Here is a 59520-nt window from a genome sequence, read left to right on the forward strand (position 1 = left end):
CCATCTCTCACGATGGGCCTGATATTAAATATTTTTGCAGGGAGGAATATCTGCAAGGGAAGCTTATTAGCAAAGCACTCATGGACTCTTGATGCCTCTTTAGCATGAAAACCTCTCATTTAAGCCTACATAACCACAGGTCACATCTGTTTTATTTGAGAAGTGTGGCATGAGTTTCAAGTCAGGAATCTGGCAGGGAGTCACCTAAGCCTTGGGTATATGCCCATCTCTGGTCTACTGCTTATGACACAAATCTCACATAGACCCAAACTAGTAGGCTATATTTTCACCTCAGGCACAAAACAAAAATGGAATCATATGCCTACTTCAAAATTTAAGATTACAAAGATATGAAAGACAATATATCTGCTCTCAGTCAAACTAGTACTATAGAAATATCTCCAATGAAAACTAGAAGAATGAATTCAAGGTCAGAAAAAAATTTTATTAGTTATTTTACTTATTTATATTTCAAATGTTGCCCCTTCCCAGTATCCTTTTCTCAAACTTCCCTATCCCATCTCCTCTCCCCTTTGCCTCTAAGAGTTTGCTCCTCCACCCACTCATCCATTCACGAAGAACAGGAAAATCTTGTGCTTTATCAAACAATTTAAGGGGATTAATGATGAACTCAAGAGGATAAGAGCAAACACATGTGTAATGAAAGTAGAATTAAAAACTCAAATACCTAATTAGAATACCCATTGGAAAAATTTGTTGGTAGAATGGATCAATGAAGATAAAGCTGAGGAACCAGACCACTCCCTAAAATGGGGAAGATCTAAAAATTTATTGAAAAATTCAAAAAAAATTCAAAAATTACAGAACACCAGGAAAGATTAATTCTAGCTATAGGAGTCATGAAGAAGAATCGAAGCTCAAGATTTGCTACTTCACTCCTTGAGTGAGACCATATGAGCCCTGCTTAGTTTATTCTGTGGGTTATATTCTCTTGGTGTTCTTGATCTGTCTGACTCATAAAATCTCCCTGCCCCCATCTTCCATGGGGTTCCTTGAGCTTTAGGTGAAGAACTTAATGGATATCTCCAACTTGGGCTCTTCCTCCTGTTTGACTGTAAGTCTCATGAGCTACAGGAGGAAGCCTCACTGATGACAATTGGGCTAGGCCAATCTATGAGGATGCCAGAATATCACTAGAAATCATCTTATTGATTTTTTTTAACAAATGTTTTACCTACAATAGAAAGACAGGGCATTAAGTAGAGGGATGGAATTGCCATCCCACAGTCAAAAACTCTGATCTAGAATTGTTCCTGTCTGGAAGAACTTCAAGGACAAAAATGGAGAAGAGGCTGAAGGAAAGGACCCTCACTGACTTGCTAAAGTTGGGATCCATCTCAAGGGGAGACTCCAAGGTTTGGCACTATTATTGATGCTCTGGGTGTGTTTACAGACAGGAGCCTAACACGGCTGCCCTCTGAGATGCCCAACAAGCACCTGACGGAGACAGATGCAGATACTTACACCAAACTAATAGACAGCAGCTGGGAACTCATGTGGTTGATTTAGAGAAAGTCTGGAAGAAATTGTAGAGGAGGGTGACCCCACCGGAAGACCAATACTAGTTTCAACTAACCTGGACCCCCAAGATCTCTCAGACACTGAGCCACCAACCAGGCAGCATGTACTAGCTTGTTCCTGGTCCCCAAAACATATATAGCAGAGGACTGCCTGGTCTGCCCTCAGTGAGAGGTGATGGTCTGCTCTCAGTGAGAGATGATGAATCTAACTCTTAAGAGAATTGTGGCCTCAGGGAGAGGGGAGGCCTGTTGGGGTGGGCAAATGGGATGGGGACATCCTCTTGGAGATGGGGGAGGAGGAATGTGATAAGGAACTGTTGGAGGGCAGACCAGGAGAAAGATAATGACTGAACTATTAAAAAAATCAAAGATAAGTTTAAAAAAGGTTTACATAACATAAATTGTTCTAACTCTTATATCATTTGTAACTCATTGTTATACTCAAAGATTTACACCAGAAACTTCACATCTCCAGGAAGGATAATGAAAAAGAAAAACCTTCCTCTTTCTATTGGCACGATTTTAGCTTTTAAATTTAGTTTTTTTTCTTGTTAATTTCATGTGCATATCTTCTCTCCCACTCTTCTATTCCCACCTACGTAGTCTATTTTCTATATGTCCCTTTCCATATTTTTACTTGGTTTTCTGAGCCTTCTGGTTCATATGTGCAATATAAATATCCTTCTGGGGAATGGAGACTTAGCAATAACATTTTCCTCTTATTTATAATACAGAGAATGCCCATAAGTCTCTGAGTTCACTACCATTCACTGACAAAGAAGCTTTGGTTTGGGGTAGAGTACTAAACTTTGAGGAAACTGTGATCTACCAACTTAGCAAAATTACAGTCATCGATTCTTCCTCACTGTCAGCCTTGAATATATACAGTTGATCTTATAGCTAAGAAGTTCTTCAAAATTAAAGTTAAAAATATAAAAGAGAGAAAAGATACCATTTTCAATAAATGAACTTGGAAAACCTTGCCATCAACATGTAGCTAAATGAAACCAGTTTAACTTGCACAGAACTCAACTTCTAAATATAAAACCTTATAATGTAAATATATCAAGGGAAAATTAGGAAGCATCAGAAAATAAGCGTGCATAAAAATTGTTTTTGAATAGATTCTGGGAGCACATGAAATGCTACGAACATTCAATAATCAGGATCTCATGGAAAATAAAAGCTTTGGCACAGAAAAGAAAATTATTCAAGTGATGAGGCTGTCACATAATGGGAGAAAATGTTTTCTAGATATACATATTATAAAAGTTACACAATTAGAATATGTGAGGAACTGAGAAAAAGAGCAAACAAGAAAAAGTACCAATGAATTAAAACTAGACTGCTAAACTATACCAAGAGTTCTCAACATAAGTACTAGAAAGGGATAAGAAATACTTAAAAAATTGTCCAATATTCTTGGCTGTATACTTTATATTTTGTTGCTGGATTCTTGGGATGACTAATAGGCTGCAGCCCACCTACAATATCTGTCTACAGCCTACAATATCTGTCTGTAAACAGAAAGTCCAAGTATCCAGTAATTGCTCAGCCCACAAGGCTGGATGTCTCATTTGACCTTCAGTAAATGCTGGAATCCCAAAGAAGTAGGCTGCACTTCAAGTAAAGAAATGAATGTACTCACAAGAACAAGGGAAGTAGCCAAAGAGTCTATCTTCTTCTAGTATGGACAGAAGTAGTTTCACCTATTTCAAACTGAGGAAAAAGTAATCTCCATGGATGTGACCTCCATTCTTGGATTGCAGTTCATTCCAGATGTAGTCAGTTTGACAACAAATGACAAAGAGTTTATTTTGGTTTATGGATCCCGAGGAAGGGTCCATAGCACTAGGAGAGAAATGGCAGCAAGAAGCCAAAACAGGAAACCAGCTTATAATATTTCCACTCACATACAAGAATTAGATCATGAGATGGAAGTAGGGAAAGGCTACAAATTTTCAAAGCCATCCAGATCCATCCCATATATTCTCTAGCAAAGTTACACCTCTAAAAGGCACCCCGACCTCCCAACCCAGCACCATTAAACAAGGAGCAAATATTCCAGTACATTAGCCAGTGGGAGGACAATTCTAATTTAGATTGTCATATTATGCTTGGAAAGTTGTTAAACCTCTTTAGCCATCAGGAAAACACATGTTTAAATTACTTGAAGATTCTTTTTCACTCCAGTCTGAAGATCCATCACAATAAAAATGCTGAGTGGGATGTGAGAAAGAGGGGAAACATTGTACATTGCTGGTAGGAGCGTGGACTGTGAACTGTTTCATGGACTTTTGAAACCAGTCTGCAATTTACTAAGAAAACTAGAAATAAATTCACCATCCAGCTGTACTGCTCTAGGCATAAATCCTCATGAATCTATTCTTACTATAAAGACCCTTTCACAACCATGTTCACTGATGTCTTATTCATAACGGCTAGGATATTAAAAGAACTGAGCCGTCCAACAACTGATGAAAGAGCAATGAAAATCTACATTGGTACACATACACAATAAAAATTTATTCATCTACAAAAAATAAAATTATGAGATTTGAAAGTAAATGGATGAGATAAAAAAACGCAGAATGAAGTAATAGAGATGCAGAAAGTGAGACACTCAATGTTCTCTCTCATATGTGAATATGATGATTGAATATTTAAATTCTATAGTAATTTGGGGAAACACTGGAAGCTAAGAAACCAGAAAGGGACCTCGGGGGAATCTTAAAAACAGTAGAATAATAAAGTGCAAGTATTATACCGAGGGAAAGGAGAATAACAGAGAGTAGTTTCAAAGATAAGGGTATGTTAGATTAGGGCAGAGGAAGGAGTGAATAGAATAGTGGGGTGACTAAGATGTCCATGGATGCAGTAATTGAATGACTGATGTAATTAACTACTTTATAATTGGACTTAAGACGCACTCCCAAGAAGAAAACTCATGGCTTGTATTAAATCTGGTCAAGATTCCCTGAGTGGGGAACTCATTAGACCATAGGAGAAAACCAATTACTCTTATTTTTCTAGCTTGAACATAATTTCACGCTACCTTGAAAATATTAATCTCTGCATTAATATATTAGTACAACTAGTACAACTCACTATCCTTATTAAGGAAACTTTATGCTATCATCAACAGCTAATATAGGGGCCTACAACTTGTCAAGAGCAGAGAAAAATGTCTGTAGAATACAAACTCCCAAATGGGACACCTATATCAGAGTCTGGGCACCAAGTCTAAGAGAATATCTTGGAAGTAAGGTGATGGGATTGCAAGAGTCAAAAATTTTGGAGGACTACTTAAAAAGATTGCTTACTGTACATAAAATGATGTCTCAGTGACCGTGACTGCCTGCTTCTGATCCATACAAGATGAATAGAGTCAGAATCCCAGCATGGGTAATGAAAGAATTCAGTCCCAGCCCTAGCTGAGGAGCTATTGACAAGTGCTCACTGCTGAGGAAGGAGGGTCAGTTTCTCTGTGGATGTAGTTATGAATGTCGTGACCACATCATATTCAAAAGGTAGCATTTCAGAACTCTGCTTTTTCTTTAAGCTCTCAGATTCTTTTTCTTCCTCTTTTGTAATGTGTCCTGAGAATTACATGGAGTATTTGTGTCGATACAGATGTCCCCTAAAAGACTAATCACTCACAGCCATTTATTCTTAGCACTTTGGAAAACTATGTGTCTCTGCAATAACCACCACTTTTGACAATATGAAGCTTCTTAGACTACGCTTGAAACAATGTAAATCTACGGAAATAAATCTACATAATATTTAGAAGGTCATTTGAAGAGATGACACTTTCATAAAAGCATCAACACTAGGTTTTCCCTAAGACTATACCCACCCTGCTACCCATGGGTTTGGCTAGATTTACAGCACCCTGTAAAATATCCCTCCTTTGAAACAGAACACAAAGTCAGTAAAGTGAACAGTTGGTTATACCCTTAAATAGCCTTTCCATTATTCTAGCAGTGGGGAATATATTGACTTGCAGGTTGGTATTGTTGTATGTAGTAATATCATTTATGTTTTTTTGTATTTATCACTCTGCATAATGATTTCCCACACAATAAATGATATCTAGGAGGAGAAAAAGAGACCAGGAGAAGCAAGAGAGAAGAAAGAGAGAGAGAGAGAGAGAGAGAGAGAGAGAGAGAGAGAGAGAGAGAGAGAGAGAGATTGAGAGATTTTTCTTCCTTTCAAGAATGATTGATCTGTCCTGAAACCAAAATATATTCTTTAGGAATAGGGTCTTTATATCTGGTTTTGATAGGCAACAAAGAGCAGTAACAATACATTGTGTTGTTTTAGGTATTTGACATGTGCCACCATCTTATCACCAATTTACTCACAGTATTTTATTTAGTTGTCATAGCAACCCCATTGAAACCTGTGCTCTTAGTCACCATCCCAACTGTAAATTGTAAAAACAAAGCAAAGAAAACTTAGCTAATAAAATTAATTATACTGAATTCTTGAAAGAACCCTCATTTTACAATTCTTAAATATTATAATGTTAAAACTTTGGAAAGGGAAAATTTTATAAAATGAAGTATCCCATGGGAGATTACTGAACTGAGGTGTTGCAATTACTGAACAATTTCGGGCAAAGAAAATAGGAAATACAGAATGAGAGCATATAAGACATTTCTTTATAGGATATGTGAAGTGGCCCAGTTATATCTAATGGGGAGAGCAAAAGTCAGAATAGCAATCCTGACAAAGATTCAGCAAAGCTGAGCCATGGGACCCAGTTGCTGACCTGTTGTCCTTCACTTTGAGTCTTGGTAACCACATATTGAAAGCTGGCTTGCATAGGGGCTGGAAGGGATATTTAATACTGTACAACTTGGAGATATTGGCTCAATGGGAAATTTTTTATGAACCATATAGACCCTCCTTCTTACCCAGACTTCCAACCTTACCCAGGAAAGTCCTGAGCATAAGACCCCTCATGCTCTTAGGAAGATATTCTTATCTTACCCTACTTGAAAGTCTTCCTTATGCCCTGAAGGTTGTGACTCAAATAAAGACACCAGAGATCTTCATATGAGGCTCTGACTCCAAGAAACTCTTGGAGCATCTGCCCCTGTACTTATAGGGGAACAAGATAATCAGAATCAAAGAAACTTTTAACATTGAACAAGATTCAGTGGGCTAGAGGAGTTGACAGAAGATGAGATTAAAGGATTCTGCCTAATATATGATCAGATGATTACATGGCATAGAAGATTGGGGGCTGCATATAGAATGCCTGTCTAGGGAAAGATACAGCAGCAAAATTAGATTGCTGGAGTTAGTACTGCCCTCCCTATACAGGAGCTTAAACTGATGGATGAAGAAGGGTGTGGGTAAAGGATAAAGGATGAAGTATTAAGACCTCTCCTTCACAGAAAAATTATCTAGTGCAGTGCCCCTGCAGTATTGTATGTCCAAGCTACAAAATAATACCAAGATTACACATATAAATAAATTCTACAAAGACATAAACATTTTATTATGGCAAAATTGAATAATAACTGTAGCAGCTTTGACCTGAAAATTTTTCTTGGGCCTAATGATGATACTCTGACCATGAAAAGTTGATAATACATTACTTAGAACATGGCAATTTGTGTAGGCTGGCTTGGGGATTTTCTTTCTATCTAGTGCCTTTGTAAAAATAAGAGCTACAAGCCTGTCTGTCACACTTTCTCAAACTATGCTTGTAGATTGTTTAAAGGTGTAGGTGGGGTTGATGAGGAAAAATGTTTGCAAAAGATATCTCTGTTCTTCACGGTTTATCAGTGATGACTAAATTTATGATCAAGAGGAAGTTCAAACACATGTCCGGGGACAAAAATGATATGATACAACATGAATCCGTCCTAGCTACTGGGTTTTGTAAAAATAAAGAAGCACTTCAACTGCCAGTCAGTCAGGCTACAAGAATGACTCAGACCCACTGTGTCTGACTCACTTTTCCTTTGGCCACCCCTTATCTCTTTTGAGGGACCTGGCCTATGCTGGTACTGTGCCCTGGCAGAGAAGAAATGAGATAATAAAACATACTTCGTCAGATATGAATATAATGTGGAGATGGGATCTTGTTTTGGGGCTTATCTTGGGAGTTGCACAAACCCAAGGGTGAATGAAAATCTTCAGTAAAATTTTAAGTCCCTTAGGAATTAAAGGTAGATCTTGGCTCATGGTGTAAACAAAATCCTCATACTTACTTCAGACATCATAGGTCTGTTCTCAAGGGAAGGGAACAAACAGATTTCATTGTGTTTAAACCCGGTATATTATATTCATATTGTTATACTCACATCGAGCTCTTTCTGTTCTATAAAATTGCAAATAGACCAACATGAGGACCTTTTCTCTGTTATGAAAAAGTAGTAAAAAAAAAATCCAAGTCAGAAAACGTACCAATTCATAAATATATCAGAGATACTTTAGCAATTAAGTTAACAACAACAGCAACAACAACAACACCACAACCAACAAAAGCCCCATGAAATACAAATCCTGAAAATTTCATTTCAAACAAGAATAAGGAAACACCAATATTTTCTGGCTCAACAAGGGTGAGTTTGTGAAACCTGTGTACTCTTAATGTTTTTTTTTCCTTTATAATAGAAATTCAGACATATAAGACAGGTCCGTTTCTTTCTCATTTATTAAACTTTGAGATGTTAGTATAGCTGACATAAATATGATCCAGAGAGAAAGTAGAGATGATTTAAAAATACAGTATGAATAATTCTTTCTCCAAGTACAGAGCGTTTAAAAGTATATTTACAACTTTAATTCTGTGGTTTATAGTAGTTAGTAACCTTGCCTGTAATCAGAGTCCTTACTTGTGAATGAAAATAATTTGACTCCTTTTCAAGCCCTGTCTAATCTGAATAGAGGTCAGCACCGCTTGATAAAGCTTCTATTGCTATTTTTCTTCCTAGAAGTCAAGTAAATCAAATAAAGGAATAAGTAAAGGAGATGAAAGTTGTTTCTGTACACTTCCAACTTCCTTATACCTTGGTTTGTGAGCAGTCACATTTTCATGGAATGGCCCAGCCTTCATTCATTCGGTTAAATAGCTGAGGAACAATGTCACATTTAGTTTGGAAAGACTGTACTAATGGAGAATCTGTGCCACTCATGGTCATGATATAGGTGAATTCTACAGTTTGAGATTAAAATAGACCTGAAAATTTCCTGAGAACCTATATTGGTGGCGAGAGATATATCCGTGAAGAGCTAAATTGTCATGTAACGAGTGTAACATATTGTCCTGTGCCTACAGATTCCAATTGAAAGGAATGGCCCTTGGAAACTGGTCTTTTGTGACTGAATTCATCCTGATTGGTTTAACAGAACAACCCAATCTCCAACTCCCTCTCTTCTTCCTGTTTCTTGTAATGTATATGGTAACAATAACAGGGAACTTGGGTTTGGTCATTCTAATTGGGCTGAATTCACACCTTCATACCCCCATGTACTTTTTTCTCTTTAACTTGTCTTTGATAGACCTCTGTTACTCTTCAGTGTTTACACCCAAAATGCTGTTGAACTTCATATTAACTAAGAATATTATCTCTTATATGGGGTGTATGACCCAACTCTATTTTTATTCATTTTTTGTTATTTCTGAGTGTTATGTATTAATGACAATGGCCTATGATCGTTATGTGGCCATCTGTAATCCACTCTTATATAATATTGCTATGTCCCCTAAAATATGTTCCTATCTTTTGCTTGGTTCATATTTGATGGCATTTTCTGGTGCCATGGCACACACAGGATGCATGCTCAGACTGACCTTCTGTGATGCAAACACCATCAACCACTACTTTTGCGACATCCTACCAGTGATGCAGCTCTCCTGCACCAGCACCTATGTAAATGAACTGGAGGTTTTAATTGTTGTGGGCATCAATATCCTTGTGCCCAGCATCACCATTTTTATATCTTATGGTTTCATTCTCTCGAGCATCTTCCACATTAACTCCAATGAGGGCAGATCCAAGGCCTTCAGCACCTGCAGCTCCCACATTATTGCTGTTTCTCTCTTCTTTGGATCAGGTGCATTTATGTACCTTAAACCCTCTTCAGTTGGGTCTATGGATGAAGGAAAAATTTCCTCTGTCTTTTACACCAATGTGGTTCCCATGATGAATCCCTTAATCTACAGCTTGAGGAACAAAGATGTAAAAGTTGCCCTGAGGAAAACTTTAAGTAGGTGGAAGCTATGGTAAAGAGAGCATCTGTATTTGCCTTTAGTTGTGTGAAAATGTATCTATTTTAATAAAATATTAGAAGATGAAATGTTTTTCTATTTGAGTATTGTGTAATTATTAGGTATACTTTCAATTTGTTTGCATGTTTTGTTAGTAATAGTTACTCTTTCTTCCTTCATTTATTATATATTTTATCTTGTTAAAAAGTTTTAATCCATTGAATTTTAATTTTGTTATCGATATTTTTTCTTCTAGGAAAGATAAATTATTTATTAAATGATCAAACAAATGCTGAGGTGAGAGTTTGGTAATATAATAAAAGTATTATACTTTTATTATATTTTAATGAAATCACAAGTTAGGCTATGTCTATTTTTTATCTCATCATCTAACTTCACAAATGAATATCTCAGGTATAGACAAAGTTCCCATAAAATTATTAATGCAAGACATTGTGCTGTTGTAAACTATAAAGGTTGAGCTAGTATGTGGTATTTTTTCATTCATCATTTTGCCAAAAACTCATACTAAGGACTTTTCTCATATTTATCTAAAATATAGATAGTATACTGATATGCACCAAGGTTTATAATTAAAGTGTCATAATTGTTTGAACAAAACACCTCAAGTAAAAGAATGCCCTCTTTCTTACTTTCTAATAAAATATTTATTAGTTTTCTTTCAGTAAATGTGAAAAATAAAATCAAACAAAACAACTATTGCTTGTTTAGAAAGTCGACTGATTTGGTTTTAGATAATTAACACATTTTTCTGGGATAAATGTTGATTTATATTCTGTCAGAAAAGAGTTTAATGGCACATTCTGTTGTGATTTATAATAGTTTGGAAGTGACTGCCTAAAGAGACAGATTTTTGTACAAAAACAATCAAAAATGTGAATTTGGAATATCTTTAGGTGTTAGATATTTAAGATCAGTAGGAAAGGAAAGAGCATCATGTGACCTCATAGGATAACAAACGCAAAGCCAAAGTGTGTGAGTTCCCTCCCTCCCAGAGTTTAGGGTTTCAGTCTAAATACATATTTGTTATGTGAGACACTGTATTATCTTCCGTCTACGATGATTAGACAATGACTATATTCAGACGTAACAGGAAAATGACTGCATTTAGATGGAATAAGACACAAAAACAGTGACCAGGTGAGAATTTCATTAGGTAAAGGCACCTGCGACAAGGCCTGATGGTCTATGTTCAATCCCTAGAACCCAGCCTGATGGAAGGGAAAAAACTGATTCCCAAAGGTTGTCCTCCGACTGCCACATATGTAGCTTGGTACGCGTATAACACACGAATTAATCACTAATGAAATAATTTAATAAAGAATGAAAGAGGAATGTTAATTAGAAGTCAAGTCAAAAATTTAGAAAATTTTTAAAAATTAAAATTATAGCACCCTACTCTGCTCCATCTCCAAACTAAAAGGTCTTAAATATATTGGACTTTCCGACTTTGCTAAGTACAACGGATTGAAGTTATTTAAAATGACAAAATACCAATTTCTGTCTGTCAGAATATGTGGGATCAATTAAAGTTTTTCTGATATCTGGACATTTTTATATGCTGATAAAGTGTAGATGCATCATCTCCCAAGCACCCTATTTCCCTTGGAAAAGCTTAAACATCTGAACGCAAATGGATAAGTCAAGTAATTAGAAAATTTGTTCTCAAAACCAAACTATTATATTTCTTTTCTAGAATAGGAGGTTGTATTCTTTCTACCTTTGGGAAAACAGACCAAAAGGTGATTTTGCTGAAGATACTAATCAATTAACAGTAGACTGTTTTGTACTAAAATAATGCTCAGTATTTTGGTGTTTTTATTATAGCTTTTTATTTATGTGTCGATAAGTTTAGTAGAAGTAATTGTTAGTTTGTTCACTGTGATTAGATATTAGCCATTGGCAGCACTCATTTTCATTCCAAAATTTATATTTGTAAAACAGTTGACCTCTCTTTTAGTTTTTCTTCCACCTGTAGGTTTCCTACTATTGGATGAGAGACTTTCATTATAGAATGGGCAGAATTTATAATTATGCAAGTATCATTTCTATTGTTTCTACTTCTACAGAGTTGGGGTGCATTTACATTATTATACATTCTATTATTCAAAATTATATCACTAATATTTTATCCATCAAATCTCAAAATATAAATAAATTTTGTTATAGCTTTAGAAAATATATTTGTTTTTGTTCTTTAATGGAATTTGGAAAATATTTTTTAAATAAAAGGCTAATTAAATTATTACAGTTGCTGAGTTTAAGATGCATTTATCTGATTTTCTGTTCAAAGAATGGAAACTCAAAATATATAATGTCATTGAAATAGAACTGGTGATGGAGAGAATGGTCATATAGTGTAAGCATTTGCTACACAGGCATAATCTTCTGAGTGTGGATCCCAGTATCTTCATTATAATAAAGCCAGGATTGGATATAACAAAAGAGCTAGAGTATGAACAGACAGGTGGAACACTGCTTCTGCTGGCTGGAGAGCACCCTTTCTTTGGTACACATGTGCATATACCACAAAATTAAATACAGCATATACAGACACACAGAGAGAGAGAGAGAGAGAGAGAGAGAGAGAGAGAGAGAGAGAGAGAGAGAGAGAGAGAGAGAAGAGCTAAGAATTGAAAGAAAAGCACGGGGCTCAGTTCTTCCTACTTTTAATAAAGAACATGTTTCTAAAACAATATTAAAACTTGGACATACAAAGTAGACATAGAAAGGATGACATAGAAAGTAGATTTTTTCTTAATACATACAAAGGAGATTGGGTGACTTTATCTTGAAATTACTTAATGTGACTCTTAAGGAAACATCAAAAATAAGGTATTTAGAGTATATTCTGGTTAGGGTTTATGAAAGCACAAATGGAGTTTTGAGTCATAGCTTTTTTGTTTCTCATCTTCTACACTTTTGGGAACATACTTTTGCATTTCTCTTTACCATATAACCACCTAGCACAAACAATCTGTACTAACTGTGTAACAGGAAATGTATGGCCATACATTTTGTACAATGATAATATGACAGAAGTTTAGTAAAAGAAAATGAGAAAGGTAGAAGTCCATAACATTTCATGCTGATGTGTCTCATGTACAGAAAGATAGTGGTACAAGACAAAGTGTTCTATGGCCACAAAACTTAGAGTTACCTGAAGAAAGCCTACATCCTGAAAAGAGAGATAAACACACATAAGCCTGGAAAAGAATAACCTATATTAAAACAGTCAATAAAATGGCAGCAATTGATTTTCAAAGATATGGATGAATGTGGCAATCTCAATTCTCTAATTAAAGACACATGCTAGCAGACTGGGTTAAAAAATAAATTGCAGTTTTTACATGCCTCCAAGAAATGCCCATTAATGGTGAAGATGAAAAGAGCTCAGAGTGACAAACTAGAAATCCAAGTTCCAAATGAATGTAAGTAAAAAGCAAACTAGTTTATTAGTACCGATATCTTAAAAATAATCCAAGATTATTCAGATGGACAAAGAACATCCATTCATACAGACAATCATCAGTCTAGAGGCTATTACATTTTTAAATTATAAATTCATCAAACCTTAGCACACCCAAATCATAATTTCAATGCCTCATTCCTATCAACACGTGCAGGATTCAGGCAACAAAATAAAATCCCGAATTAGATGACAACATAAAACAAAATAATTTCACAGAAATGAAAGGGATTTTTGTGTAAAAACTAGAAAACACATCCTTCCCAGCAGCCCATGGACCTTTTCTAAAAAGAGATGACATTTTAGAACATAAAAAAGTTTCAGCAAGAAATAGAAAAAAAACTGAAGTGTTTTCTGGAGGCTTATCTGATTACTGTGGGTAAAAACTGGTATCAAGAATATGAGCCTATATTATGTCATAAAGATTGAACAACACAACACATATTTTAGTCATGAATATTCTGTAAAATGCACCAGAAAGGAAACATTTGTAAAACAGAATGAAATGGAAATGTAAAATACCAGACCCTGTGACTGTAAGAAAAGCATAAGTGACAAGTTAAATACTTACATTTTGAAAATTAGAGAAAATTTAATAATGTAACTGAATAAAATATACTAAGATTTAAAAAATCAATTAAACCTGAAATAAGTACGTGGAAAGAAATAACAAATATTAAGGCGGAAGCGAAAGAGATGGAAGGATTGTTAGGAGGGTGTGACTGTGAGGGGAGGCAGTGAACTTAGCTGGATGTAAAGTGAATTAAATAAGTAAATAAAGAGAGAGGAAGAAAGACAGAAACAAACAAAGACATCAACAAAAGAAAGATAGAAATAATGAAGATAGAAATACAAAAAAGAAATATGTAGAGGATTATTTGAAGATAAATAAGACTATTCTTTATCCATATTAACAAAAAGAGAGAAGGGACAAATTAATAACATTAAAGATAAAAATAGATGACATTATAATATAGTTTGATGAAATTTGGAGGTTCTTAGTGGCATATTGTAAAATCTTGTACTCTAGAAATTAGAGAATCTAAACTACTATTCTAATTCTAGAACTGCAAAAGAATAATAAGTTATGTTTATCTTACTAATAAAAGGGTATGAAATATTTTTTGGTAAAATACTAGTAAATCAAATTCACAACTCATCCCAAAGAGCATTCACAATGACAACTTGTCCTTCATTACAGGGATTCAAGGGTAGCTGAATATAAGCAGTTCAACAAAATATTAAAAATCTTATTCATCATGATCAAATTACCTCTATAAAATATTATACCAAATAAGAAATGGTGGGTCTGCAAAATGGAATAACATGGTATCACACATTAGTAGACTCAATGATGAGAATTACGTGTTTATGTCTTTATTCATTATCAATTCACTCATTTCCAGGCCAATTCCATTTTATGGTGATTGTGAATAGAGCAGTGGTCAGTGTGTATGATTATATATCGCTGTATGGATATAGTGTCCTTTGGGTATGTGTTCAGGGATGGTATAGCTCAGTCATGGTATGTCTGCTTCCAGCTTTTTGAAGATTCTGCATACTGATTTCTGTAGTAGCTACACCAGTTTGTATGCCACCACTATGAATAACTCTCCCTTTTTCTCTACATCTTCATTGGCATTTGTTGTAATTTGATTACCTGATAACAGCCATTCTAACTTGAAAAGGATGGGATATCAAAGTGGTTCTAATTAGCATTTTCTGCTAGCTAACTATATTGAATACACTCAAAAATGTTTAATATTTTGATGATAATTTGTGTATAACCTCCCTTTCTACTTTAATTTTTCCACCAAGCTGCTAGGCTATGGCAGCATAAAAAATGTTGAAAATTTAAAAAATAAAAAAGACACACGAATAAACAAAAAGAAACCAAACGATCATGAGATTAAATTTTCAGTATTTCCACTCATGTTTAGATATTACGTTTATGTATTTCATTTAAAGATTAGTCCTAGTTTAATTTTTAACCACCAAATAACAAGTTTGTTGACTGGAAAAAAATCTTTAGCTTTTTACTAATAAGTTAATGACAGAGCAGAACAGCAATCATAATATGTCAATTATTGTTTAAAACATTAACTTGAGTTGATGTACCATAAAGGTGATTTTGTTTGTTCATTTGCTTTAAGAAATATGATGTCTTATTATGTATCCCTGTCTGGTCTGGCATGTAATATGTAAAGTCCAGCTAGCCTTGAACTCACAGAAATATCTGTGCCTCTACTTCTTAAGGGGTGAAATGAACAGAGTGCACCACATTCACACAGAACAGGAAGTGTGACTTTCAGTTTGGGGGTGGGGGGTCTGGATATATTGCTCAGTGGAGGAGCACATGCCTAGTATGGGTAACTTCTTGAATTTGATACAGATCTATAAAAGCATAACATGACAGTGAGAAAAATATTTTCCAAAAGGTGACTTTCTTGAAAGAACATAAAAATAATGAGATAAGTAGACAATAATCATAGTAGACTCTGTGGATATGGTAACAAAGAGAAAACAAAAGCAGCAGATGTCCCTTAAGAGGTGAAGATGACTGGCAGATGGGAGTTCAGTATTGGCCCAAGCAGGGACGAAGTACATTCCCTAAAGGAGAAGCCATAACTGAATAGGAACTGCTCCCTAAAGGTCTAGATATACATCACAGCTTAGCATGCAAATGAAAATCCCCATTTCCTCTTTATATCTGAGGTCTGTGACCAGAGAAGTGACTGAGAAAGCTACTTCCTTAACCACAGCCACATGTAGGACAGTGTAAATTCTGTATAATATCTGGTGTCTTGCCTAGTGGCCAGAATGATAAGAAGAGCTGTATGTCTTTTGTGGTTCTTCGCAGTGTTAGGGAACAGCTTTGTGATTATGATCATTAGTTCATAAAGATTTTCAAAGAGGATGGGATATTAATTTTGTACTGCATCATATTAGAATAAAGGAAATCTAAGTTCTTTTCAGGATACCAGGGTACATGAAACCCATAAGTAAGTAAAAAGTTTTCTCACCAGAGGAGGGTAAGTTTTGAATTATGTGCTTATATTTTACTTTTTAATAAACACTCTCGCTTAGCTATCTCTAACTCTAAAATGCTAATGTGGGATAAATTTGTTTTAACCAATGTGTTTATGAAGCTGATTAAAATGTGGCTTTCTTGTGCATAGGCCTGCTTTTGTTTGGTTTTCATGTATAATGAGGTGACCTTAAGACATACACCCTTAACTATTCAAGTTGTCGGTCAGGCATACTTTCTGTTAATATGTTAAACAGAAGATCTCCAGAGCTAGGCATCTTTCCCAGTTGAATGGATTTCTTTTTAACACATAGTTCTTGTATGTTTAAAACCAACATCTTTTATTTGTAGCTTTTTTTCTTATTCAGGGGTTTATACAAGTGACATTTGACGTCTCTTTACTCTTTAATCCTGAAAAATTTTTCTTCCATTTGCTCTAGCAACCAACATACTATGTCCTGTGTGTGTGTCCTATGTCCTCTATTTTATCACAAACCATGTTATCACACATATAATATAGGGCATAAAGTGTTTTCCATTCGTAGCTTTGAGCTTATCACTTTTACAGTAAGGTTTTGTATCTAAGATCTTCCTTTCCTTTCTAATTGGTAAAGTCACAAAATTCAAACAAAATTCACTGGGAAACATACTGAAAACTGGGAAGAAGATGTCTATAGAGTTAATAAAATAGGAGAAGTTGCTTTTGGTGTCCTAATCAACAAGTTCTATTTCAATAGATAGAGTTCACTTCTGCATTTAAGGGTTTTGTTGCGAGAGGGCTGGTAACTAAACTGGAGAGGGATCCATCAAAAAGAAACTGGAAAACGAAGGTAGTCATCTCTAGGGAATTTTTTTACAAACACTTATCATCAGGAATGCTGCAGCTGACTTCAAAGAGCTGCATGCTAGAAACAATACCTGACTGGAAGCCCCTGAGGATCTGTTTTTGGATGTCCTTGATTAGCATGGCCTCTACTTTCTTGATAAAAGTCCCCTCAAACCATCAGCATAGACACATATTTTTCTGCATAAACTATCCCTAGAATTAAGTTATTTAATGTTTCAATTCTACAAGGATCCAATTTAGCTCAGTACTATGTTATTCTAGCCTCTTCCATCATAAGGGAGAGGATGAATTAAAGAAACAATGCTAAAAAAGAAAGGACAATTTGACTTGGCACAACCTGCTTCGCCCTCCCTAGATTTTCTAATAGTTATATTGTGTATTTTTAGAAGGGAATAGTAGACTTTTTTGTAATGTGTTATCATGAAATGTGGTTGTTTTATTTTTTTCAAATTAATAACCTTCAGACACTTCTAATACGTATCTTGCTTACATAGGAGAAGTTTTGGTGGTGTGTTTTTAATGGTATCTAATTTCATGTTTTTTCTTCCTATAGATTATTTTAGAGAATAATGGCTCTGGAAAATGCTTCCCTGGTCACTGAGTTCATCTTGATGGGGTTAACAAACCAGCCTGAGCTAAAAATAGCCCTGTTCCTACTCTTTCTGGGGATGTACATGATAACTACATTGGGGAATTTGGCTTTGATCGTACTGATTGTTCTAAATTCTCAACTTCACACTCCCATGTACTTTTTCCTGCTTAACTTGTCCTGCATAGACCTTTGCTACTGTTCAGTCATTACACCTAAAATGCTGATGAGTTTCATAGTAAAGAGGAATGTCATTTCTTATGAGGGATGCATGACCCAGTTCTACTTCTTTGCCTTTTTTGTTATATCTGAATGTTATGTGCTGACAGCAATGGCCTATGATCGCTACGTGGCCATTTGTAAGCCCCTCTTGTACAACATTGTCATGTCTCCTAAGGTGTGTTCTTATCTAATGACTGGTTCATATTTGGTGGGGTTTTCTGGTGCCATGATCCACACTGGATGTATCCTTAGACTGAATTTCTGTGATGGAAACACTATCAACCACTATTTCTGTGACATCCTCCCTTTGCTCCAGCTCTCCTGCACCAGCACCTATGTTAATGAGATAGAGTTGTTCATTGTAGCAGGAAAGGATATTATTGTACCCACTGTGATCATCTTTACCTCTTATGGCTTCATCTTATCCAGCATACTCAAAATAAGGTCCACAGAAGGTATGTCCAAAGCCTTCAGCACATGCAGTTCCCACATAATTGCTGTTTCTCTGTTCTTTGGATCATGTACATTTATGTATCTTAAACCCTCCTCAGTTGGATCTATGGACCAGGGAAAAATATCTTCTGTCTTTTATAACATTGTGGTCCCCATGATGAATCCATTAATCTATAGCCTTAGAAACAAAGATGTTAAAATTGCTCTGAAAAAAACCATAACCAAAAGAAAGTTTTAATCAGAATTTGGTATCCTTTTTACCTTTAGTTATAATTCAAGTTTTATTGTTTATTGGTCAATGTGTGTGTGTGTGTGTGTGTGTGTGTGTGTTTCTTTTATTTTTGAATTGTTTTATTTTTTATTTCATTTTTTATTTGCCATTGAGAGGAGAATTTGTAACATGTTTCATTTTCAGTAAGTTTTCTTTGATCACTGCGATTGGAAAGCTTTCATCTTTTTGAGAACACCAAAAAAATATAGTTTAAGCAAAAAGCTATTTCAGCAATTTAAGAACATCAGTAAGTAATTAACTATTCCTTTCATTACTATTGTACCAAATTCTCAAATGTATTAGTGGTTCTAAGAGGTCCAAATAAAGATTACATAAATAATTGTTGTCAGCATGTCATAAGACAGTATAGTTATTTGTATTTTTTTAAGTTGCAAGCCAAATAGTCTATCTCTAATCCTGATTTCCTTTGGTGAACATGTCGTTTGATTTGACAGTTTTCCCAGGTTTCTTTCTGTACTACCAGACTGTTGCAAAACATGGTTCATACAGGCAAGTTTCCATCAATAATATATTCTACTTTTCCCACTTCGTCCACATCCATTGTTACTCCAAGCTTTGTAATATGTTCATCCCAGTGTGTTATGGTACAATATTTATAATGAAACCAAATAAAGATATATTGAGTGTTGTGTGAATTTTACAGCGACATCTGAAATACTCCAAAACGTATTCTATAATAAACCACAGGGGCTTTTCCATGACTGGGTATAGAATCGGGAAGAATAGTGATCACACCAATCTATTGCCACTGAAAGATATAATGTAAGAGCTTTGCAAACTCAAGTTCTCAGCTCAGGAGCATCACTATCAGTTGGAAATACTAGAAATAAAGTCTGTCCATCTATGTGGTATTAATGATGGTTCTGATGCCTCCTCAAGGTCATTGGAAGTAGAGCTCATTGTAGCACAACTGTTGTAGGAAAGTCATCCTTAATGACTTATCTAGTGGTAATCAATGTGAGCCAAGAATATTTTCCTATTTCAAATAAGACTGTTAATGACACAAGGAGGATACTTTTAAATGGCAATCACTGAAATGGAAAGACATCATTTTCTAATAACAATAGATGTTTTAAGCATAAAACTTCAAATTAATTTCAGACATGAAAAACTAAGATGTGAGGTCAATAGAACTTTTCCAGTGGATTAAAAGGTATTAAGGTACCACTAATTTCATTCATCTTTGCTTTTCTAAACATTTCTGTGTATTCAAAATTTCAAAAATCATGTTTTTCATTCTTTGGAAGAAATATGATATAAACATCTTATTGATCAATTACATTAAATTAAAGATGATGGTGGGAAGATATCATAGTAGATAAAGGGGTTACATGCAATCCTGACCTTCTCCCTCTTCATCCCCCCCAAACCAAGTGTGATAGAAGAAAGGCATTTCTAATGACGATACTGGAAACTCAGAGATAAGTGGGTCCTCAAACTCACTGGCCAGCAAACATAGTCTAATCGTCAAGTTCTTGGTCAAAGTGAGATACTATCTGAAACAACAAGAGTATGGTGTCAAAGGAAGTAAACTGGTTGTTAAATCACCACAGATTTGTATGTGTGTGTGCATGTGCATGTGTATGTGCATATGCATGTGAGTGTGTGTGTGCATGTGTGTGCGTGCATGCATGTTTTGTGTGTGTGTGTGTATAAAGAAAATTTAAAGGTGATGAAATGAAACATTTTGAATAGGTAAGAAATACACTGATGTACATATCTTTTTGAAGCTTTGTTTTGGGTGCTGCTATATGGTAACAGCTTTTAAATGTTTTAATTTTAAATCGTTCAATAGTAAGAGCAAATAGCATTGGCTTTGCCATAGTTTAAATCTCTCCCCTCAAAGTCATTTTGAAATGTAATTGCCAGTGTAAAGTACTGTGAGATGATCAACCCTGACAGCTGTTGACCTGATTGCATTGGTGAAACTACTGAAGATATACAATAATTTTTATGGAATAGAATTCTTCATAAAAATAATATATTTGTCCCTCCACTGTTCATTCTCCTTCTTGCATCAGGACTTTTACTCCCAGCCTCTCTTTCTTCTGACATGAGAGACTTCTGCAGGAAGGTCCTGACAACATTCAGACAACCTATCTATAGTCATTGTAATGGTGAGACGATGTATTGCTGTCTTCATGATTATTATTGATTATCTTGCAGCAGCAAATTGGAAAATTATATATACATTATATGCAGCACTATTATATATATATACTATAAATTACATAATAACTTCTAGTAGAATTGTTTCTTAGTGCATTTTTTGTGTCGTGCTTACCACTGAGAGAGTTACTTATTTTCTTTTTCCTGCTCTATTAGCAAGAGTAAAATCCTAGACCTTATGAATGGTATCTATATGGTTTTGTGTCAGATATATGTTTTATGTGATTTTTATTGTTTTCTGTACCAACTATTCTTTAGAAGACTTCTTTGTTAAATAATAAATATTTGATAGAATTATCAACATTATTATTTATGGCTACATTTGCTCTTATGAGAGATACTTAAAATGTTTATTTCTCCCAGGCAAGGACATTTAAATTAACTAATAATGAGCTATGATTGTGCCTATAGTTGGTAGTTTAAATTTAACTAATCTATGTAGTGAGCTTTCAAGTTTATAACTATATTGCTCACAGTCATACTTTGATCTATTATCTATTTAACAGACAAAATAATTGTTTACACTATTCAATTTTCACAAATACATAAAATTGCACTTGCCTCCTGCTAATCAACATTGTCCTTCCAAATACACCATCAGCCTTTACGCAATGAAATTTTTATATTGTATATGGATAATCTATATTTATTATTTGATTTTGAAAATGATGGAAAAGGTGGTATTAGTGCTTCTTTCTCCTTACAACTGTACTCTACTGTTCTTTTGCCTCAACCCATTAGTTTTCTATCTCTTCCTTTCAATTTCATGTCATATACATTTAGGTCTATATCCTGAACATGACACAAAAGTATGTAATTTGTCTTTCTGAGTCTCATTTATTTAAATTAACCTAAAGATTTCCAATTCTATCCACTTTTCTGTAAATGATAGAGATACAGGTTAATAAACTCCATTGAGTTTTATAAATATCACATGGATTTCATTCATTCATCCACTGAGGAGCATCTGGACAATTTCCATACCTTGGCAGTTGTAACTAAGGCTATAATAAACTTGGATTTACAAAGGGCTCTATAGGGTATTTCTTTTGATAGTTAGGAGTATATACTAAGGAATATTATCTTCCTAATTATGTATTCGCATGCTTGGTGTCATTATAGATAGAACCTTTCCTTCTAACTAGCATCTAATACAATAAGGAATATAAACTGAAGGATTTTGATAACCAATCTTATGGAAACCTGGGTCATATTTATGGCAATACATGACATTGTAAAATTCCCATATGGTCATAAGATTTTTATCTAGCAAGAAATGTTCTTATGGAGAACAGGGACAAATCATTTTTCCATCACTTAAAATTTAATCAAAGTGATCTTGTCAATTACCCAGATAGGAAAATGCCCTTATTTGCCTTCAAAGTCTTTGACAAAATATAGTCTGCCCAAACTACAAACCAATACAGACGTTTCTTTGACTATTGTACACTCTCATATATAAATGCTCTGGTCTGCAATGGTCATATTGGCCAATGTCAATGCTTTTTTAAAAGCTTTTTTATTGGTTATTTTATTTATTTACCCTCTTCCCAGTTTCCCCTCTAAAAAACCACCTACTCCACCCCTAAGCCCTACTCCTTTGAGGGTGCTCCTCCACTCACCCATCCACTCCTGCCTCATCACCATAGCATTTCCCTATGCTGGGGCATTAAGTCTTCACATGACAAAGGACCTTCCCTCCCATTGATGTCAGATAAGGCCATCATCTGCATCCATATGCATCTGGAGCCATGGGTCCCTCTGAGTGCATTCTTTAGTTGGTGGTTTAGCTCCTGGAGCTCTGGGGGATCTGGTTGATAGACATTGTTGTTCTTTCTATGGGGTTGCAAACCCCTTCAGCCCCTTCAGTCTTTCCTCTAACTTCTCCAGTGGGGTTCCCTTGCTCAGTCTAATGGTTCACTGCAAGCATCTGCATCTGTATTGGTTAGGCTCTGCCAGAGCCTTCCAGGAGACATCCATATTAAGCTCCTGTCAGCAGTTCTTGGCATTAGCAAAAGTGAATGGTTTTGGTGGCTGCATATGGAATGGGTTTCTAGGTGGGGCAGTCTCTGGATGGCCTTTCCTTCAGTGTCTGCTCCACTTCCTCCCCTGTGTTTCTTCTAGACAGGAGCAATTCTGGGTTAAAATTTTGAGAAGGTTAGGTGGCCGTATCTCACCCGCGGGAGTGTTCCTAACCTTTGAATGTTGTTTCTATAGGTTCTTTCCTCTTTGGTGGGTATTACAGATAATGTCATCCCCACTGGGTCCTGGGAACCTCTTCCATTATGGCATCTGGGATCATCTGTTGGCTACGGCTAGCTCCCAATCCCCCATTACTGCACACTTCTATTCAATGTCGTCTGTGTCTTCCCACTCTTACACCTTATGAATGCCCTGCTTGGCAGTGCTATAATTTTGCCCCATATTTTACATTACCCCGTGCTTTGCTTTTATAAGTTAGGACCAGGGAAGTACAGGTATGAAATATCTATGGCAGGTGGGGCATTTAACAGTTATGATTTAGTACTTTCATAGCTGGGACATTTGATAGTTATGTTTTATGAACTTCTATTATGGAGGTCCTAATTTAAATTTGCAGCAGTGGTAAATAAGCACTTCACTTTTTTTTCCTATTCTCCACAACGTTTTCTGCTATTTGTTTTCTTGTCAATAAAAGTTCTGGCTAAAATAAGGTGGTATCTCAATGTAGTTTCGATTTGTGTACCCACAGTGATTTTATACACACACAGAGAGAGAGAGAGAGAGAGAGAGAGAGAGAGAGAACTATATATCATTTAAAAACTGAATTATTAGTTCATTTATCCATTTATTGATTGAATGATTATTTTAACATTTTTCAGTTTTTTCACAGTATAAATATTAGTACCTTCTTACAAATACAATTGGCTAAAATTCCTTTCATTATGCAGCCTGCCTCTTTTCTCTTGATTGTTTTATTTCAATGGAACAATCAAGGAATTTTAATTTCATTCAGTCTTACTGCTGTAATTCTGCAATGGATTATCAAGTTCTTTTTTGTTTTTTATGTTATCTTGATACTTTAAATCTTTTCTATTTTTTTTAATTTTTTATTGGGTATTTCTTTATTTACATTTCATATGTTATTCCCTTTCCCGGTTTCCTGTCCATAAGCCCCCATCCCCTTCCTCTCCCCTTCTATAAAGGTCTTTACCTCCCCATCCACCCCACTTACCGACCCCCCTCCGCCCAACAATCACCTGTACTTGGGATCAAACCTTGGCAGGACCAAGGGCTTCTCCTTCCATTGGTGCCCAGCAAGACCATCCTTTCCTACACATGCAATTGGAGCCATGGTTCAGTCCATGTATAGTTCTTGGGTTGTGGTTTAGTCCCTCGAAACTCTGCTTAGTTGGCATTGTTGTTCTTAATGGGGTTGCAAGCCCCTTTGTCTCTTTCAACCCTTTCTCTAATTCCTCCAACGGGGTTCCCATTCTCAGTTCAGTGGTTTACTGCTAGCATTCGCCTCTGTATTTGACATGTTCTGTCTGTGTCTCTCAAGAGAGATAAATATCCATTTCCTGTCAGCATGAACTTCTTAGCTTCATCAATCTTATCTAGTTTTGGTGTCTGTATACATATGGGCTACATGTGCGGCAGGCTTTGACTGGCCATTCCTTCAGTCTCTGCTCTAAACTTTGTCTCCATATCCCCTCCTATGGATATTTTTGTTCCCCTTTTTAAGAAGAGGTGAAGCATCAACATTTTTGTCATCCTTCTTCTTGAGCTTCTTGTTGTCCGTGGATTGCATCTTGGGTAATTTGAGCTTTTGGGCTAATATCCACTTTCCAATGAGTGCATACTGTCGCCACCAAACTCGACCAGCAAGGAAGACACGACCAGAGGAGATCTTCTTCAAGCAGTTTACTCAGGAACCTTGATACACTCTTCTGACCCCGGGGAGCCCCCGCACCACACTTAAATAGCTAGCGCTGGCCAATCCTAGCAAGCCACATGGGTCATGCAGATAGGATGTCACTATGTGGAAGCTAGCAGGTCAGGCAGACATAGCCAAATAAAGACTTGTTTACTACAAGGAGCGCTCCCCGTTGGGAGGGTGGAAGGCAGAAACCAGCGCCATTTTTGAGGCGCGGCATGTTGCAGCTCCCTACAGCATACCATGTGTGTGTTTCTGTGATTGGGTTATCACACTCAGGATGATATTTTCTAGTTCATTCCATTTACCTTTGAATTTCATGAAGTCATTGTTTTTAATAGATGAGTAGTACTGCATTGTGTAGATGTACCACATTTTCTGTATCCATTCCTCTGCTGAAGGGCATCTGGGTTCTTTCCAGCTTCTGGCCATTATAAATAAGGCTGCTATGAACCTAGTGGAGCACGTGTCTTTGATATATGTTGGAGCATCTTTTGGGTGTATGCCCAAGAGAGGTATAGCAGGGTCCTCATGTAGTGCAAGATAGTTTCAGAGTCTTACTACTTCATGTGTTTCTTTATCTGTTCCTCTAGTGTTGTCAAAGCTTTAGAATTTACATTAAGTTCTGGATCCAAATTAAATTTATTTTTGCATAAAGTGACAGAAAGCCTCTAGTTGTTTTTGTACTGTTTCACACAGATATACAGTTTTTCTCACCCATTTTATTGAAGATGACATATTGTCTGCAGTGTCTCTTAATACTATTGTCAATAATCAGTTGCCTAGATCTAAGTCAACTATTTATTTCATTGGTCTAAATGTCTGTCGCTCAGCAGTTCATGCTGCTTTTGCTATGTGGATCTGTATTTTGCATTGACAACAGGTGTTCTCACACTACAAACAATGCTCTATTTTTTTTGATTGGATATTTTTATTTACATTTCAAATGTTATTCCCTTTCCTGGTTTCCTGTCAATAAGTTCCTTATCCCATGCCTCTTCTATAAGGGTATTCTCCCCTCCCCAACAATCCCTGCTTCCTGCCTCCCCACCCTGATGTTCTCCTACAATGGGGGGTCCAGCCTAGGCAGGACCAAGAGCTTCTCCCATTGGTGCCCAACAAGGTCATCCTCTGCTACAAATGCAGCTGGAGCCATGGGTCTATCCTTGTGAACTCTTGGGGTAGTGGTTTAGTCACTGGGACCTCTGGTTGATTGGAATGGTTGTTCTTATGGGGTCCCAAGCCCCTTCAGCTCCTTCAATCCTTGTTCTAACTCCTTTAATGGGGACCCCATTCTCTGTTCAAAGGTTTGCTGCTAGCATTCACTTCTGTATTTGTCATGCTCTGGTTGAGACTCTCGGGAGACAGCTATATCAAACTCTTTTCAGCATGTACTTCTTGGCTTTATCAATATTGTCTAGGTTCGGTGGAGATTATATATATACATATATATATATATATATACATATATATATATGTATATATATATATATATGTAAGAGAGAGAGAAAGAGAGAGAGACAGAGAGAGAGAGATCCCCAGGTGGGGCAGGCTCTGAATAGCTATTCCTTTATTCTTTCTCCAAATTTTGTCTCCATATCTTCTCCTATGAATATTTTTCTTACCCGTTTTAAGAAGGACTGAAGTATCCACACTTTGGTCATCCTTCTTGAGCTTCATCTGGTCTGGGTATTGTATCTTGGGTAATTTGAACTTTTGGGTTTTTTTTTTTAAGATTTTCTTGGAAACTTAGGATCTTTTATGCTTCAATGCTTATTTAAGACTTTCTCTTTCTGTGAAGAATATTATAATTTTATGATAGTTACATTGAATCTGCATATCCTTATTGGTAGCACAGTAATTTTGAAGACATTTCCTCATCTAATCCATGAGCCATTAGTCTGCCTTTAATTTTTTTTATCCAGAGTTTTAAAGTCCAAATTATAGTATTTTCACATTTTCACTTAGGTTTATTTCCATGTTTCTGATGTTGGTGTGAATGGTATGTTTTTCCTAATTTCTTTATTAGTAAGTTCTTTATTTGTATGTAGAGAAAAAACTTATTTTGGAGTGGTAAGCTTTCATGCAATGACACTGACCACGGTTTTCAGATCTAAAAGTTTTACAGTGATTTGTGTAAGGTATTTTATATAGGATGATATTATTTGAAAATGGAGATAACTTTGTTTTTAAAAATAAAGATTTAAAAAAATCTTTATGTATGTGTGTATTTGTATATGGTTGTACTGATTCAGAGGCCAGAAAATCCACTGGAGCTGGAGTTACAAACAGTTTTTTTTTCAGAATATTTTATTTTAGCATTCGATTCTTAATTACAATATGGCTTAAAAACCTTTTCTACAAGTCTATTTTAACGTAAGAATTTATCATTCATGAATTATACTTTCAATACCAATTACAAATGTATGGGTATTACATGTATGTATGTGTAACATATGTATAGATACACATATGTGAATGCACATGTACTCATGCAAATTTGTAATGTGGAAGTCTGAGTTAATAAACTATCTTTTTTTGCCATGATATCTCTTCTCTTCTCTCTCTCTCTCTCTCTCTCTCTCTCTCTCTCTCTCTACTTAATGAGGCAGTGTTGCTCAACTAAACCAAGATCTCATTGAATGACTAGTGTATCTAGGACCTTGCCTGAGGATTACCAATCTTTGAAACCCATGTAAAGATTCTTCACGATCTTCATTCACTTATAGTCTGTCAGAGCCACACTTGACCACAATGTAGATGTCACACAATGGCTCCTTGGTAAACCATGCTTTCATATTAAGAAAGACAGCGTTCTTCTCAAGTGATAAACACAATCACAGCTCCCAGATTAGTTAAGTTCCATCAGTATTTTTATTTTGCATCTGTTTCCCTATCTGCTTTTCCTAGAGACACCCCCACCTTTTTCTCTTCTAATAACTCCTCCCACCAGGAAAACTTAGAGTCAGTGATGAGGAACTGCTCCACACCCCCTGTTCTAAGACCAGAATTAAAGGCTTTCTAACTTTTTTTTAAAGAAAAAAAATAAAGAAAAACAAAAGTAAACAAAATTAAAAACAAAAAACCAAAACCAAACCAAATCATACAAACAAAAACCAATGAAATAAACAAAAGAATGTTCAGTGTATCATCTTAGTCCCAACTCACAGGCAAGATACTTTCTCAATGCAGTAATTCTTAGCTGCTCTGACCCTGTAAAGGGCTCTGTGCCATGAATTCACTATCTTGGTTTCTGTTAATGGTTTGTTGCTGATGTTATTTATTTCAATTATTTGTTTCTTTGTTAATCAAAGTCATTGTGTTTATCGATTGCTTTTCAAATTTTACTTACTCTTTGAACATTAATTCTATAGTCCAATAACTTTCATTTAGAGAAATTTTGTCCTCCGTTATCACAGATGTCTCATGTCTCTGTGGTTTGCTGCATATTAAAATACATTATTTTTAATTGAATGTGATATATATATGTACTGCCTTAAAAAAGATGGTTTCTGTGTTAAATTCACCTTGGTTGTAGACAGGGTTACAACATTAGTACCCATGAGTTTCATATAGACCATCACCATTTTTATTGTTGTTCAAGTTACAGACAAATACACAGAGCCTCATGCATGCCAGCAAATGCCTACACTCTTAAGATCTGCAAATAAATCTTATTAGAATTTACTGGAACACCATCCTCCAAAGCCCCCTACCCACTGAATACCATCCCCTTCTTCCTGGTCTTATCTTCTGGGACTGACTGCTAGTTCCTCTGCTCTGTAGAAGATGCTGTGTCCTGAGGTATACCAGAGGGTCCACTGTACTCAGCATTTGGTAAGACCCCTACCTCCTGAAATCCTACAGGAGCCACTGGGAGCCCAGTGGACTCGAGAACCCACCATCCCCCAAACTCTCTGTTCACTGAATACCAGCCCCTTTCTGCCTGGACAATAGATGGAAAATTTCAATACAAAGAGTGCAACTACAACCTAAAAAGAAAACAAGAAAGTAATATCCTTGCAATAAAAGCAAAAGAAGAGAGGCACACAAACATATTTTCACCTTTAACAACAAAATAACAGGAAAAAACAATTACTATTTCTTAATATCTTTTAACATCAACGGACACAATTCCCCAATAAAAATACATAGGCCAACAGACTAGATATGAACAGAGGAACCAGCATTTTGCCTCATATAGGAAACATACTTCAGTGAAAAAGACAGACACTACCTGAGAGTAAAAGGGTGGAAAACAATTTTCCAAGCAAATGGTCTCAAGAAACAAGCTGGAGTAGCCATTGTAATATTAAATAAAATCAACTTTCAACCAAAAGTTATCAAAATAGATAAGGAAGAACACTTGATATGCATCAAAGAAAAAAAATCCAACGAGATGAGTTCTTAGTCCATAATATGTATGCTACAAATGCAAGGGCATCCACGTTCCTAAAAATACCTTACAAAAGCTCAAAGCACATATTGGACCTCACACAATAATAGTGGGAGATTTCAACACTGTACTCTCACCAAGGGACAGATCATGGAAACAGAAACTAAACAGATACATAGAGAAACTAACAGAAGTTATGGACCAAATGGATGTAACAGATAATTATAGAACATTTCATCCTGAAACAAAAGAATGTACATTCTTCTAAGCACCTCATGGTAACTTCTCCAAAATTGACCATAAAATCCATCACAAAACAGGCCCCAACAGATATAAGAAGATTGAAATAATCCCATATGTCTTATCAGATCATCATGGACTTATGCTTGTCTTCAATAATAAGAAAACCAACAGAAAACCCACATATACATGGAAGTTGAACAAAGCTCTACTCAATGATAACTTAATCAAGGAAGAAATAAAGAAAGAAATTAAAGACTTTCTAGAGTTTAATGAAAATGAAAACACAACATACTTAAATATATGAGACACAATGAAGCAGTGAGTGATTCCTCAGAATCTGAGTAAGTTTACTAAATGAAGCAGTGCTAAGATAAAAGCTCATAGGTTTGAGTGCCTCCAAGAAGAAACTGGAGAGACCATACATACGCAGCTGGACAGAACACCTAAGAGTTCTAGAACAAAAGGAGTAAATACCCCCAAGAGAAGTAGACAGCAAGAAATAATCAAACTTGGGGCTGAAATCAACCAAATAGAAACAAAAGGAACTATATAAATGATCAACAAAACCAGTAGTTTTTTTTTTTCTTTTTGAGAAAGTTCACAAGATAGATAAACCCTTAGCCAGACTAACCAGTGAGCATGGAGAGAGTGTGTCCAAATTAACAAAATAAGAAATGAAAAGGGAGACATAACAACAGAATCTGAGTAAATTTAAAAAATCATCAGATTCTACTACGAAAACCTCTATCAACAAAACTGGAAAATCTGGATTAAATGGACAATTTTGTAGACGGATACCCGGTAACAAATTTAATTTGGAATACATAATGCATCTAAAGAGTCCTAAGGAAATAGAAGCAGTTATTTAAGGTCTCCCTACCAAAAAAAAATCCCAGGAACAGATGGGTTAGTGGAGAATTCTATCAGACCTTCATAGAAGACTTAATACCAATACTTTCGAAACTAGTTCACAAAATAGAAACTGAAGGAACACTAACCAATTCCTACTATGAAACCACAATTACACTTATACACAAACCACCAAAATACCCAACAAATAAGGGGAACTTCTGACCAATTTCCCTTATGAATATCGACACAAAAATATTCAATAAAATTCTTGCAAACTGAATTCAAGAACACATCAAAATGATCATCCATCATGATCAAGAAGACTTCATCCCTGGAATGCAGGGATTGTTCAATATACAGAAATCCACCTACATAATCTAGTATGTAAATAAACTCAATTAAAAAAACACATTAGATGGCGAGAAAGTATTTGACAAAAATTCATCATCCCTGCATGATAAAGACATGGAAAGATCAGGAATTCAAGGCCCATATCTAAACATAGTAAAAGCAATGTACAGCAAACCAGTAGCCAACATCAAACTAAATGGAGAGAAACTTGAAGCAATCCCACTAAAATGAGGGTCTAGAAAAGGCTACACACTCTCTCCCTACTTATTCAATATAGTACATGAAATGCTAGCCAGAGTAATAAGACACCAAAAGGAGATCAAATGGATACAAACTGGAAAGGAAGACGTTAAAATATCATTATTTGCAGACAATATCATACTATATTTATGTAATCCCAAAAGTACCACTAGAGATCTATTGAAGTGGAAAAAAGACTACAGCAAAGTGGCTGGATATAAAATTAACTCAAACAAATCTGTAGCCTTCCTCTACTCACAGGATAAACAGGCTGAGAAAGAAATTAAGGAAATGCCACCCTTCACAATAGTCCCAAATCATATAAAAGAGTTTGGTGTGACTGTAACCAAGCAAGTGAAAGATCCGTATGACAAATCTTCAAGTCTCTGAAGAAAGAAATTGAAGATCTCAGAAGATGGAAGACCTTCTGTGCTCATGGACTGGAAGGATTAATGTAGTAAAAATAGCCATTTTGCCAACAGCAATCTACAGATACAAGGCAATCCCCATCAAAATTCCATGTTAAAGAAAAGGATTTTGCAAATTCATTTGGAATAACAAGAAGCCCAGGATAGCAAAAACTATTTTCAACAATAAAATAACTTCTGGGGGAATCACCATTTCTAACTCAAGCTGTATTACAGAGGAATAGTGATAAAAAATTTATGTTATTGGTACAAAGACAGGTAGGTAGATCAACTGAGTAGAATTGAAGATCCAGAAATGAACCCACACACCGAAGGTCACTTGATCTTTGACAAGGTGCTAAATCCATCCAGTCGAAAACATATAGTATTTTTCAACAAATGGTGCTGTTTCAACTGGAGGACAGCATGTAGAAGAATGCAAACCAGTCCATTCTTATCTCCTTAAGTGCAAGTGGATCAAGGACCACATAAAACCAGATACACTCAAACTAATGGAAAAAAATGTGGGGAAGATCCTTGAACACATGGGCACTGAGGAAAATTTCCTGGACAAAACACCAATGGCTTATCTCTAAGATCAAGAATCAAAAAATGGGACCTCCTAAAATAACAAGGCTACTGTAAGACAAAGGATACTGTCATTAGGACAAAATAGCAACCAACAGATTGGGAAAAGATCTATAGGAATCCTATATCTGATAGTGGGCTAATATCCAATATATACCTAGAAATCAAAAATTATACTCCAGAAAGCCAAATTAAAATTGGGGTACAGAGCTAAAAAAAGAATTATCAGCTGAGGAATATCAAATGGCTGAGAAGTACCTAAAGAAATGTTCAACATCCTTAGTTTTCAGGGAAATGCAAATCAAAACAACTCTGAGATTCCAGCTCACACCAGTCAAAATGGCTAAGATCAAAAACTCAGGTGACAAAAGATGCTGGCGATGATGTGCCAAAAGAGAAATACTTCTGCATTGTTGGTTGGATTGCAAACTGCTACAACCATGGTAGGAATCAGCCTGGATATTCCTCAGAAAATTAGACATTGTATTACTTAAAGACCCAGCTATACCACTCATGGGCATGTATACAAATGATGCTCCAACAAATAACCGAGACTCATGCTCCTCTATGTTAATAGCAGCTTTGTTTATAATTGTCAGAAGCTGGAAAGCACCCAGATGCCCTGTAGCAGAGGAATGGATATAGAAAATGTGGTACATCTACACAATGGAATACTACTCAGCTATCAAAACAAAGACTTTATGAAATTCATAGGCAAATGGATGGAAGTAGGAAATACCATCCTGAGTGAAGTAAGACAATTACAAAAGAACACACATGTTATGCACCCATTGATAAGTGGATATTAGCCTAAAAGCTCAAATTACCCAAAATACAATCCACAGACCACACGAAGATCAAGAAAGACAAGCAAAATGCAGATAATTCAGTCCTTCTTAAAAGGGGGGACAAAAATGTTCATACGAGGAGATATGGAGACAAAATTGGTGCAGAGACTGAAGGAGTGGCAATTCAGAGCCTGCCCTACCCTGGATCCAACATACACACACACACACACACACACACACACACACACACACACACACACACTTTATTGATGAAGCCACGAATTACATGCTGACAGGAGCCTGATATAGCTGTCTTCTCAGAGGCTCAGCCTTAGCATGACAAATACAGAGGCGAATACTAGCAGCAAATTATTGAACTGAGAATAGGGTCACGGTTGGAGGAGTTAGAGAAAGGATTGAAGGGCCTGAGGGGGCTTGCATCCCCATAAGAACAAAAAATCCAACCAAGCACATCTACCAGGGACTAAACCACTACTCAAATAGTAAACATGGACCGTCCCATGTGTCCAGATGCATATGTGACAGAGGATTGCCTTATTGAGCACCAGTGGGAGAAGAAGCCCTTGGTCCTAACAAGTCTGGATCCTGCAGTGTAGCAGAATATCATGGTAGGGTTGCAGGAAGTGATCAGGGGTTGGGATGGGGAACACTCTCATAGAAGAAGAGGGAGGGAGGATGGGACAGGGGGCTTATGTATGTGAAACAGGGTAAGGGAATAACATTTGAAATGTAAACAAAAAATATCCCAAAAAAGAAATAAACTGGAAAGTAAAGCAAAAATTTCAAGTAAGGACTGAAATGATGTAGCAATGATGCAACATTAAATGTTCCTTAATCATCTAGAGATGTTTCTCAATGGGAGAGCTCATGTTTGGCATTGTTGACTTCCTGAAATTGATTTGACCACTGAATATGATGCACAGTAACAGTAAATTACTTTTACAAAGTGATTTGGGGGTACTTTAGAATGGAAAATAGCTTAGATATTTTGCTACTTTCTATTCTAAAGAAATAATAAAATAATACAGAATACTCGGGCTAGAGTCTATCAAAAGTTCCCATTAAGGATGGAGAAACAATGAGAAAAGAAAGCAACACAATAGATTTCCCAAAAGACAGGAAGGTTATTACGAGATGGGTTAAATATTGGCTTAAGCACAGAAGTACAGTCCCTAAAGAGAACAACAGCATGCCTCTCTTAAAGGCCAAGTCTCTAAGGAACAAAAACCACATCACCGTCTATCATGCAAGCTCAGTCCCCTTGTGTTTTTTTATATCTTGTTCTCTGAGAAGAGATTGGGAAATCTTATACATTGACCTAGCCAAATTTATCATTCTACTGAACTACAACAAAACTTTTCCTGTCTTATCTGGTGGAAAGTAAGATTAAAAAAAAAGACAGCACTTCAAAGAATTAAACAAGATCCTAGGGTATATGAAAATTAATTTTGTGTTATGTCTTCTTAGAATCAAATTTTCAACCCTGGCAGAGACTGATACAACACAGCAGGTATAAGGGAATGATGGGAATTCTTTCACGATGAGGTACATGGTAAGTCCTTTACGCCGGTGGCCTCATTTTCCTGTATAATCTTTAGCAATGATTTATGAAATGGCAAGTATGAGTTAAGTTTTTGACCCATTTGTCAACTGTAAAATTCTCCAACAAGGTGGTTTTTCACAGCTCTTCTTCCTACTTAGGAATATACACACAGGTAGTGATGAGATAGTATTTTTTGAATCAAAACACATTCTTAACTAATTTAACTTGTTGAAGATTAGCTCTCAGGCTAAACTATGTTTCTCATTTGAATGATTGTGCAATTTATCTGGTAGCTTTTGAGTTCAGACTTATGAACCCCAGCATCCAATACACTTCATTCTGTTTATAAACATAACTGTTTACCTTGCACATATTGAAGACATGACACTATGTTTCCCTTTAGTGTCTTTATGGTCCTTGTGCTTGTGGCTGGTTTGACATTGAAGTGAGGTCCAAGGATCTCGGGAGTATCCTTTCATTTGATATCATGAAATTCTAAAAATCATGAAATTCACAGAAGAGTGCCCTGGAAAAGATCGCATGAGGTATTAAAAGTTTCAGGAGACACAGTGATACAATAAACTTTCATGCTGAACATCACCTCTCAGATCTTTACAGACTGTAACGCATTCCTATAGCCAGCACAGGTTTCTAACCATTCAGGGAATCTGAATAAATCTAAATTTTATTTAAATTTGAAATAATATTGTTGGTCCTGCAACAACAGTTTTATCTAGATGAGGTTAGCTCTAGGATGGGACAGGTTCTCCACCTAGCAGGTCAGGGCTGAAGCAATATCTAAAGGAGATGAGGGATGGAGGAAATCCTCTAGTTGCCCTGTCTTCTCTTATTTGATATCTGAGTACTCATGCTAGAAAGCAAAAGCAATGGTCATAGCTTTTTAGATTGTTTGTGAATTACTTACACTATTTAGCCTTTAATGCACTACTATGGGAAAGTACCTTTCTACGTCATGATGGTATGAATGGCAAATTCTGTGAATTCAATTGGTAACTGTAATTCATTTACAGAATCTACTCCCCAAATAATGAGAGAAGCTATTGTAGTAATTTCATGTGCTCTTATAACTGTCACAATTATTTATTGTCTATTCACAGATTATCTTAAAGAAGAATGGGTTTGGAAAATGGTTCTTTAGTGACTGAATTCATTCTGCAGGGATTGACAAATGATCCTGATCTCCAGTTACCCCTGTTCCTACTCTTTCTGCTAATATACACAGCAACAGTACTTGGGAACTTGGCTTTGATCACTTTAATTGCACTGAATTCTCACCTTCACACTCCCATGTATTTTTTCCTTTTAAACTTGTCCTTCATTGACCTCTGCTATTCCTCTGTGATTACACCTAAAATGCTGATGAACTTCTTCGTAAAGAAGAACTTTATCTCCTATGTAGGATGTATGACCCAACTCTATTTCTTTTGTTTCTTTGCTGTTAGTGAATGCTGTGTTCTGTCATCAATGGCCTATGATCGTTATGTGGCCATATGCAATCCACTCTTGTATAACATTTCTATGTCTCCAAAGGTGTGTTCCTATCTTATGTTTGGTTCATATATAATGGGATTTTCTGGTGCCATGATCCACACTGGATGGATTCTTAGACTGACCTTCTGTGATAGGAACATTATCAACCACTATTTCTGTGACCTACTCCCGTTGTTGCAGCTCTCCTGTACCAACACCTATGCCAATGAAGTTGAGATTATTGTTGTAGGTGGGATCGATATCATCGTGCCCAGCGTCATCATTTTTACCTCTTATGCCTTCATTCTCTCTAACATCTTTCAAATGAGATCCACTGAGGGCAGATCCAAAGCCTTTAGTACCTGCAGCTCCCACATAATTGCTGTTTCTTTATTCTTTGGTTCAGGTGCATTTATGTATCTTCAACCCTCTTCACCTGAGTCTATGGATCAGGGAAAAAGGTCTTCTATTTTTTATACCATATTAGTGCCTATGATGAACCCTTTAATCTATAGTTTGAGAAACAAAGATGTCAAAGTTGCCCTGAAAAAAACATTTAACAGGAGGAAGTTGTGATAAGAAATTAATATGTTTATTACTATAGTTATGCTAATGAGAATTTCTGTGTATTTAATCAAATTCTGTGGACTTGATCTTTTTATCTATTTTTAAAAATTCATAGGTTATTGCTAACTCTTTGTTCTTCCATATGTTTTTTTTTGTATAATTATTCCTTACTTTTACACTATTGGCAAAATCTTTCATCATTTTAACTAGAGAAAAAGCAAGTAATTAAACATCTTTTTCCATTAATTAAATATCATTACGGGATGTATCCTAAAAATAACCCATGATCTGCCAATGGTTTTACAAAGTAGCACAGTTTTGTCCAAGTACCTTGTTGCAACTTGGCTCTCATTTTTCAATGTAATGAAGTGTGAGCCAAATTGCCTTTCATTCTTTCTTGGGTATCAGTGTATCTCTTGGAAATGCCAGACCTTTATGATCCAGATATTTTTATTAGCTGGCCATTGAATACAATCTAAATTGCAGGTATTAATAATGTGCATTTGTGTATGTGTATATAGATATATACACACACACTTACATTCATAGGGGGGTTCATCATAGGCACCAATGTGTGTGTGTGTGTGTGTGTGTGTGTGTGTGTGTGTATGTGTGTGTGTGTGTGTATTTTTTCCCCCTCTACAGAACCTTTGTGGCTCTCCACTCTTCATAAAGCTTTTATAGGATTCCTTATCCTTGGTGAATGTTGTGTAACAGCTAGATGGAAAATGATTGAAAACATAGGCTCATTTTCATTTGGAGGAGAATGAATACAATTGCACGGGTCAGAGCAATGATTTGTAGCTGAAGTCAATGTAGGAAGAAATGTGCAGAGTCAGATCATGGGGAAGTGGCAAATTATTTCTTCATTTCTTTTATGGAAAGTCTTAGAAACAGTAATGATTATAGGACTTTTATATTTTGTGGTTGTAATGTTGGATAATGTTATTTGATATTAACACTGTAGCATCAATAGGGCAATAGTGTCTGAATATAATTAAATTACCCTTGTCTTTCATGGATCTGATGTATTATTAATTGACACAATTTAACAAACCAAAAACTCACAAAGGAGGAAAAGATTAACTTGAAAGTTCTGCTTGGTGTGACAAAATATTTTGAATATCAAAACAAAGATTAATTTTTCTTCTGAAAAATCAGGCCAATATATTAGCATAAAATTTATAATCTGATAACAAGTGAGAACTTCATTTTTTCTGTGACAACTTGAGTGATATAAGTATTTTTCTCTACAGCTCAGTCGATTTTATGTTCTTTGACATTTGTCCAAAGTAATTTTTGGTTTGTTTTTATGATTTAGATGTTTTGTATAAACACATTTATTTATATTGTAAAGTGATCATTTATCTTTTCAATGGCTTAGATAGCAAACTTTGAAAGTTTTAAAATTCTTATTTATTTATTGATTCTCATATCTGTTTGAGAGTTTTATCTGCAGATAGGTATGTGTATGTGTACCAATTTTGTGCAATGTCTGCAGAGGCTGTAAGCAGACGTCAGATGCCATGAGACTGGAGTTACAGATAGTTGTGAGCCATCATGTGGGTGTTAGAAATTGAACCCCAGTGTTCTGTGGGATCAGTGAGTGCTCTTAAATGTTAAACCATGTCCTCAGACCATGGATTCTCTGTTTCTATTCAAAATGTTCTGTTCTCATAGAAGAATTCATGCTTTGGAAAAATAATTTCTTCTCTACATATTGGTTCTTTGGGTCACATTGTGCATTGTGTTGACTACAATTGTACAGTTTGTTAATTAATGTACCCAAATTATACAAAATATGTATCACTGTAACATATGAATAAACTCATGGCTAATAATTAATAGTAACTCCAAATAGGTATCATTGTAATATATTAATAAGCTCATGGCTAGTAGTTCCTCAATAGTAACCCCAGTTATGTGTCATTATAACATATAAATGTACTTATTTATGACTAGTACTTCATTATTTATAACCCAAGCACGTATAACTGTAATACATGAATGTGTTCATGGCTAGTAGTTTGTTAATTGTAGCCCCGTTATATTTCCCCATAGGCTTTCTCATTCATTTTTAATTTATCTGTGGTATTTTTGTGTCTTTTTATACCACATGTGATATAAAACATGAAGCACATTTTTCCCTTTCTTGCGTATGTGTATTAAAATGATGTTATTTAGTTCCATGCATTTTCCTGTGACAAATGATTTCTTTCTTCATTTCAATAAATAATTCGCTATTATTTGTATATAGTACATTTTAACCATTTATTCATTGGTGAGATCCTATGCTATCTCTGTAATTCATTATTATGAAAAAAACTGTAACATCATGGGTGCATGTTTATGTTATATTATAGATTGATATTTTTAGTTATCTAACAACTAGTAATGGTTATTTGTCCTTTCTTTATTCAGTCTCCTTTGTAACCTCTGTAGTTACATCTTCTGCAGCAGTATACAAATGTTATTTTAATAACAGTCTGGTTGTTATTTGCTATTTATTTTTCTTGATGATATTTTTATGAGTTAAATGAGAAGGAATATCATTGCAGATTGATTGCATCATATCAAGACATCCTGGAGAGAAAGAGAGAGAGAGAGGGAGAGAGAGAGAGAGAGAGGGAGTGTGTGTGAGTTACTTCTTCTTCTTTTGAAAAGTAAACAGATCTAGTACACATTCATTGGCCAAATGTTTTGTTTTCATTTCTTTGTTTTGTTTTAGTGATTAAGAGACTTGGTTTTTTTTCATACACCAGATATTGATATCCTGTTGAAGGAATGATGGCAAAAATAACTCCATATTATTTATAAGCACTTCTCTTCCTATGAAGGATTATTTATTTGATTCAAACCTATTGGACAGTGTTTACTTTTAATTACCTATATCATTAATGACCTTCCTAGAAAAGTGTGGCATGAATTTGAAAGAGAACAAAGAGGGCTATATGAATGGGTTCAGAGGGAAGAAAGGAAAGGGTTCTGTGATGGTGATTATGATATTAAAAATTTTTAATATTAAAGATATCCATTCAGAAGTTCTTTGATTCTTTGTCTGTTATGGAGTGCTTCCCTCGAATTTGCCTTGTATTTTCAGCTTTCAAGTGTTTTATTAAGATATGCATTTCATTTTGATTTTGTGTACAGTGTGAAAAGTAAGGTTACAATTCCTTTCATTTGCATGTGGCTAGGTTTTTTTCACCAGTTTGTCCCTTGTTACTGTTATCAGTTTTTTTTTCTTTTTAAAAAATTTGATAAATGATATTTTGTATCCAAGATCGGCCTCAAACAAATTATCAAGAATATCTTGAATTCTTGATCCTCCCATCTTAACTTCCCAAGTAAGAAGGTTCCTGAATATGCCACCATGCCTAACTCCAGCAAGTTTAAGTACCTTTACTTTTCTGTGACTAAATATCAATTCTGTCTCATTGAATTATCTACTGACGGACATCCATGCATATTCCAACGGCTGGTTGTAGTATATTTCATTTCAAAGATACCGCCATGTTTAGTAATGTCTAGAAGAGAAATAAATTAATCTTTACTTTGAGGTTAAAATATATTTGGCACAAGCTACTTTAAACTAATGATGACTCAAGAAATGACTCCTTTATATAGCCAATTGGATTTATATTAATCGCTTACATTTCACTATTTACCATTGGGTAAAGATTTATTACAACTAGTTTTATGACTATTTTCTAGTTTATCACCACAATACTGCAATTGATGGTATGACTTTTTCTAGCATGTTTTTTACATAAATTCATAAATTAGTTAAACAGTTTGTATTAGTAACACTCTGGGCTCCTTAATTTTATACAACCTTTATAGATATTGTGGAACTCATTATAAAGTGCTATATATAAGAACTTAGCAAGAAAATAAAACAGAAATTTCAGTAAGGTATTGAAATGATGTAGCAATGATGCAATGTGCCTTTGGAGATCTAGGGAAGTTGATCAATGGAAAATGATCTTGAGCACTGAAGACTAAAAAACAACTATAAACTAGCTTTGCAAGTGATTTGGGAAACTCTTAAGATAATATCTTAGATATTTTGCTGCATTCTATCCTAAAGAAATGATAAGGTAATAAGGATATTGGGAATAGTGTCTGTAGAAAATTACCATTAAAGATGAGAATACAATGAGAAAAAAAGCAACATAATAGATTTCCCTTAAGATATGAAGGTTATTAGAAGATGGAGTTCAATATTGTCTCAAGCACAGAAGTATAGTCCCTAAAGAGAACAGTGTGCTGCTCTTAAATGCCAATTCTCTAAGGAACAAAAGACAAATCATGGTCAAACACCAACACCTCATGTCTTTTTTATATCTTGTTCTCTGAGAAGAGATTGAGAAAGCTTCTACTGTGAAATAGCCAAGTATATCATGCTAGTGAGCAACATAAAACTTCTTGTGTCTCATCTGGTGGTAAGTGAGATAAATTATGACAAATTAAGCAATATTCCAGGGTATATGAAAAATTAGTATTTTGTTGTGTCCTCTTAGAATCAAATATTTAAAACCCTCAGAGTCTGATGTAAAGCCTATAACACAGCAGGGGTAAAGGAATGAAGTAAAAACTTTTTTCTCATGATGAAGTTGTTTGGAATTTCTTTGTGCTGGTGTTATCATTACTTTTTAACATTATTAATTTGACATAGCTTCAACATCTGTAAAGGTTAAATTGTTGGGGACACAAATGTCTTTTTGGCCACAGAACTACGTAAGCCAGATATGTTAACATGCAGGATCTTCTACTCAATGGATGAGATAAAATACCTGTTTTCTTTTCACATGGTAAGGGTTGGATATTATTAATTCTATTGTGAGCAGTTTTAATATCTGTAAAGGCAGATACCACCTAACTTTTGCCATAGAGGCAGACCTCACTAAAATCTGCAGAATGCTTATTCCACTTTCCCTCCCTGTCTTGCAGTTAAAAGAACTAGTCCTTATGGGCCATACAATATAGTTTATAGACTTCTGACCTCTGTTCTATCTCAGTCAGAGACAACACGAGTTTCTAGGCTCTTTAAGCTATAGAATCCACCCTCATGTTCAAGTGACCTTTGTAAAGTAGTTTGTACGTAGTCATGCCTTAAGCTTTACTTTGCACCTGAAATTGGAATGATCATTGACTATAAATTGGAAATGTGATGATTGTTTCCTTGAAACTCCCCCCCCCCCAACTGTATTATGGATTAGGTATGATAACAGTGAACTGCTCTTGTATCAGACTTCCCAATTTTATCGAGGTTGATGAAATAAATATGAATTGAGTTTCTATTCCCAACTCTTTGAGAATTACTGCCTCCCTCACACATACAAGGTCACCATCAATTAATAATATTATACAACTTGTTTTGAACCATTTCTTACTTGTAAAATTATCCAGAAAGGAAATTATTCACATATGTCTCTTCTTTTTATAGGCTTGTTTTTCTGGCTTTAAATGTGCATACAGGAAGTGGTATGATAACTAAACTCTGGTGTTCTTTTGACTGAAAGTTGAAGCATGCACCATTTTTAATTATTTTAACATTTTTGAACATTCGTCTCCACACTCAACTGTGTTTCTCATTGGATTCATTTTGTAATTTAGCCTTAATATGCTACTTGCTCTTCATGAAAATAACATGAATGTAATTGTATATATTGCAAATATTAGAAATATAATACAGTCTTTCTTTTTATGCTTGTGAAGTGACTTCAGAATGAACTTCAAGGATCTCACAAGTGTTGTTTTCTTTCCATGTTATGCAATTCTAAGAACAAAATGAAATTCACAGAAGAGTATCCTGAAAAAGATAGCATGGGATGTTGAGAATTTAGGAGACACAAGTGATAACAATGTCACAGTCAGGAAGGTCCATCCTATAGGCAACCTCAGATTTGAGAAAATTTTTATAGATTAAACGGTTTTCATATAGCATTCACAGGTTTCTAATCATTCAGAGAATCTGGTTAAATCTTAATTTTATTTAAATTTGAAGCAATGATATTGGTCCTATTGCTATCACAGTAGTATCTGGATGAGTTTAGCTCCAGGTTGCCACAGGTTCTATAAGTGTCAGGCCAGGGCTGAAGCAATGACAAATTGGTGAGTTGAGAGATTGAATTATCTGTTTTTCCTGCTTCCTTTAATTTAATATCTGAGTGGTCATGTTAGCAAGTGTCAGCAATGGTTGTCGTTTTTTAGATTGTTGGTGAATAACTTCACTCTATTTAGCCTTAAATATACTACTCTGTGGAGATATCACGCTACATTCTGATAGCAAGAAGGGCAATTTCTATGAACTCAGATATACAGATAGGCACTCTCATTATTCACTTCACAGGTGTGAGAGAAGTTATGAGTGCAATTTCCTGTGATCTTATGATGTCACAATTATTTTCTACATTTACAGATTATCTTAAAGAAGAATGGGTCAGGAAAACGGTTCTTTAGTGACTGAATTCATTCTACTGGGTTTAACCAATGACCCAGATCTCCAGTTACCCTTGTTCCTACTCTTTCTGCTAATATACACAACAACAGCACTGGCGAACTTGGCTTTGATCACTTTAATTACACTGAATTCTCACCTTCACACCCCCATGTACTTTTTCCTTTTAAACTTGTCCTTCATTGACCTCTGCTATTCCTCTGTGATTACACCTAAAATGCTGATGAACTTCTTAGTAAAGAAGAACTTTATCTCCTATGTAGGTTGTATGACCCAACTCTATTTCTTTTGTTTTTTTGCTATTTGTGAATGTTGTGTCCTGACATCAATGGCCTATGATCGTTATGTGGCCATATGCAATCCACTCTTGTATAATATTTCTATGTCTCCCAAGGTGTGTTCCTATCTTATGCTTGGTTCATACATAATGGGATTTTCTGGTGCCATGATCCACACTGGATGCATTCTGAGACTGACATTCTGTGACAGGAATATCATCAACCATTATTTCTGTGATCTTTTTCCTTTGCTGCAGCTTTCCTGTACCAGCACTTATGCCAACGAAATAGAGATTCTAATTGTAGGTGGTAAAGATATCATTGTGCCCAGTGTCATCATCTTTACCTCTTACGGTTTTATTCTCTCTAATATCCTTCAAATGAGATCCACTGCAGGAATGTCTAAAGCCTTTAGCACCTGCAGCTCCCATATACTGGCTGTTTCTTTATTCTTTGGATCTTGTGCATTTATGTATCTTCAACCCTCCTCACCTGGATCTATGGACCAGGGAAAAATCTCTTCTGTCTTTTATACCATTGTGGTCCCCATGATGAACCCCTTAATCTATAGCTTTAGAAACAAGGATGTTAAAATTGCCCTGAAAAAAGTATATAGCAAGAGGAGGTTTTAATAAAAATATGTTTATTACTGTAGTTAGGTTAATGAGAATTACTGTGGATTTAAACAAAAGCACCTCCTATTATTTAAAACATTTGATCATTGGTAGGATATTAGGATATTTTTGTTCTTCCAGATGTTTTTGGTATCGATAGTCTTTAATTTCATACTGTTGGCAAAAATCTTCTTTCATCATTTTAACTAAGCATAACAATAAGTCATTAAACCTATTTTTTGTCATTATAGGATATATCCTAAAAGTATCCCATGATCTACCAATGTTTATATAAATTAATGGTACATTGTACATGTTTCCTGTGGCAAGATGACTGACTCTCATTAGTTTATATAATCAAGTGTGAATCAGACTGTCTTTTACCCTTTATTGAGCAATAGTGTTTACATTGGAAACTCCTGACTTTCATGATTTAGATGTTTTTATTAACTAGCTAGTAAATACAACTCATAATTATGCATTTGACTTTCTTATGTCAGTCAGTTGTGTTATATTTAACCAGATTGTAATATATATATATATTATTGTTACATATATTATTGTAATATGTATATTACTATAGATATGTATTATGTTGTACATGTATTAATATGTATTGTATTAATTGTAATATATATATGGTTTTAGGGATTATGCTTTCTATCCACTTTTCATAAAGCTTTGGTGGAAATGCTTATGTTTGAATGGTATAGTTTAACAGACAATTGGAAAATTCTTGAAATTTGGATGCATTTTTATTCTGCAATGAGAAGGAGGACAACACCAGGAGTTAAAATAATGATTTGTAGTTGAAAGTGAATTGATGACTTTCTAGGCCAATTCCAGAATATGATATTGCGTATTGTGCTGTAGTGATTGTGAGTGTGTCTTTAACTAAAGTCTTTGGTACATCTGATTCCCTAGGTATCGAATGTGGTAGTTATATACTGTTTTTATGTATTGAGCATATCTTCCTAGCAGTTCCCATATCCACATTTCCTACTGCAGTGCAGATGTGTTACTTACATCACAACTTTGGTATTGCTTATTACTCATTTTTCTTCATTATTTCCAGTGTGAGTTAGATGAGATGGTACATAATTGTTGTTTGGATTTCTATTTTGATGGATACAGGGGTTGAAGGGTGTGTGTGTGTGTGTGTGTGTGTGTGTGTGTGTGTGTGTGTGTATTTTAGCTGCTTGCACTTATTTTTTTAAAAATATTCAGTTCTTATTCCCATTTATTGATCAAACTTCATCTTGTTAATTAATATGCTAAGTTAATATATTTGAATTTGTTTTCCTTTCCAGTTATGGATGAAGGATGATTGAAGGATGACTTGGCATGCACATCTCTAATTATTTTTTCATGTTCTCTTACTGTGGAGAAAAAGTTTCAATGGAATCCTATTTCTCATTTTTGCTGTCATTACCTAGTCATTAACGATCTATGTAAAAGGGGGCCCATGAATTTGAAAAGAAGCAGGGAGCAGTATTTCTAATGGTTTATAAAGAAGTTAAGTTGTCACTAATCTTATTATATCATAATCTCCAAAGGTTTTGGCTTGGGTTAAATAAACATTAATAAACAGAACAGCAACAATGCAAAACCATTGATTAAAAATTAAGCATTTTATATACATATATATGCATGTGTTTATGTAATATGCTTAAACTTTTTAATATGTATAAATATATAAAATATTATATATAACACCTATAAAGTGTATCTGGTAAGATTTGATTTAATCATAAAAAATAAAGAAATTTATTTTTAAAATATCTATTCAGAAATCCATTTATTTTGTATCTGTCTTGAAGGTTTTCCTTTATTTTTGCCAATTATCTTCAAATTTTTAATTGTTTCATAAAGATCTATCCTAAGTTTCACGTTATATTTTGTACAGAATGAGAAATATGCACTTCCCTTCATTTACATGTAGATATCCACTTCAGTGTGTCTTTTGATATAACTATTGTGTTTTGTGTTTTCTGAAATTGAAGACAACCCTAGATTGTCTCAACCTAGGTAACCTAGAGAAACTTGAACTTGTGATCCTTTAATCTCCACCTCCCAAGGGAGGTGGTTAAAAAATATGCCATCTTATCTAACTCCAGCAATATAGACTTTGTCTTGGTCTCACATAGTTTTCTGAGGATTTTGTCTTGAATTAAATATTATAGCTCTGAGATTTTATTTGCATGTCCTATATCCTATTCCACTGATCCATTTGTCCCTGTGCTAGTACTGCATTGTCTCAGAAACTATGCTTCTACAGCCAATAAAGATATTAGATATCAATATATAAATTACACAAAGTGAGGCAAACCTGAAAATGGAAAACTAGGAAAGAGGAAATCTCAGATGTAAGTATCACCAACCAAGTACAATAGATAGAAGAGAAAATCTCAGGTGTAGAAGATACCATAGCAGAGATCGACATAATGGTCAAAGAAAATTTAAAACAACAATAACAATAGCAAAAACTCAAAACCCAAATTATCCAGGAAATTCAGGACACAATGAAAAGAACTAATTTAAGAATATTTGGAATAGAGGAGAAGGATCTGAAAATGTCTTCAACAAAATCATAGAAGAAAAATTCCCCAACTTAAAGAAAGAGATGGTCAAAAAGTTACAAGAATCCTAGAGAACACAATACAAATGGAAACAGAAAAGAAAATTCACTCATCTCATAATAATCAAAACACTAAATGCACAGAACAATGAAAGAATATTAAAAGCTGCAAGGGAAAGGCCCAAGTAACATACAAAGGTAGATCTACTAGAATCACACCAGACTTCTCAAGAGAGACATGAAAGCCAGAAGAGCCTGGTCTGAAGTCATGCATAATCTAAGTGAACACACATGTCAGTCCAGGATACTATACCCAGCAAAACCCTCAATCAATATAGATGGAGAAATCAAAATATTCTTGGACAAAACCAAATTCAAACAGTATCTTTCTTCCAATCCAGCTCTACAGAGGATCCTAGAAGGAAAATTTCACCATAGTGAAGGTACTTATACCAAAGAGAAGACAATATTTTAAGCATCTCACAGCATAGTGAAAAGGGGGAGAAACACAAGCACAAAAAGCTACCTGCAAAAACAAATGTAACAGGAACTAAATGTCATCTGCTTTTAATATTTCTCAATATTAATAGACTCAACTCATCTACAAGGAGACATAAGCTAAAAGACTCGATACACAAACAAGATCCAGTATTTTGCTGTATACAAGAAACATACATCAATATAAAAGACAAACTCTTTCTCAAGTAAGAAGGTATTCCAAGCAAATTGTCTTAATCACAAGCCTGATTTGCCATCCTAATATCCAAAAAATAGACTTTCATCCAAAAGTTATTAAGCGTGATAAGGAAAGACAATTCATATTTATCAGAGGGAAAATCCACAAAGAGAAAGTCTCAATTCTGAACATATATGCCAAAAAGACAAGAGTATCCACATTCATAAAAAACAACAATAACAACAAAACAAAACAAAACAAAAAAACTTTACTAAAGCTCAAAACACACATTGAACCAACACAATAATAGTGGGAGACTTCAACACTCCACTCTCACCAGTAGCCAACATCAAACTTAATGGAGAGAAACTTGAAGTAATCACATTAAAATAAGGGATGAGACAAGGCTGCCCACTCTCTCACCCTACTTATTCAATATAGTTCTCGAAGTTCTAGCCAGAGCAACCGAACAACAAAAGGTGGTCAAAGAAATACAAATTAGAAAGGAAGAAGTCAAAATGTCACTATTTGCAGATGATAAGATAGTATACTTAAGTGGCAACAAAAATTCCACCAGAGAATTTCTAAACCTGAGAAACAACCTCAGCAAAGCGGCTGGATATAAAATTAACTCACATAAATCTGTAGCATTCCTCTACTCAAAGGATAAACAGGCTGAGGAAGAAATTATGGAAATGACACCCTTCACAATAGTCACAAATAATATAAAATAACTTGTTGCAACTCTAACCAGGCAAGCAAAAGATCTGTATGGCAAGAACTTCAAGTATCTGAAGACAGAAATCGAAGAAGATCTCAGAAGATGAGAAGACTCCCATGCTCAGGGATTAGCAGGATTAATTTAATAAAAATGGACATTCTGCCGAAAGCAATCTACAGATTCAATGCAATTCTCATCAAAATTCCAACTCAATTCTTCATAGAGTTAGAAAGAGCAATTTGCAAATTCATTTGTATTTAAAAAAAAGCAAGACAGTAAACTATTCTCAAGATATAGGGGAATGTCAGGACAGGGAGGCAGGAAGGTGTGGGTGGTTGGGAAGGAGAAACACCTTCTTAGAAGAAGGGGCAGGAGAAACAGGATGTGTGTTTATGAACAGGAAAATCAGAAAGGGAATAACTTTTGAAATATAAGTATAAATATAAAAATATCCACTAAAAAAGAAAAAGAAAGAATAAAAGAACTTCTGGTGGAATTACTATCTGTAACCTCAAGTTGTATTACAGAACAATAGTGATAAAAACTGTATGATATTGGTGCAGAGAGATAGGCAGGTAGTTCAATGGAATAGAATTGAAGACCCAGAAATGAATACACACACCTATAGTCCCTTGATCTTTAAAAAAAGGAACTAAAACCATCCAGTGGGAAAAAAAGAAAGCATTTTCAAAAGTGGTGCTGGTTCAATTGGAAGTCACCATGTAGAAGAATGCAAATTGATCCATCTGTATTGCCTTGTACAAAGCTCAAGTCCAAGTGGATCAAGGAACTCCACATAAAACGAGATATACTAAAACTAATAGAAGAGTAACTGAGATGGAGCCTCAAACACATGGGCCAAGGGGAATATTTCCTGCACAGAATACCAATGGCTTATGCTCTAAGATCAAGAATCAAAAAATGGGACCTCATAAAATTGCAAAGTTTCTGTAAGAAAAAAGACACTGTCATTGAGATAAAATGGCAACCAAGAGATTGCCAATCCTACATCCACTAGGGGGCTAATATACACTACATGCAAAGAAGTCAAGGAGTTAGACCCCAGAGAATCATAAAATACTATTTAAAAAATGTAAGACAGAGCTAAACAAAGAATTGTCAACTGAGGAATATGGAATGGCACTGAAGCACCTAAAGAAATGTCCAAGATCCTTAGTCAGCAGGGAAATGCAAATCAAAACAGTCCTGAGATTCTACCCCACAGTGGTCAGAATGGCTGAGATAAAATATTCAGGTGACAGCAGATGCTGGTGAGGATGTGGAGAAAGAGGAACACGTCTCCATTGTTGGTGAGATTGCAAGTTGGTACAACCACTGTGGAAATGAGTATGATGGTTCCTCAGAAAATTGGACATAGTACTCTTTGATTACCCAGCTGTATCACTCTGGCATATACCCAAAAGATGCTCCAACATGTAACAAGGACTTTCTGCTCCACTATGTTCATAGCAGCCTTATTTATAATAGCCAGTAGCTGGAAGGAACCTAGATGCCCTTCAAAAGAGGAACAGATACAGAAAATGTGGCACATCTACACAATGGGATACTATTCACCTATTTAAAAAATGACTGTGAAATTCTTAGACAAATGGATGGAACTAGCAAATATCATCCTGAGTAAGGTAACCCAATCACAAAGGAACACACGTGATATGCACTCATTGATAGGTGGAAATTAGCACATAAGCTCGGGATATCCAAGATACAATTCATGGACCACATGAAGCTCAAGAAGAAGGAAAAGCAAAGTGTGGATACTTCATTCCTTCTTAAAAGGGGGAACATAAACTAACGGGAGGAAATAAGGACAGAAAGTGTAGAGCAGAGACTTAAGGAAAGGCCATATAGAGACTGCCACACATATGGATCCATCCCACATGCAGTCACCAAACCCCAGCACTTTGGGGATGGCAAGAGGTGCATGCTAACAGGAGCTTGATATAGCTGTCTCCTGAGAAGCTCAGCCAGAGCCTGGCAATTACCAGTGGAGATGCTTGCAGCCAACCATTGGACTGAGAATGGTGTCCTCAATGAAGGAATTACAGAAAGATTGAAGTACCTGATGGGGTTTGCAACCCCATTGGAAGAACAATATCATCCAACCATACACCCCAGAGGTGCCGGGGACTGACCTACCAACCAAAGGGTTCACATGGATTGACCCAGGGCTCTATCTGTATATCTAGCAGAAGATGGCCTTGTAGGGCATCAATGGGAGAAGAGGCCCTTGGTCTTGGGATGGCTTGATGCAGCTGTGTAGGCCAGGACAGAGAGGCAGGGGTGAGTTGGTGGGTGGGTTTGGGAGTACTCTCATGGAGGCAGGGGTCAGGGATGGGATAGGGGGTTTCTGGAGGGAACCTGGAAGGGAGATAACATTTGAAATGTAGATGAAGAAAATATCCAATAAAAAAGCAAAGGAAAAAAAAAACTCGAGAAGCTAACTATCAGAAAACCATACCGTAACCCAATCAAAAAATGAGGTATTGAACTAATCCAAGAAATCACAACAGAGGAATCTCAAATGTCTGAGAAGCACCTAAAGAAATGTTCAACGTCCTTAGTGATTTCCAGAGTGGTTGTACCAGTTTGCAATCCCTCCAGCAATGTAGAAATGTTCCTTTTTCTCCACATCCTTGCCAACATACATTATCATCTGAGGTTTTGATATTAGCCACCAATTTGGAGGTGCCTCAGAAAATTGGAAATAGATCTACTTGAAGATCCAGCATATAGAACTCTTGAGAATATATACAGATGGTACTGCTCTAAACTGCAGAGGCGTGAGTTAAACTATGTTTATAGCAGCCTTATTTGTGATAGCCAGAATCAGGAAACAAACCAGATGTCACATCACAGAAAAATGAATAAAATAATGTGGTTTATTCGCACAACGGAATACTACTCAGCTATTAAGAATGAGAACATCCTGACTTTTGCCTGCAAATGGATGGAACTAGAAAATATCCACAGTGAGGTAACCCAGACCCTAAAGACATGCACAGTAGTACTCACTAATGCATGGAAATTAGCTGAAAAAAGTACACAATGTGCAAGATACAGTCCACAGAACTCAAAAAGATCAACAAGCTAAAGGGCCCAAGTTAGGATCCTGAATTCTCACTTGAGAGGGAGTAAAAAGCAACCACAAGGGCAAGAGAGGGAGGGACCAGGAAGGGAAAAGGGACAGAGCAAGTGGACAAAGGAACACAATTTGGTATTGGATGGGGGAAAAACTGAAGACCTTAGGGCTACCAGAAAGAGCGGCAACAGGTAACCTAATAAAATAGGTTGGTAGTATGCTCCAGAATGTACCAGAGTCCTGGGAGTTCACGACTCAAAGAGAGAGACACTAGACAAAATGCCCTATGGTGGGGAGAGGGAAATTTTAGAGCCCACCTCCAGCAGAAAGAAAGGGCATCAAGGGAGGGATGAGGTTGTTATCCCAGAGTCAAACTCTGACCCATAATTCTTCCTGTCTGTAAGAACTGCATGAATGGAAATGGAGGGGAACCTGAGGAAAAGAGGGTCCAATGACAGGCCCAAAGTGGGATCCAGTTCAAGGCAAGGCTCCAAGTAACACCTGCCAGTATTACTCAAGCTATGGAACACTCACGAAAAGGGACCTATCATGTCTGTCCTTCAAAAGACTCAAAAAACAAAAAAACAAAACAACAACAACAACAACAAAAAAAAAAAAACAAATCAAAACCCTGAAAGAGTCAAATGCAGCTCTTATCTAACCAATGAAAAGAAGCAAGCTGCTGACCCCAGTAGTTGAATGAGGAAAAAGCAGGAAGAAGCTGAGGAGGAGGGCAATGCTGTAGGAGGACCAGCAGTCTCAATTATAGTGGACCCCTGAGATCTCTTGGGCACTGGAACACCAACTAGGAAGCTTATATGGAGCCAACCTCATAGAGAAGAAGACTGCCAGGTTCAGTGATAGAACCCTCAACAAACTGGAGGACACATGGAGTTTAGAGGTCTGGTGGTTTGGGCTGGGTGAGGACATCATTGTAGAGACTGGGGGCAGCGAGGAATTATAGGATGTGGAACAGTCAGTGGGTGGGCCAGGAGGGGAATAAAATCTGGATTGTAAAAAAAAAAAAAAGAAAGAAAAAAAACAGAAAAACTAAAAAAGTAAAGCAAATACAAGCAGGAAAAAACAGATTCTTAAACAGAGCCAAAATGAACCACAACGAAAGATTTCCCTTATGAGATGAGGTCAGTGGGAGTTCAATATTGGGATAAAAACAAATGATATACCAATCCCTAAAGAGAAGGTCATACATTGGTCCCTAAGAACATAAACATAGATCATGGTGCAGCGTGTGAAAGAAGGTACCTCATTTCTGTTTATAATTGGAATCTGTGCTTTAGAAAGAGTCTGAGGAAGCTTTTACTGTGGATTCACAGGTAAGTGCAGTGACATACAGAAGAAACTACATAAATTTTTCAGGTATCTCCTCTAGTTGAAGAGTGACGATGAGAAAAGCTGTTCATTTTTTATCTAGCTCTTCAGAGGATTAAGGAATCACACTGTATGTTCTGATTAGCATTTCAAAAACAATTTTAAGAAATATGAGAAATTATGTTTGTGCTTCAGATTTTTGAACTCCAAGAAACATAGTCTTGTGGACTGATAGCATCCTATGAGATAGCAGGGAGAGGTTAAAAAAATCCCTGTTTTCTTACCCATGATGAGTTTATAAAGAAATTACCACTATTTGTTTTGAGATTGACATAATTACATTGTTTCTCCTTCCTCTTCCTACTTTCAAACACTCTAATATAAAACCCTATGCTTTCATTATGTTTATGGCCTCCTTTACACTAATATGCATACCATAAATACATACAAATACAGATACATATGAAAAACCTTCTCCCTCTGTTATTTGTATGTATGTTTTAAAGTCTATGTTAATGTGTAAGTTTTATGTAAGACCTATCTTGTGACATCCGTGAAATCTGATATAAATGATGTAAGATTTACAACTTGTATTCATTATGAATTCATCATTGTTAAATATTGTTAACATGAGGAAAACTGGGTCCCCATAACTGAATGATATTTATAATTGAATCGATTTAGCCTTGATTAACATTTCTTGACTTAGTCTCTGATGTACTCCAGAAAGCAGGAGAGTGATGTATAGGCCTTCCCAGCATATATATATATATATATATATATATATATATATATATATATATATATATATGAAAACATCAGTTGTATTCTCTGTCACACTTTACTTTCACTTTTCCCTTTTTATCTCCACAGATTCTACTACAGAAGAATGGTCCTGAAAAATGGCTCTTTGGTAACAGAATTCATTCTCTTGGGATTAACAGATAACCCTGACCTCCAAATACCCCTGTTCTTAGTTTTCCTAGTTATGTATATGATCACTGCCTTTGGGAACTTGACCTTGATCCTTCTAACTGTGCTGAACTCTCACCTTCACACCCCTATGTACTTTTTCCTCTTTAACTTGTCTTTCATAGACTTCTGCTATTCTTCTGTTTTTATACCCAAAATGCTGATGAACTTTGTTCTAAAGGAGAACATTATTGGTTTTGCAGGCTGTATGACTCAACTCTACTTCTTCTGTTTTTTTATCATCTCTGAATGCTATGTCCTGACAGCAATGGCCTATGATCGCTATGTCGCTATTTGTAATCCACTCATGTATAGTGTTGCCATGTCCCCTAAAGTCTGTTCTTATCTTATGCTTGGTTCATATTTGATGGGATTTTTTGATGGCATGATCCATACTGGCTGTATCCTGAGACTGACCTTCTGTGATGGGAACATCATCAACCACTACTTCTGTGATCTTGTGCCTTTGATGCAGCTCTCCTGCACAAGCACCTATGTAAACGAGGTAGAGATTTTCATTGTAGGGGGGAAAGATATCGCTGTACCCAGTATTATCATCTTTATTTCTTATGGCTTCATCCTCTATAGTATCCTCCAAATAAAATCAAATGTTGGCAGATCTAAAGCCTTCAACACCTGCAGCTCCCATATAATTGCTGTTTCCCTGTTTTTTGGGTCATGTGCATTTATGTACCTAAAGCCCTCCTCAGCTGGATCTTTGAATGAGGGGAAAGTGTCTTCTGTCTTCTATACCATTGTGGTCCCCATGATGAACCCTTTAATCTACAGCTTGAGAAACAAAGATGTTAAGCTTGCTCTGAGAAATACTTTGAGCAGGAAAAAGGTTTAGTACTAATCTTATTATCTTCATGACAATTTTGACATATGTAAGATTTTCTTGGGGTAATCCCTTCTTCACTCCCTTAAGTTTTCATCACAGTGTGGTAATTTATGTGTTTATCTTCATATTTTTGGCATAAGTTGTTTTTATTTCCACACTATTGTCATATGTACTTTCAGTATCTAAATGTTTAAAACTAGTCATTATTAATTAAAGGCTTTGTAAAATTGTTGTTCTAGAGTTTTTTTTGAAAATATAGTCTTCCGGTGATTAAATAAGATAAAAATGTTTAGTCAATATCATATTTGACAATGGTGTTTAAATCTTTCTCATTGAAATTACTTTGTTCTGATTTAGTAGTTTCTTTATTGGTTAAAAATGCAACTCAAAACCACCTTTAGTCACATTAGTCATATTAATATTGGAAGGATATGAAGGATATGTCATACACACATACATATATATATATATATAAATAATGTCACACGCACACACACATACACACACACACACAAACATATATGCAAGATTGTAGAGTTTAATGATATTAGAGACCTTAGTGTAAAAGTGCTCATTAAATAAAAAGTCCAAAATAATCTATTAGTCTTGAATTTAAGCCTAGCACTTTTTAGTATGGACACAATCTACTGCATTTTAAAAAGATCATCTGACTAAGATAATATTGGGATAACAAGTCCCTTTTGGAATTTGCCTGTGAATTCTTCCTCAATATAATTCTAATTCAAACATCATTTCTTTGTATTCTTTTCTTGATCATATTCCTTTTTGGATAGAAAACAAGATGACATCTTTCTTTTTGAGTAGCAGGATGCATATTTTGCCAGTGCAGCAGGAAATGATTGACCGAATTTTGGTATTTCATTTTAAAAATATTGCAATGCTTTCAAATGTTTTACTGCTCTGCTGCCACTCCTTTATGCTCTGGTTTCTATTTGAATGACTGATTGATAGCTTCTCCTTGCTTCTTTTCAGTGTCTTGATTTTCTTGCTAAGATTTTTCTCTATGCTTTTCTGTTATCTTTGAAATGTGTTCCTGAGTTGTCTGGGTCCTAAATTGATTTCTACGTTTGACTCCTAGGTGTATTTGAGTCCTTTATGTGGTCATTGATGCCTTTGTAAAGTATGTCTTGGAATCTTTTTTATATCTATGCATTTCTCTATTCTAGATAATTCATAATATATATCTGAATACTATATCGTTTTTTTCTGATTGCATATATATATGTACATATATATATATATATATTTGTGAGATTCATCCAAACTTTAGAATGAGTCTGTGCTTTATTACTTCTTATAGCTAAACATATTCTGAAGAAGGGATATAGACCATTTTGTTTATGTACTCAGTAGTCAATATATACCTGTTAAGTTTATACAAAACAAACCAAATATTTAATTTTGATTTTGTTTGTTTGAGAGTTGTTTGGAGGATATTTAACTTTATTTTTTTGATATGACATTCTTTATTTTATTGAAAGTGTTTTAGAAGTTTTTGTCTCTGATTGAGAATGAACGTGAAGCTAAAATGAAAAGAGGTGGGAGGATCTGGAAAGAGTTGGGGGACGTCGAAAAATTAGGAAAATAGTGTGTTTGAAAAAATTTAATAAAAGTTTAAAATCAGTAGGTAGTTACTTAAGAATAATGTTCTAAAAATACACTTATATATTAGAATCAAGTTTATTGTATAGACATATATTTTCAATTCCACTCACTACTGTTTAGGGAAAAATAAAAAACAACAGGACCAGTTCTCAGGCACATACCCTGGAGGTTGAGCTCTCACTAGTTCCAGCTCCTTCAGGCCCTTGGAACTAGAGCTAACTTATCTCAGCGGCTCCAGGCTTCCCACATGTGCTCTCTGACTTAGGCAGCAATCTCTCTACCCATCTAGTTCACAGGGTGGGTTGTTACCATGTCAGGCATATGCATTCCAGTTCCATGGTGGGCCCAGTGCATCCTGCTGTAATACATTCTCTTGAATTCAAGTCACCTCATGAAAGAACACAGCATACAATATCCTCTCATCCAACTGATAAGATATAATTTGCCTCTCTCCATAACACAAAATCATCCCTTAAAAATAGTTATAACAAACTGTAACTATGCTTAGAGAAGAATCTTAAAATCTGCAGTCATATTCTCTTAGCTCCACCCTCCTCACTCTTGGTCTCTCTCAGTTCTTAAACTTTTCTCCCACCCATCCTTTCTTCTCATCCAGTGGCAGGCCTGTTCCATCCTGTACCGGCCTTCCCCTGCATTATGACATCAACCTACACACTACCATGTAGAGGTAGAACTGCTAACCCAGTGACTGTTTCTAATTTTGTAAACTGTTATCTTAGACTATTAGGCATTTCTGTGTTATCACACTTCTGTTCCAATGTTTATGTTTATAAGCAACATTCGAAAGATGTCAGATCCCGGCCACTGCCATAAACACTTATTATTTTCCATCTTTCATATTACCCAGAGCAGGGTGTGATGTTGGAATTTATAGAAACACCAGCTTAAGATGAAGTGTGTATCCCGTGAGGCTAGCAGCAATACATAAAATAGTCTGCAAATATATTTTTGAATCAACTGCAAAACACAGTCCACCTCAGAAAATAGAGATTTTCTGATAATACTCAAGCCATTGATCCGAACCCATGGTCTGTGGCACCTTTCAGGGTATCAGGAAAATACTTCCCTAAACGTTATACTCATGGAAGCAGCATTCATAGGGATAGCAATTTTGAACCATTTTGAAAGAAAATGTGGGAAACCCACTAAAGACATGCTGATGCACAGACTTTGAGAGGCATCTCATCTGTACTGTCCATGAATAAGTATGATTTTGGTGTGTGTTCAAGATCAACAGAAGGTAGAGTTCTTTCCAAGCATCTCCCCTGTGAATACCAACTCTACACACTGCTAGTTATAAAAGCTCTGTCACTCCCAAAAGAGGATGATGAGGAAACAGGAAACAATTTTTGAGAGGAATATTAATTGCTTGGTAGGGATCAGCCACTTCTAATAGTGAGACATACATTTTTCATACAAGTTATTAAGAATTAATTTTGGACTGATAAAATTGGCTAGGAGGTAATAAAATTGGTAAAAAGAATTTCTGAGGTTTTGGTGTAATTTTATGTATACTTGCTTGTCTGTTTTGTCTAGGAAATTTTCAAAGAGTATATCCTTATTCCATTTTTAGTTAATGGTAAAAGGGAAATCACAGGACTCTCTCAAATTAGCCATTTTCAAGAGTAAAGATAACATCATGGAACCATTCACATCAGACAATATCTCTGATATATGTGCAATGCCATTTTAAAAGAGCCTGCCCCACATGTGGCCCATACATATACAGCCACCCAATTAGACAAGATGGATGAAGCAAAGAAGTGCAGACCGACAGGAGCCGGATGTAGATCGCTCCTGAGAGACACAGCCAGAATACAGCAAATACAGAGGCGAATGCCAGCAGCAAACCACTGAACTGAGAATAAGTCCCTCGTTGAAGGAATCAGAGAAAGAACTGAAAGAGCTTGAAGGGGCTCGAGACCCCAAAAGTACAACAATGTCAAGCAACCAGAGCTTCCAGGGACTAAGCCACTACCTAAATACTATACATGGACTGACCCTGGACTCTGACCCCATAGGTAGCAATGAATATCCTAGTAAGAGCACCAGTGGAAGGGGAAGCCCTGGGTCCTGCTAAGTCTGAACCCCCAGTGAACTAGACTATGGGGGGAGGGCGGCAATGGGGGGAGAGTTGGGAGGGGAACACCCATAAGGAAGGGGAGGGGGGAGGGGGATGTTTGCCCGGAAACCGGGAAAGGGAATAACACTTGAAATGTATATAAGAAATACTCAAGTTAATAAAAAAAAAAAGAGAGAGAAAAAAAATTAAAAAAAATAATGGAAATCACTTTGTTTTTATTAGAATAGTAAGTTCTTTCTTTTATATTTTACAATTGAAAAATCATCTCTACTTTGGCTGCTTGCCCAGAAGTGAGATAGGTGGATCCCTTGGTAGACATAGTTTTACTTTTGCTGTTCTACTTCTTTTCCCATGAGATGCATGGGACTAGATGAACGAATTATTATTATATTTGACAGAGGCATGCAGTTAAATGAATGAAGACATCATACCTCTGGTTTATTGATGGACCATTATTTGTCATGAAGAGAGACTATACCTTTGTAGAAAACTATTAAAGATAAGCATTACTGTATCTGAAGGAATTATAGTGATTAAATTATTGAACTCCATTCAAATATTGACAATTTCACTCTAACTTTGTATACTAAACAGGATGATATGTTCAAAAATATAATTTAAAAGAAGTTTCAACGGAGACAACTTTTATGCTGGCTACTTTTTTTATATAATGTTGATGTAGGCCAGGGACATCAAGAAACAAGAAACCTCAGTTGAGAAAATGACTCCATAAAACTGGACCAAGGACCATATTTGTGATTGACGATTGGTGACCTAGCCCACTATGGGGAAATGCCACACATGGACAGGTGACCTTGAGATTTATAACAAGTAGGGTGGGCAATTCATGGAAGTAAGCCTCTAAGCAGTGTCCTTTTACGGCCTCTGCCAGGTAAATACAGGAGTTCCTGTCCTGACTCCTTTTGATGATGGATCATAAATATTCAAGCTGAAGTAACCCTTTCCTTCTCAAGAGGCCTTTGTTCATGATGTTCTACCACAATAGAAACTTCAGCTAAAACAACATGCAGAATTAGACTGCATTGCTCCCAGAAAATCACATATGATTGGCAATTGTATAGTACCTCGTGACTTGTGGTTGGATGTACAATAAAAGGCATTACTGATTCTCTTAATTTACAACAAATATTGGATAATGATATCCTATGGATAAGGCACCATGCATTTTAATCACAGGACACTGAGAAATCAAGCTAGATATGAGCTAGAAGTTGTTATATTTTCGGCTAGTTTTTGTGATGCTAGAATATATCATGCAGGATGCTGGTAGAGAAACACTTTCAACAATTTTATCCATCTATGAACCCTGGAAGCTGGAATACCTTCCTGCCAGGCACCATGTGCTCATTATCCCAAGAGTAGCATGACTGTCCTAGAAATAAACATTGATTATATTTCTGAGGTTCAGTCAACAAGAGGGAACTCTGCATGGTACTGTATGTATAAGCCTGATCAATAGCCCATGGCAAGTGTTTCCCACTCACCATGGCAGTGGATGTAATAAATGTGTTTTGCTAATGAGCGAGGTATAAATTGCAGCTTTTAGAAAGATGCTTAAATCCAGAAATTAGATTTTCCTAGATTTAGATAAAAGCTTTTTAGTCGTGTATGGCAGAATTAAAGCAGAGACTCATAAAACTGGACAAAGTACGAGAATCAGTAAGAATTGCATGTTCATTTCTAAATGCAACGTCTCCATCACTCCCATGTCTCAAAAAGCATCAAGAAGAGAGTGAAGAAAGCATGTGAGAGCAAAAGATAGGGGGAGGAATGATGTGAAATGTTTTCTTTGAGAAAGGATATAACCATTTCATAAATGAAGTTATAGTAACTGGGGTAACCTAAAATGAGTTGAACTGGATTTGCCAATCATCACTCAATACCGATGGTGGGGAAATCATCAAGGTCCACCCCTTTCTGAAGAATTATTGGC

At 35.7% G+C, this 59520-nt stretch overlaps 5 protein-coding genes across 8 annotated transcripts; all 5 read left to right on the plus strand.

The window, feature by feature from the left end:
• Positions 1-8857: 8857 nt before the first annotated feature.
• On the plus strand, positions 8858-9793 carry Or8b1 (olfactory receptor family 8 subfamily B member 1). The gene has a single exon (NM_001000450.1). It carries the CDS (start codon positions 8858-8860, stop codon positions 9791-9793), a length of 936 nt encoding a protein of 311 aa, NP_001000450.1.
• Positions 9794-17708: 7915 nt separating this feature from the next.
• Or8b44 (olfactory receptor family 8 subfamily B member 44) lies at positions 17709-18641 on the plus strand. Its single transcript, NM_001000451.1, has one exon. It carries the CDS (start codon positions 17709-17711, stop codon positions 18639-18641), a length of 933 nt encoding a protein of 310 aa, NP_001000451.1.
• A 9644-nt stretch (positions 18642-28285) lies between these two features.
• Positions 28286-36276, plus strand: Or8b45 (olfactory receptor family 8 subfamily B member 45). 4 transcript variants are annotated; one of them, XM_017592736.1, is made up of 2 exons: positions 28286-28296; positions 35340-36276. In XM_017592736.1, exons 1-2 carry the CDS (start codon positions 28286-28288, stop codon positions 36274-36276), a joined length of 948 nt encoding a protein of 315 aa, XP_017448225.1. The 4 variants fall into 4 exon arrangements, with proteins under 4 accessions (XP_017448225.1, XP_038937823.1, XP_038937822.1 ...); XM_039081895.1 differs by lacking the exon at positions 28286-28296 and adding an exon at positions 32229-32242 and having other exon boundaries at positions 35343-36276; XM_039081894.1 differs by lacking the exon at positions 28286-28296 and adding an exon at positions 32733-32746.
• A 6428-nt stretch (positions 36277-42704) lies between these two features.
• Or8b47 (olfactory receptor family 8 subfamily B member 47) lies at positions 42705-43637 on the plus strand. Its single transcript, NM_001000809.1, has one exon. The coding sequence runs from the start codon at positions 42705-42707 to the stop codon at positions 43635-43637; it is 933 nt and encodes a 310-aa protein (NP_001000809.1).
• A 9275-nt stretch (positions 43638-52912) lies between these two features.
• Positions 52913-53845, plus strand: Or8b46d (olfactory receptor family 8 subfamily B member 46D). The gene has a single exon (NM_001000808.1). It carries the CDS (start codon positions 52913-52915, stop codon positions 53843-53845), a length of 933 nt encoding a protein of 310 aa, NP_001000808.1.
• Positions 53846-59520: the final 5675 nt, after the last annotated feature.

This window comes from Rattus norvegicus, chromosome 8 (genome assembly GCF_036323735.1).
Source record: "Rattus norvegicus strain BN/NHsdMcwi chromosome 8, GRCr8, whole genome shotgun sequence".
NCBI classification, from domain to species: Eukaryota; Metazoa; Chordata; class Mammalia; order Rodentia; family Muridae; genus Rattus; species Rattus norvegicus.

Coding starts and splice junctions, on each gene's coding strand:
- Or8b46d (NM_001000808.1), top strand. CDS start 52,913: ATGGTCCTGAAAAATGGCTCTTTGGTAACAGAATTCATTCTCTTGGGA.
- Or8b1 (NM_001000450.1), top strand. CDS start 8,858: ATGGCCCTTGGAAACTGGTCTTTTGTGACTGAATTCATCCTGATTGGT.
- Or8b44 (NM_001000451.1), top strand. CDS start 17,709: ATGGCTCTGGAAAATGCTTCCCTGGTCACTGAGTTCATCTTGATGGGG.
- Or8b47 (NM_001000809.1), top strand. CDS start 42,705: ATGGGTCAGGAAAACGGTTCTTTAGTGACTGAATTCATTCTACTGGGT.